This window comes from Megalobrama amblycephala, linkage group LG14 (genome assembly GCF_018812025.1).
Source record: "Megalobrama amblycephala isolate DHTTF-2021 linkage group LG14, ASM1881202v1, whole genome shotgun sequence".
Classification (NCBI taxonomy): domain Eukaryota; kingdom Metazoa; phylum Chordata; class Actinopteri; order Cypriniformes; family Xenocyprididae; genus Megalobrama; species Megalobrama amblycephala.
Genome location: NC_063057.1, coordinates 23,122,771 through 23,186,197, shown reverse-complemented (window position 1 = coordinate 23,186,197; position 63,427 = coordinate 23,122,771). Strand labels below are relative to the sequence as shown.

Genomic DNA, 63,427 nt, shown 5'->3' with positions numbered 1-63,427 from the left:
GCCAGCTTTAAAATGTGGGAACTAGAAAGAGTATTAATGAGGGTTAGAAGAACTGCTCCAGGAAAAGATAGAGTTTGCTATACTATGATTAAACATATGGATGAAATAATACTTAAAGCAATATTGGATCATTTTAATAAAATACGGGTGGAAGGACAACAGACACCCTACCTTTATTCTGGAAACAAACCGTCGTAATCCCTATTCCCAAACCAGGGAAAGATTCTGCAATAGCAGGAAATTATAGGCCGATTGCTCTGACGTCTAACCTCTGTAAAGTGATGGAAAAACATAATTATTAAGCACCCCTATTATGTGTTAGAAAGCAGAGGAGTAATAGCTGCTAATCAGTTTGGTTTTCGTGGTAGATCCACTTTAGATGCATTAATAAGATTATAAACTGATGTAAAGAAGGCATTAGCTATGAAAGAGGTGTTTGTGGCAGTATACTTCGACATTGAAAAGGCATATGATATGATGTGGAGAGAAGGATTGTTATTAAAGTTGCGAAGAATTGGAATTGAAGGGAGATTTTTTAAGTTTCAGGTCAAGGTGGGCAGTATATTATCTCAGATGGTGAATGTAGAAAATGGACACCTCAGGGAAGTGCTATGAATCCTGTATTATTCAACATAATGATCAATGATGTGTGTGAAGGAATTCGTCCAGGATTAAAACAGCATTATATGCAGATGATGGAGCAATGTGGAACAGAGGAAGAAATTTTAAATATGTTGTGCATAAAATTCAAGAAGCAGTTGAGGTTGTAGAGAAATGGTCAGGGGAATGGGGATTCAGAATCTCTGTATCCAAAACGTGTTGTCAGTTTTTTACAAAAAAATAGGATTACAGAAAATACTTTAAACTTTTTTCTGGCATAATATCGGTCCAGGTATGGGTGTATTCTGGAGCTTCTGGATGAGTTGTTATGGCTGACATCTGGGGATTACAGAGCTATTGTGGGCCAGTTATGGCTGATTTCTGGGACATGGAAGAAGTTGTGGGTGAGTTCTGGTCTGCTTTCGGCATGGGTCTGGCTCACTTTCGGTTAGCAGCTTTTGGGCCAACCTTGGACCGTAATTCCATGCGGTATGTGGGCCAAACTTTTATCCGAAATTCAACCGGATTCGGCCCAAAACAAATTTGCTATCTGGGTGGTTTAAATAGCACATTGCATTTATTAGCAAAACATCCAACAGGTTTATGAGGAAACATGTAATCTTAAAGTTCAGTAAACATACACGTGACATGAATACATTCATTGAAGAAATGAGGATGAAAGGGGATCCATTTATTTCTTATCCTGTGATGAAAACATTAGTATTACAGCCGTCATCTATCAATCCCTTTGATATAAATGTCAATGGTCTTTTTTAAACTGCTGTTACTCCTCTGAGCTTCAGAAACTCATCAAACTCAACAAACATGAATCCTCAGAATGACCTGTTGTGTACTAATTAAGTTTTGACTGGTGATGGGAGAAACAAAGCTTTTCAAATATTCGGCTCAAATGAACCAATGCTTTGCAAATTGATTCACTTTTTTGAAACACTCTAATCGTGACATGCTGGTGACCCCTGCTGGTCAGAACAGTGTAAATACAACAAAAACTCATGCCAAAAATACATAAAAGTATAATCTATCAAATGAAATTAAGTAATCATCTAATACCATTAAATATCAAGTGTCTGTGTGATGTGTTCTTTTAGCAATTTTTTTTTAGTTTTCAATTTTAACAATGTTGTTTTGTTTGTTCCATGGCTCAGCTAAACAAGCCAATTAGAGACTATTAACTACTATTATTCTTTTTAATTATACAAATGTCTCATTAAAACGTCTACAGATGTATAAAACTGATCAGAGATCAGGTGAAACCCACAGACACTTGTTCAATGGTTGTCAGTGAATCAGTGTGGGTTCACAGAGATCATCGCCCCCCAGTGGTGAACCATTGACATTTCAAAACGTTTCCAAACAGTTAGGATGTGTGTGTGTGTGTTTCGAAAGCGTTACTGTTAAATACGTTGTCATTGCAATATTAATATTTTCTGAAAACTATGATGTCTCTTTCCTAAACAGGGTTATTTGTTCACTTTCAAATCATAAATACATAAAAGATTTTATGTAAATCATGTGTTTTTTAAAGAAACTCATGCAATTTGCACAATTTTTTCTTATTTTTTCTTATTTAGAGAAAACTGTGATATATAGATGGAGTTTTTTGTTTGCATGTTATTGTCTCCACTCCTAGCTATTGAACACACTGGATTATATAAATCCATGATTGAATTATGATTATTATTTAAAATGTTATTTTAACATATCAAGATGACAGGGTAGACCAGCACATGACGGGGTGGACACATAAAGCAGAAAAAAAGTTAATTTATCTGTATAGCAGCTCTGGAGAAAACAAGTCTCTTATTATTCCTGTGCCAAAACCCCTTGGAGCCCCTTGGAGAATAATGATTTTAGACCGATTGCTCTCACATCAATAGTAATGAAGTGTTTTGAGAAGTGTATGGTATCGATGTTAAGAACAGATGTTAATAACAAACTAGATCCACTTCACATCAGGAAATGGCACAGGTGCAATCTTACAAGTATCTAGGTATGTATATAGATAAATCCCTTACATGGGACACGCATCCCAGCCAACATGTCCATGTGGGCCCCATGTGGGTTTTTGATGGGCCCTGCATGGGCAACCCAAGTGGGGCCCATAGAATTTTGTCCATCGGCTCCACACAGGCCCCATGTGTGTTAGCCCATAGTGGCACATGATGGGTCCATAGTGGGCTCTAAGTGGGGCTCATTTGTGTGTTCATTATAGGGGCCCACATGGGTCACATATGGGTTCTAATAAATGGGGCCAATGTGGGCCACATACAGAACCCTTACGGGGCCCAGAAGGGTGATAACACTGGACCCACAAATGGCCCCTCTATGGGGTTTTTGTGGGACCACAGTGGGTGAGAACTGGGCCCCATTTATATTTCTTTTATATTCCTGTAGGTGAAATTAATGTGCTTTAATGTGCTCATTTGCAAAAGAAACTTTCAAACCCTGCCAACTCTATGTTATGTTTTAGTAAACTTGTACCTGACCTAATATAATCTAAATTACATGAGAAAATATTTGTACTGTGAAGAAAATGTCTTTCAACTCAGAATTTGTAAACCACCATTTTATTGATCGTAAGAAGAAAAATAAAGGTACAGTAAAACAGGATAAGAGCATTGAAAATCCTTCAGTCCATCACTCCTGGGTTGGGGCAGACCCATCAGCTTCATATCTAAAGAGGTCAAGAGTGTCAAAGAGATATAGGGTGAGTTGGATTTATAGTTAGATCTATGGGTATATTTATGGGGGTTATATCTTACCCCACATTTTCTTTAATGGCTACCAACACGTATTGTACAGTACAGAGAAATTTCATAAGCAAGAGCCGATCATGAGTCACGAGTCAGATCAAGAATAATTTATTCTTAGACTTATATTTAATATTGGGGGCATTCAAGTTATTTTACATATTTAAATTTTTTTAAAGTAATGCAATAGTTACTTTCCCTGGTAATTAGTTACTTTTATAATGATGTAACTCAGTTACTAACTCCGTTACTATTTTTGAGAAGTAACTAGTAACTATAACTAATTACTTTTTTAAAGTAACGTGCCCAACACTGACCACAACTATAGATTAATGTTATTTTTCCTAAGACAAGGAATCAGAAATATTCATCAAGCCAAAGAGTCCTCATTACCCACACACCCCAGAATAGGTGTTGTTTGGGAGATGATCTTTCTGGAGCATCTGTATCTGTGTTTCAGAACTCACCGTTAGGATCTATGTTAAAAAGACAAAAGAATGAAAAACATTTATTTAGCTCACAGTGAAGGTGATTCTGAGTCAACCCGGTGGGGCATCCTATGTGTTTGTGTTAATGGTTTTACGACAGTTGCTGAGATGTCTTCATCAAAACCTTTGTGGTGATTCGCTGGGCTCTCACATAGGGCTGTCACGATATTAGATTTTTCACACCACGGTTATTGTGGCCAAAAGAATTCACAAAATCGATATATAGCGATATCTATAGAATATAGAACTAGTTTGACCAACTTGCAGTTAATCAAGGGGTAATCAATGTTATTTTTCCAATTCAAGTTACACCAGTCTACCTTTTTATGTAACGGACTTTAAAAAATTAGGACCACTCTTCAAGAAAAACATTAGTGTCTTAAAGCGGAACTCAGTAAGATTTGCGAAGCTCCCCCTACAGGTTCCTTCAGTGAATCACACTGTCGTAAATACTCCAAGCGCAGCTCTGGACTACAATGACTACAACGCTCACCAGTGCCGCTGCTAGCCATTTTGGTGCCCTAAGCATAATTCCTTTATGATGCCCCCCACCCTGACCCCGAGAAAAAAAAAAAAAAGTTTGTTTTTGCCAGTTTAACTTTTTATTACCAAACATAACTCAATACCAATAACACACAATAGCAGCATCACAGTATAAAACTTAAGAACACTAAAAAGAGAAAGTAAAATCTTCACAGCTTTGCTGACTTTGTAAACAGTAAACAGAATAGCAAAATAAAAAAAATTATCAAAATAATCCAGACTTTTTTTTTTTTGCAAATTCAATGTCACTTTGAATAAATTAAATTAAATAATCATCAATAAGTACAAACAAGAATAGTCAGTCTTCTTAAATAAAACAAAGATTTAGAGGACTAAAAGTCACAACTTTACGTACTTTGTAAACACAGTAGGCTATGTAGAACAGCTAAAAACACACATTCAAGTAAAGTGCAAAATCTTCTTAGACCAAATGTTGTCAAAATAAACCAAAGACATACATCATCATACATACATCATACTCAGCATTGCCCCTGCAATAATTTAGAAATGCGAAGAAAAAGGATCAGTATAGAAAGAGACAAAATATTCAAACAAAGAATCTTATACCAGAAAAATATTATAAACATTTATAACTGAAAGCATGGCAGGAGTTCTCCCCCTTTATTCCTTATTTATCTATTATTAAAAATAAAAAAAATAAAAAAATTCTGCGTTAAACTGAGAAGGGTCATAGGCATAGCACTTGCATATTGTTGTCCTACTGTTAGTTTAACTGCTTCTATTGTTCTCATTTGTAAGTCGCTTTAGATAAAAGCATCTGCTAAATGAATAAATGTAAATCTAAATCTAATCTAATATAAAGCATAATAGAATGAGGTGCAATAATGCACACAAATCAACAGTAATGTTTGCTTTATGTCATTCATAATGACATTTTATATTATATATATATATATATATATATATTTAACAGGAATTGATAGCCTACCATGTGCACTGCACTGACTGCTAACTGTTAACGTTACTGAGAAAGTATTAACCACCGTCACGTCAAAATAAACCATAAACTACTGCTCAATATCTAAAGAAAGATAGTAAAAAAAAAAAGTAACAGCTAGCTGGCGTCAGGTCAGTTGTTTTTAAAATAGGTAATGTTTAACAGTAAAATCTCAATTTAGCTTGCACCGAAGTTGTAAGTTATAATAACATAGTTTGCTAATGCTAACATTAACGGCAGCAAGTTCGAGGCGCATTACGATTAGCAGAGCACGCACATGCAGCACATTTCCCGTATTTATGAATGATTAAACATGGACTTACCTGAAAGTGATGCACGGGCATCATCTCGCAGTTTCTTCTTCTTTTGTTTTTCAGCACCCGACTCCTGCTGTCTTTTCGGAGCCATGCTCAAAATCTGTCAAACTGCATCAGGCAGGCGCCCGCGCGAACAACCGGAACGGACCATCCGGCACGGGGGTGGGGGGTACTTTCTAGACTAGACTAGAGCAATTATTAAATATCTTTCTTGTTCCCCCTTTTTTGTTACATATACATGGCTAAAATGTGCCTAATATTTCTATAGGCTAATGAAATAATACCAGCATTTAAAAAAAATAATTCATTAGGCTATTTTTGGTGCCCCCTCAGCACTTGGTGCCCTACGTACAGTGCGTGATGCGTGTGGTGGGAGCGGCGGCGCTGTGTATAAGTTTTATTTTCTTTCCCAATGCTGATATAACTGATTTACAAAACAACTGTGAATATTGTTAGTTATGTTTATTCTCAATAATTATTTTGTATATATTTGCTGACTGAGGCAATCCTGAGTTTTTTCTTCCTTTTATTTTATTATAAATGTGTGTCCTTGTTGTCTTATGTTGGTTATTGTTTAATACCTTTGTGTTTGTTAATATAATTTCAAAACTCTAAATAAAATATTTAAAAAAAAAAAGTGCTTTACAAGAACACAAAAATACAATTGAAAAGAAAAAAGAAAAGGTAGAAATATGCATCAAAACACATTTCAAGACATATATAGACTATATATAATTATATAATATAATTACATATATGCTAGCCTGAAAAAAAGTTTACAAGAAGTTTTCAGCTGATGAAATTGAGTGGTGATCAGGTGAGTATGATGATTTCTGAAGGATCATGTGACTCTGAAGCCTGGAGTAATGATGATGAAAATTCAGCTTTGATCACAGGAATAAATTACATTTTGAACAATACAACAGAAACCAGTTACTTTGCAATAATACTTCACAGTATTACTGTTTCTACTGTATTTTTGATCAGATGAATACAGCCTTGGTGAGATTAAGAGACTTTCAAAACATTAAAAGAAAACCCTTAATGTTCACAAACGTTTGACCGATACTGTACATGCAGTGAAGAAACGCCCAACTCACCCGTTCACCGCTCATTTTCATCAGCTGTAAACTCTTCGTAAAATGACTGTTTTATACGAGATTATCTTGTTTTATATATAACTATATATGTCTTTAAATGTGTTTTGATGTATGTTTCCATCTTTTATTTTCTCTATTTCATTGTATTTTATTTGTCTGTTTTTGTAAAGTGGTTTGAGATGCAACTTTTAAAGGCATTATAAAACAAAGTTTATTATTATTATTATAAACGGATGTTTCAGGGCTTGTCTCGAGACACTAGCATAAATTGACCTGTAGCAAAGCGCCATCTGTTGTTTTGGAAGAGGAAGTTGCTCATCTGCATCAAACTTAGAAATCTCATAAAAAGACAAGTGTCTCACAATCGTAACAGACAGGTGTGTGTTTGTATGCACTAGATTTGGTATCTGTTCACAGGTTACATGTCATTTGTAGGATGGTTTGTATTTATTTGTGAAATATGACCTAGGCACATTTATTTATATTTGTAAAACAATACATATATTTGTTACTCTGCATTTTCGTTCAAACTGTCCTTTGTATTTGCACATCACTTTCTGTTTGTTTGCGAGTCGAGTTTTCCTTTGCAAAGCAGATTGTGTTTGTTTACAAAATGCTGGATTTGTTTGTTTAATTATGGCACAATATTAACTCCATACTATTCTCACTGTCATAGCATAACCTGTTTGTATTATTTTAAAGTGGTGTCTCACCTGGAGTCCTCGTGTGTATTCGTTATGTTAAGAAATGAAGTCGTCTGGTAATGTCTTCAGTTGAAGTCTGAAGCCAACTGCGTTCTTTGGTCTATTTATAGTACTGTTGTTCAGGAAAAGTTTCCTTTAGGCATTTTCATTGCAAGAAAACGTCCACAGAAATATATCCGGTTAGACAGAGAGTTGCTCAACAAGAGGGTGATTAACTGGCTCTATAAATCTTTTAGACTAAACCACTTGCTCCTGTGTTTTCCCATATGGAAAGGTTTTGTTAAAAACATCTGTGATTCTTATATGTTCCAACAGAATATTATAAGGGATGTATATACTGCAAAAAACCTATATACAAATTGCATAATATTTATGTATTTTCAATCCTATGTGTCATATATGTCCCACATATAACTAAAGTCTTATAGATTTTCATGATGTAAAAACAGGAAAATAATGCAAATTTAATAGGCCTATGAATGTCCACCATATCTCATAAGATGTATATAAAACATAGTGCATCAGTATAAGGCTGTACTTCACTCATGCCCTCGCTCTTATCTTGTCCTAAGTGGAGCTTTACGCCTGTCAGTCACAGTCATATAAAGTAGATTCATAGACTTTCAATCTTAGATGAAACGCGTATAAACTACACACAAGCACATATATTAATTACAAAATTAACATTTTAATTACAAAACTAATTCATTAGGTTAACGTTTTAACATGGGATGACACTTGGTGACTTTAGTTGCATTAGCTCTGTGAACACAAAAATCATGGACATGATTCAGATATGTTAAAGGGTCAGGAGAAAAAGTCACACTTGGCTCCTTTGCGGTTAAAAATGGCCGCCATAGGAAATTAATAGGAAATACGAAAACTCTGAGAATCTTTTGGTGGTACAAACTACAAATCAACCACTGTGCAGAAAAAAGTGCACAGCAATGAAGAGGTCACGCTCTAAAATATCAAGAGCAAAACAGACACATCCACCCCACACTAGTGTGACTATAAAACTGAGCAAGTTTTCGCAAATGCTAAATATCAAGAAAATCAAGAATTCAGCCACTATGCAGGAAAAAAACATCAAGATAGAAGTTTACACACGCACACAAATGAACTGGTGTGGCTGTAACAATTATGGTAACACTGAGCCAAAAGACAAAATGGAAAGTTTTGGCTGGACAGGAGATTTACAGGTTTTTACGATTGCTTAAGCACAATTTTAAAAACAAGGCTCATTTTGTCAAAACACTACACACAATTCACAGATCCACACACACAAGTAGCAGAACACTTCAGTTCTTTTGCAAAATGAAACACTTCATTCAAAACTTTACATTCATTTAACAAAACCCAACTTTGACACCGTATGGAACACACATGGTTCATATATTCTGATTCTGTTTGATTCATTTATTTACACACTGCTGCGCTCAATCTTAAACACTTGTAACTTATACTTTTCTAATGATATAGTCTGGGTTTGATTTTTTTCAGAGATACTGTTAGAGTAAAGTGCATGAATATATTGACAAAAAACAAACAGTACTGATCAGTACTGCACATTGATAAAACATTTATTTCTCACCACATTGTAAAACCATTCAATACATCCATGCCTTTCCAAAGGTTACATTTTGCACTGAAAATCAGAACATATTCTAAATACAATATATTACACGAACAAAAACACTTGTGGAGGGACTTCCGGTTTTGCCATGTAGTGGAGAGACGCGTGGTGTAAGAGCTCCGACTTAAAATTCACAATTATTTTTCATAACACTATATTGGGGGCTGGTTTGTTTTCTTCGCGCTACTTTTGGTCTTGGTTACTTGTTCCTAATGCGTAAAGGTACTCGAGCTGGCGGTAAAAACAACCCTCAAAGCAAAGTGCCTCATCCTGGGCAAGAAAGCGGCAAGATGTCGGACGACGCTTCAAACCTGTTAACAACTGACACGCTGGTGAGCGAACTTGACAAACTGAGGAGAAACATGACTGGCGAACTCACCGCGCTGCTGAATTCGTCGCTTGAGTCCATTCATTCGTCCATTGCCTCTATTGGGTCTACCTTGGCAACTCAAGCGACTACCATCACTGATATGGAAACTAGTTTATCCGATCACAGTGACAGGATTACTCATCTCGAACAGGAGGTCTCTACACTTCAGTCGAAGTTGGTGTTGGCAACGGAGGAGAATGTCGCTTTAAGAGCTAATGTGGAAGATCTCGTCTCGCGGTCCAAGCGGCAGAATATTCGGGTAGTTGGTCTTCCGGAGGATATCGAGGGAAAGGATGTCAGGCAGTTTATGACAGATTTATTCGCCGAGGTTGTCGGCGATGCCCTTCCCGCCCCTCCGGAGCTTGACAGAGCCCATCGGAGCCTGAGACCCAAACCCCGCCAAGGTCAAAATTCCCGTCCAATTATAGTGAGATTTCACCGGTACATTGAGAAGGAGGCCGTGCTCAAATGGGCGAAATCGTCCAAAGAAATTACATTCATGGGACACAGGATCAAATTCTACGAGGATTTCTGTGCTTCGGTGGCTAATAGGAGAGCTTCGTTCAACAACGTCAAGGGCCTGTTGTACAAACGCGGTGTTCGTTTTGGCATGCTATACCCGGCCAGACTTCGTGTGTCATACAACGGTTCGGAGCACTACTTCGACTCTCCTGATGCTGCAGAAAAATTCTACCATCAAAACTTTGCTGAGTAACTTTACGGGCGGCATTGAAGATAAGGAGAGACTCCTGTTGTCTTCTTTTTTTTTTTTTTTTTTTTTTTATATATATATATATATATGTATACCCGTGAGTAAATGCTTTATGCTCTGAACAATTAATGTACAGATGTAAAACCTTTTTTTTTTTTCCTCTCCCTTTTACTGATTAATATATATATAATTTAATTTTTTATATACATTTCAATTTCAATGTTTATTGTAATTTTACTTTTTTTTTTCTTTTTTTCTTTTTTTGAGTGCTTGATAGTCATAGTCTTTCAGTATTCCCTCAGACTAATTTAGTCCACAGGATTTCGCCCGACTCAATTCATTCTTGCCAGTCTTATAGTTACTTGCTTCAACTTGTGTACTCGTTTTGTACATTTGCTGAACTGCACCCTGTCTGTTCTTTATCAGGAGATCTTGTCTTATTGGTGTTAAATTCTTTAAGTTTGTCGGAGTCAACTCCACTACTTAATCGGTTGCGATAAAGTTTTTTTTTCTGGCGACTCGCCATGTCTAAGTGGACGAGTATCAGAAGGGTCTTTCTTTTGTTGTTTTTGAAAATATCTGTGTTTTTGTTCTCTATGTTCTGGGTATGTTCTGGGGTTGTGTTTGATGGAGGATTCTTTTGTCTTATTTGGTTTTTAATTTTGTTTTTCACACGTTAACCGGCTTGATGTTAAAATAACATTGTTTCTTTTCTTTTCCCCCCAATTTAGCTTATTATGTTCTTTTTTGCAGCTTTATGAATAAGCCCCCCGTTAACTCGAAGGGGGGAGGGGTTGGGCACAATGTTAGAATCATTACATGGAATGTACGTGGGTTAGGTGGCCAAATTAAACGTTCCAGAGTGTTTTCCCATCTAAAAACACTGTCCTCTGATATTATATTTCTCCAGGAGACGCATTTGCGTACGGGTGATCACATCAGATTGCGTAAACCATGGATTGGTCAAGTGTATCACTCAAGTTTTAATAGCAAATCCAGAGGTACTGCAATTTTGATACATAAAAGAGTCATGTTCCTAGCAGAGCAAGTCATCTCAGATCCTGAAGGACGCTTTGTAATTGTCAGTGGTGTTCTTTTCCATACCCCTGTAGTTTTAGTAAATGTATATGCCCCTAACTGGGACAACCCTACTTTTATGTCCAGGCTTTTCTCGAAAATCCCAAATCTTGATACCCATCACCTTATTTTTGGAGGGGACCTCAACTGTGTTATCGATAATAATCTTGATAAATCTGTGACTAAATCTACATCATCTTCCACTATGTCCAGGTCTTTAATCTCACTGACAAACCAAATAGGCTGTGTAGACCCCTGGCGTTTTTTCCATCCTTCTGATAAAGTATTTTCGTTTTTCTCTAGCGTGCACCATGTTTACTCTCGGATCGATTACTTCTTTCTTGACAAAGCCCTACTTTCTTCAGTTATTTCTTCAGATTACTCAGCCATTGTTATTTCCGATCATGCCCCACATATGTTAGATATTTCCTTTTTGCCTGCTTTTAAGAGCCGACCTCAGTGGAAATTTGATGTAGGACTTCTTGCCAGAACTGATTTCTGTGAATTTTTATCCAAAAATATTGACTTTTTCATTGAGACTAACAAAACTGAATCAGTCTCTGCTTCTCTTTTATGGGAGACATTTAAAGCTTTTATTCGTGGCAGAATAATTTCTTTTAGTGCTCACTTAGCTAAGATTAGGAAATCTCGTCAACAAGAGCTTATCCGTTCAATTTTAGAGGTGGATAGCCAGTATTCCAGCGATCCCAAACCCGATCTTAAGTTGAAACGTTTGAAGTTGCAAACAGAATTTGATTTGCTTTCAACAAATAAAGCAGAATATTTACTTAAAAGAACTAAAGCCACCTATTATGAACATGGGGACAGAGCAGGCCGTCTTCTTGCCTCCCAGCTTAAACACCAGTCCGCATCCCGCTTTATTACACAGATTTATGATAACCATTCTAATAAGCTTGTTACTGATCCTCAAAAAATTAACTCTGTATTTTCCTCCTTTTATTCCAGTCTTTATACTTCTCAACCTCCCTCTGATGCTTCCTTAATGGAGTCTTTCCTACATAATTTAAATATACCCACTATTAATACATTAACACAGGAGACATTAGACAAACCTCTCAGATTAGATGAAATCACCACTTGCATTGGTCTCATGCAGTGTAACAAGGCTCCAGGGCCTGATGGCTTCCCCTTAGATTTTTATAAGAAATTCTCAGTGCAGTTAGCCCCCTTATTGTTTGATATGTACAAGGAGTCGTTTGAGCATGGTTTTCTCCCAGCCTCATTGAATCAAGCATCTATCTCCCTTCTATTAAAAAAAAATAAAGACCCAACTTTATGCAGTAGCTACAGACCTATCAGTTTATTGAATGCTGATGTAAAAATTCTAGCAAAGGTGCTGGCAAAGCGCATAGATGCGTGTCTTCCCGATATTATATCTGAGGATCAGACTGGGTTTATTAGGGGACATCAGATGTCATCTAATATCCGGCGTTTGCTAAACATTCTTTTTAGTCCATCTCTTTCTACTAAGTCTGAAATGATCATTTCCCTTGATGCTGAAAAAGCATTTGACCGCGTCGAATGGAATTATTTATTTACTGCATTAAAAATTTTTGCTTTTGGTAATAATATTATTTCATGGATTCGCCTCTTATACTCTGCTCCCTCTGCAAGTGTTAAAACTAATGCTGACAGTTCATCATTCTTTCCCCTCTCCCGCGGGACACGACAGGGTCTCCTCTGCTCTTTGCTTTAGCCATCGAGCCTCTTTCTATTGCCTTAAAAACATCTCCCTCTATATGTGGGATTCATAGGGGTGGCACAGAACATCGGGTTTCTCTATATGCTGATGATTTGTTGTTGTATGTTCAAGATCCAGTTGGCTGTGTGAATGAGATCATGCACTTGCTTGACACCTTTGGTTCTTTTTCAGGTTACAAATTAAACTTTACACCCTTCCCCCTTCCCTTCCCTTCCATTTCTCCCCTGCAGGGTTTCGATATTTAGGTGTAAACATTTCATACCCTTTCAGTTCTCTCTTTAAGAATAACTTCACAAATTTGGTTGATCAAATTAAGCTTGATTTAAAACGATGGGACAGCCTGCCCCTTTCTCTTGTAGGAAGAGTGGAGACCATTAAAATGAATGTTTTGCCACGATTTTTATTTCTTTTTCAGTCTCTCCCTCTTTTTCTACCTAAATCTTTTTTTAAATGCTTAGATAAAATCATCTCTTCATTCATTTGGGCAGGTAAGATTTCTAAGGTTAATAGATCTATCCTTCAGCGAAACAAATGTGACGGAGGTCTAGCCCTGCCTAATTTTCTTTTTTATTACTGGTCTGCTAATATTTCTAAGATTTTCTTATGGTGTAATGCGCCGGAGGTCAACTGGTGTACTCTAGAAGCTACTTCTTGCCTTTCTTCTTCCCTCCCTGCACTAGTCTTTGCTCCTTTGTCTCTGCGTCCCTCTAGTTATACTAAAAATCCCACTGTGTTATCGACATTAAAAATTTGGAAACAATTCCGACAACATTTTCGTTTGGAGTCACTATCTGTTTCAAGTCCTATTTGCAATAATCACTTGTTTTTGCCACCAGGTATTGATCACACCTTTAAAAGATGGCGAGATAAAGGCATTGTTTGTTTTTCAGATCTTTTTATTGATAATTCTTTTGCTACATTTACAAATCTTATTTCTAAATTTAACTTACACTCTTCAGGTTTGTTCAGGTATTTTCAAGTCCGTAATTTTGCTAAAACCAACTTCCCCAGTTTCCCTCTATTACCAGAAAAATCTCTGCTTGAGAAATTACTGTCAGCTTCTACAGGTGGTAGTCGTATATCCTCTATCCATGCCATGTTACTTTCATCTAGTACATCCTCTCTTAACTGCTTGAAGATAACTTGGGAGAATGAGTTGCAAATCAAGTTATCGCAAGAGCTATGGTCTGAGGCTAGAGTTAACTCTACCACTGTATGTGCTCGACTAAGTCTCATTCAGCTAAAAGTCTTGCATCGAATTCATTTGACCAAAGCTAGACTTCATAAATTGTTCCCACAAACAGAAGACTCTTGTACCAGATGCTCTCTCCCGCTGATCACACTCATACATTCTTTAGCTGCCCAAAACTGGCCTCATTTTGGGCTTCTTTTTTTGACTTCATGTCTAGGGCTCTGCATGTTTCTTTATCCCCATGTCCTATAGTTGCCATCTTCGGTGTGTCTCACTTGTCATCTATCACAAGGCAGAAAGCAGAGGTTATTGCCTTTGCTTCTCTTATAGCTAGAAGGTGCATCTTGTTGCATTGGAAGTGCCCAACCCCACCCCCAACTACCTCTTGGTTAAAGGATCTGATGTCATTCCTTTCTCTCGAAAAATTTTAATATACTTCTCGGGGCTCAACTGATAAATTTTATAAAACTTGGAACCCTATTCTAAATCTTTATGACTCAATGTCCTCACTAGATTCCGACTAATTATATAAATCTTGGATGTGCATTCATGGATTTTTGAATCGGTATACGTGTGCATTGTTTTGGATACATAACTGTATGAATATGCTTCTTTATACTATTTCCAATTTATACTTTTTTTTTTTTCTTCTCTTTTTTATATATGCATCTTATTGGTATAATTGTATACAAAGATTGTTGATATTTTCTAATCCTCCTGGGGGGGGGGGGGGGTGGCTATTTTTATTTATTTATTCTTATTATTTTCCTTGTCTCTTTCCTCATTTAGTTATATGTGGGAAAGAAATGTGTAAAAAGGAAAAAAAAAGTGCAGACAATGTCTTCTCTTTTATGATTGCTTGTCTTTCATTTTGTCTGTATAATAAAAATTGTGGATAAAAAAAAACACTTGTGGAGACAAAACAAAAGCATGATTTTAAATGTAAAAAAAATAAATAGATAGAAAAAACACCAAAGCACCATCTCTTGGCCTAGCTGGATCTGGCCATAACACTTCATCCACATCACAGGCGATGTCCTCTCACGCAAGACAGCGAGGGAAGAATCTTCTTGAATGGCGAATTCATCCTTGTACAGACCCTGCATCAATTAGGTCAGGCCTTCTCCATGGCTTGAATGAGGCACATCCTGACACAGGGCTGGAGATTGTAAACCTTCCATGCCAAAAAACAAACAAACAAAAACCTCCTCAATGGGTCAAGTCACCCTTATTTATATAGCGCTTTTTACAATGCAGATTGTGTCAAAGCAGCTTTACATTGATAATTGGTATATAATTTTTCTTTTAAAGAATAGTGTCAATGCAGGCAGATCAAAAGCACTGTTGAATAAATGTCAAGAATACTGTTGAATATCAAATGTCAAGTCAAATTAAATTAAATTAGGGTTGCACGATTAATCGTATTTTAATCACGATAACGATATCTGCTTCTTTTAAATAATCGTCACGATATTGGCCCACTCTATGAAAATGAACATAATTTGGAAATATTGGAAGTAATATTAGGAGTTTCGCTGTTTTATCTTTTGAAGTTCCTAAAGGTTTTACCAGTTTTCATAATGTTGATCAGCTAGAAATGATTGTTCTTTGCTTTACAAATTTGCCGGGCAATTTGAATCTGGTTTGTCTTATTGCAAACGAATTTTGTTGCTTTAAAATCTAATGTGAATACATATTACAAAGCGCTCACCAAAACCATGTTTTGTATTGATTTACCATCTAACGAAGTTATCATAGTTGGTTAAATTAAGTCGTTGTGCCACCTACAGGCCTTTTGGGTGAATTGTAGGTTGGTAAAGAACTTGCAAAATAGCCATAATTACATTACTCTTTTTGATAGAATAAACGTAATTAATAATCGTGATTATAATTTTGAGGAAACTGTGGCACTGGCTGTGGTCGTATCAAGGCGCCGGTCCTCGGTCTCATCTGGATACGGCCCGAATCCGGTTGACTACGGTAAACCTCGGGATAAACAGAAAGACTAATATTAGCGTAGATGCCATTCTTTTTCTGATGTAACGAGTACATCTGGTGTCATAGGAAGTGTTCCCGGTTCCAGCTGAACTAATTTATGCAGCCTAATAATCCTTTAATGGATTTGAAAATATAAATTTATAATGTGTTATGTGTATGCCAGGTTAAAGAGATGCGTTTTTAGTCTCGATTTAAACTGACAGAGTGTGTCTGCATCCCGAACAATGCTAGGAAGATTGTTCCACAGTTTAGGTGCCAAATAGGAGAAGGATCTACCACCTGCGGTTGATTTTGATATTCTAGGTATTATCAGCTGGCCTGAATTCTGAGATCGCAGTAAACGTGAAGGACTATAATGCATTAAGAGCTCGCTTAGGTACTGGGGGGCTAAACCATTTAGTGCTTTGTAAGTAATTAACAAGATTTTAAAATCTATATGATGTTTCACAGGAAGCCAATGCAGTGACGACAGAACTGGGCTAATATGGTCATACTTCCTAGTTCTAGTAAGAACTCTAGCTGCTGCATTTTGTACGAGCTGTAGTTTATTTATCAAGCGGGAGGAACAACCACCCAGTAGAGCGTTACAGTAATCTAGCCTTGAGGTCATGAACGCATGAACTAACTGTTCTGCATTCTTCATTGAGAGCATATGTCGTAGTTTAGATATATTTTTAAGATGGAAGAATGTGGTTTTACAGATGCTACTAACATGGCCTTCAAATGAAAGATTGGTATCAAAGAGCACACCCAGGTTCCTAGCTGACGACGAAGACTTAACAGAGCAGCCATCAAGTGTTAGACAGTATTCTAGGTTATTACGTGAAGAAGTTTTCGGTCCAAAAATTTGAATCTCTGTTTTTTCTGAATTTAGTAGTAGGAAATTACTGGTCATCCAGTTTTTTATATCAGCTATACATTCTGTTAATTTTGTGAATTGGTGATTTTCGTCAGGGCGCGAAGAAATATAGAGCTGAGTATCATCAGCGTAACAGTGAAAACTAACGCCATGCTTCCTAATGATATCTCCCAAGGGTAGCATGTACAGAGTGAAAAGCAACGGTCCTAGTACTGAGCCTTGCGGTACTTCATATTGAACTTGTGATCGATATGACATCTCATCATTTACTACTACAAACTGATAATGGTCAGATAAGTATGATTTGAACCATGCCAATGCAATTCCACTAATGCCAACATAGTTTTCAAATCTATTTAAGAGAATATTGTGATCAATAGTGTCAAATGCAGCACTAAGATCCAGTAACACTAATAGAGAGATACAACCACGATCTGATGATAAGAGCAAATCATTAGTAACTCTAATGAGAGCAGTCTCAGTACTATGGTACGGTCTAAATCCTGACTGGAAATCCTCACAGATATTATTTCTTTCTGAAAAGGAACATAGTTGCGATGAAACTGCCTTTTCTAGTATTTTTGATAGAAAAGTGAGATTTGAAATCGGCCTGTAATTGACTAATTCTTTAGGATCTAGTTGTGGTTTTTTAATAATAGGTTTAATACAGTTTTTCTCAATTGTTTACACACAAATATTGGTACTTGAGACACAATGACCACAACATGTAACTCATGCACCAACCCCCTGAACCAATTCTGCTAAACTACAAGCACAATTCCTGCTTTACACTCACATTGCAGTTCTAAAACACACTTTTTTCAAAACACTACACACAATTCTCTGCATTTGGCACAATTTTCGGGCAGAAAAATCTCTTGTTTTCACAAGGAACACACTGCCATTCAAATATGCACACTGACTCATCACATGGGCAAACACCTGTCACACATTTTTACAATTAGCAAACAGAGCTTTAGCATAAAAGGGCAACAGGTGAGCTCTTCTGTTTTGGAGCAATGGATGCCAACAATGGAAACAGAGGCAGAGCAGCATAGTTTTTTTTTACTGTAACTGTATACAGTAAATTCTTCTGTTGTTTTGTACGGTATGTGCAACTTTGCATTGGTTGGGATGTGCACTGTACATTGTTTTTGTTAGAAAAATAAAATATATTTGTTACCGTGTATTTGTGTGTTCTGACTATATATATATATATATATATATGTATATGTATGTATATATATATGTATATGTATGTATATGTATATATATATATGTATATGTATGTATGTATGTATATATATATATATATGTATATGTATGTATATATATATATATATATGTATATGTATGTATATATATATATATATATGTATATGTATGTATATATGTATATGTATATGTATGTATATATATATGTATGTGTATGTATATATATGTATATGTATGTATATGTATATATATATACACATATATATGTATATATATATATATATATACACATACATACACACATATATATATATATATATATATATATATATATATATATATATACTACAAATATTTTACAACACACTTATGTATGTACTGTCTGTAGTAAGTGTAACACTGAACCAAATAAAGACCAAAGTCATTATGATGAATGGAGAAGTGTTTTCCATTCATCATAGTGTTTTACATAGAGCACATCAGTGTTCAACTGGTTCTTATAAATGTCTATTCATATGATGGTTTGTGTGTGTCATTTGAAAACAAAATACCATTTTGAGAAGAAAGAACATTGTTTTGAATGTAAAGTTTCATTTTGCAGGAGAATTGAGGGGTTTTGCCCATTGTGTGTGTGTTTTTTGATTTGTGTGTAGAGTTCTGAGAGTATGAGGCATGCTTTCAGAAAATGTGTGTAAACAATCAAGAAAAACTGTAATAGCCAGCTTAAAAGTTTTTGGTACGTATCCTAATGACAACGATGAATTAACAATATTAAGAAGTGGATCTATGACTTCTGGAAGCATCTCTTTCAATAGCTTAGTCGGTATAGGGTCTAACATACATGTTGTTGATTTTGATGATTTAACAAGTTTAGACAATTCTTCCTCTCCTAAAGCAGTAAATGAATTGAATTTTTCTTTAGGGACACTACAATGCAAGGTCTGACATGATACTGTAGTAGACGGTTGCATGGTTATAATTTTCTCTCTAATATTATCAATCTTGCAAGCAAAGAAGTTCATAAAGTCATTACTGTTGTGCTCTTTGGAAACATCAGAAGTTGAAGCTTTATTTCTTGTTAATTTAGCCACTGTATCAAACAAATACCTAGGGTTGTGTTTATTTTCTTCTAAGAGTTTTGAGAAATAGGCAGATCTAGCAGTTTTTAAGGCCTTTCTGTACTCAATCATTTTCTCTCTCCACGAAATGCGAAATACTTCTAGTTTTGTTTTCTTCCAGCTACGCTCCATTTTTCTGGCTGCAGTTTTTAGGGCCCAAGTGTGCTCACTGTACCATGGCATTGGATTAATTTCCTTAATCTTTTTTAAACGCAAAGGAGCAACTGAATCTAATGTGCTGGAAAAGACAGAGGCAATAGTTTCTGTTGCAACATCGAGGTCTTCTAAGCTGTCTGGTATGCTAAGGCGATGAAACTGATCAGGAAGATTATTTATAAAGCGATCTTTAGTGGTAGAAGTGATGGTTCTACCATATTTATGGCGGGGAGGGAGTTTAGCCGCTTTCACCAAATGTAATATACACGAGACTAGATAATGATCTGAGATGTCGTCACTCTGCTGCAGAATTTCAACGGCATCGATATTGATTCCATGCGACAGTATTAGATCTAAAGTATGATTACGACAATGAGTGGGTCCCGACACGTGTTGTCTAACACCAATAGAGTTTAGAATGTCCGTAAATGCCAATCCCAATGAGTCTTTTTTATTATCTACATGGATATTAAAATCACCAACAACAAGGACTTTATCTGCACCCTAGTGAAAAAAAAGTATACTTTATTGTATTTTAAATATATTCCCTTTTTCTATAGTACACTGCAAATATACTAACAAAAAATGTACTATCATTAAATATATAAAAAGTATATTAGTATCATATTTTCACAATGCAACTTTTAACACACTTTAAAATAATTGTACTTTAGTATATTTTCTAAAAAATATATTTTAGAAAAATATACTTGAAGTGTAAGTTCAGTTTATTTTTTAAAAGTGTATTTATTTGCACTTTATAAAAATATATTTGAGGTATATTTTAACAGTGTGCTGAAAATGATCATTGTAACAATGCACTGAAAGTATATTTAAAAAATACATTATTTAATATCCTGAAGTTGTAGTGTATCTAATGTTAAATTTGAGTATATTTTTTAAGTTTACTTTTTCATCCTTGGAATTCATTATATTACTTGTGCTATTTATTTCAGTATGAATGCATTAAGCCCATTTAGTATATGCAGTGTAGCCTATAATTTCCAAATATGTGTAAATGTTTATTAAGTTTACACTGGCAGAATCATTTTACAATCGTACACACAAATCTATATTAAACAACACACCAGCAGCACAAGTAATGCGAAAAAATATGTCGAGTGGTTAAACTTATCGGAATTCAAATGTCTCTTCAACTTGGTCTGTGACCAATCAGATTTTGTTGCTCACTGCCTTCAGCCAATCAGAGCTGCTGACGTCACGGTTGTCGTCTGAATCTCCTCGCTCAGTCACTCAGGTGAAGTATAATGTCGCAATGTGTAATTTATTTAATAATTTATTTAATTTTGTGTGGTGGTTTATGGCACATGTTTGTATGCAGCACCAAAACATTCATATGATTGGTCAAATCGGCCCGTATTCTGTACGATATTAATTCATAAAGTGTTTTATGCTTGACTATGTACCGAAAACAATATCGACATGCCATTCTGATACAGTTCCTGCTGCTAATCCTCATTTACTGTTCAGAAATAGTATTGGTTCAATGTAGGATTTAGACAGACTATTGTAAACGTGAATAAAGAGTTGAACATGCTGTCTTATATCTTTGGTATATTCTGTCAACAGATGCTGTTCTTCACGAGTCTCTGCGGTCATCATTGTGCCATCAGACACAATGAGAAGCTCATCAGAAAATGGAATATAATGTGTAATTTGTATTTGTGTATAGAGGGTCACCATGGTCCAATATTTTTTTTTCTTTAATGAAAAACATGGTAAGTTTTGCTGAATCTAAGTTTAAATAAAAACTATTGGATTTGTCAATGAAATATGTCTCTTCATTAGTGATGTTGTTACATTTTATTTGTTTTAATGGCCTTGAAAACAAATTCATTCAACTTTGGGAAAATGTGTTAAACTGTATTTAAATAGTAGCACAACTGTATTGTGTGAGATTATGTAATTCAAAGTACAGTAGTCAACATTTGAAGTGGATCAAAAAAGTCAGGACAACTTTGATTAAAGGTTTTGATCAAATGTTGACTATATTATACAAAGTATAAGTAATAACAAAGTGTATTGTTATTGACTGCAAAGTGTGTAATGTTTAATATTTGGAATAAGCCAAAGGTACTGAGCATACAGTACTATTACCTGTAAAATAATATATTCAGTGTATATTGCTTGTGTTTTCTGAAGACACTCGTAATTATTTTGTAATGTACTTAAATCACAAATAAAGTGTACTTATAACACAAAGTGTACTCATAACAGAAATAAAGTATACTTATAACACAAATAAAAGTATACTTATAACAAAAATAAAATATACTTATAATACAACTTATATTATAACAAAAAATTATACTTTTAACACAAATTAAGTACACTTTAATATCACTAATCAAGCATGTAATTAGTCCCTACACAGACATATACTTAAAGTGTACTAAGTATACTTGAAGTTGTTCCAATTTAGCACACATAAGTATACTAAATATACTTAAAGTTGTATTTTAATACTACTTAATTTCAACTTAAATATACTTAGTACAAAATTAGTTGTTTCAAAATAGCACACTTTAAATGAACTAATCATTAACACACTTGAAATATACTAATAATTAGTCTTGCTGCAAGTATACTTAGTATACTTTTTTTTCACTAGGGCAGCTAGTACTAACTCTGATAGAAAATCAGCAAATTCTTTAATAAAGTCTGTATGGTGTCCTGGTGGCCTGTATACAGTAGCCAACACAAATGTCAATTTACATAATGTTACGTAAAGCACCATCACTTCGAAGGAATTATATTTGAAAGACTTTTGACTAATACTGTAAATATTACTATAAATTACAGCAACACCTCCCCCTTTGCCTTTTTTTGTCGAGGATTGTGTCGATAATCATAACCTTGAGGGCTGGACTCATTTAAAGTAGTGTAATCGTCCGGTTTTAGCCAGGTTTCTGTCAAACACAGCACATCTAGATTATTGTCTGTGATAATATAATTTACAATAAGTGCTTTTGAAGAAAGTGATCTAATATTTAACAATCCAAGCTTTATCATTTGTTTATCATTATTATCTCGATTTTTTATTTGTTGAACATCAATTAAATTTTTTCCATTAAATGGGTTTGGAAGTTTTTTGTTTTTATTAATTCGGGGTACAGACACAGTCTCTATGTGATAATATATATAATATTAATAATAATAAGAGTTTCTATGTGTTGGGATTTATCTGACTTCTGTAACGTGAGGCAGCTAGCAGACGGTCGGTTTAGCCAGTCTGTCTGCTTCCTGACCTGGGCCGTAGTTTGTCATGTTTCAGCTCTAAGACTATGTGCCATATTACTAGAGAGAAGAGCAGCACCATCCCGGGAAGGATGAATACCATCTCTTTTCAACAGGTCAGGTCTGCCCCAAAAACTTTTCCAATTGTCTTTGAAACCTATATTATTCTGCGGACACCACTTAGACAGCCAGCCATTGAGTGATGATAACCTGCTAACTATCTCATCACTCCGACGAACAGGAAGGGGACCAGAGCAAATTACTTCTCCTGACATTGTACTTGCAAGTTCACACACCTCTTTAATGTTAATTTTAGTGATCTCCGACTGGCGAAGTCGAACATCATTTGTGCCGACGTGAATAATAATCTTAGAGTATTTACGATTAGCATTAGCCAGCACTTTTAAATTTGCTTTGATGTCAGGTGCTCTGGCTCCCAGCAAACATGTGACTATGGTGGCTGGTGTCTCTATTTTCACGTTCCGTGTAATAGAATCGCCAATTACTAGGGCACTTTCAACAGGATTCTCAGTGGGTGCGTCACTGAGTGGGGAGAACCTGTTTGATGTTCTTAATGGAACGGAAGAGTGGTGTTTTCCGCGACTAGGCCGCCTCACCGTTACCCAAGTGCCCTGCTGCGCGGGCTCTACAGCCGGAACCGAACAATGTACAGAGTTCACTAAGCTAGTCGCATCCAAAACAGTATCTGAAGCCCCTGCATTCTTACTATCCTCGATTAAAGTTTGGATGCGTGTCTCTAATTCTGAGATTCTCTCTGTCAGCCTGACTATTTCCCTACATTTATGACATGTAAATCCCTCGTCACTGACAGAGAGGGCTATGCTAAACATGTGACAGATGGAACACGATATAACACTGGGAAAGGATGACATAACTCACCATGTTTGTAGACTGATCCGAGTTGCCACAGCTGTTTGATGAACGCGTTGGAAGAGGAGCGCGCGAAACTGATGACAAGTTAAACAAGCTAGCGGGATGCAAACGCGTTGTAACAGCGATTTAGATTCAAAGATTACAAGCTGGCGACGTCAGATTAATGTGGTGGGCAATAGTATATATATATATAAAGTAATGATAATATAAGCAACAAAAAGTACGAGATTCAATAAAAGTAAGAGAAAACAAAGCTATACGGAGATACAAAACACTGAGCAGCGAGGCAGAGAGGCAGGCAGGAGCAATCGAGACTCCTGAGACTCCTGTTATCACTGTAAAGCTGCTTTGACTATACTATACTAGACTAGACTATACTATACTAGACTAGACTAGACTAGACTATACTATACTATACTATACTATACTAGACTAGACTATACTATACTAGACTAGACTATACTATAATAGACTCCTGAGACTCCTGTTATCACTGTAAAGCTGCTTTGACTACACTATACTATACTAGACTAGACTATACTATACTATACTATACTATACTAGACTATACTATACTATACTAGACCATGCTAGACTAGACTAGACTAGACTATACTATACTGTACTAGGCAATGCTATGCTATACTATACTATACTAGGCTATGCTATGCAATGCTATGCTATGCTATGCTATGCTATACTATACTATACTATACTATACTATACTATACTATACTATACTATACTATACTATACTAGGCTATGCTATGCTATACTATACTAGACTAGACTATACTATAATAGACTCCTGAGACTCCTGTTATCACTGTAAAGCTGCTTTGACTATACTATACTATACTAGACTAGACTAGACTAGACTATACTATACTATACTAGACTATACTATACTATACTAGACCATGCTAGACTAGACTAGACTATACTGTACTAGGCAATGCTATGCTATACTATACTATACTAGGCTATGCTATGCAATGCTATGCTATGCTATGCTATACTATACTATACTATACTATACTAGGCTATGCTATGCTATACTATACTATACTAGACTATGCTATACTAGACTATGCTATACTAGACTATGCTATACTATACTATACTATACTAGGCTCTGCTATACTATACTATACTATACTATACTATACTATACTATACTAAGCTATGCTATGCTATGCTATGATATACTATACTATACTAGGCTATGTTATACTATACTTTGCTATACTATACTATACTATACTATACTATACTATACTATACTATACTAGACTATGCTATGCTAGACCATGCTAGACTAGACTAGACCAGACTAGACTAGACTATACTAGACTAGTATCTGTGTAGTATAAATTGCAACTGAAATAAAGGTGACTTGACTTGATTTAGGCCGGACCCAACATGAAGACGTGATGCTGAAGCAGAATGAATCTCTCACTGACTCTGAACTTTGTTTTTGTGTGTGTGTGTGTGTGTGTGTGTGTGTGTGTGTGTGTGTGTGTGTGTACTGTATCATGCTTTTCATTTAGAGTTTTCTTTGACCTTTCAGTCATTTGCATTTAGACTGCTGTATGTTTGCAGTATGTAAGTACTGTATATACAGACATTCAATACTATATAATATTGAATATAATACTGTACTTGCAGTACATACAGTATACTTTAAATTCACATTACTTTTGATTTCTATACATTTTATATAATGGCAAAATGTGTTTACTGTGTTACAATATACTTTTTTTCTGTAACCTCATGTTCTGGATGTTGTGTTTTCCATTTTTTAATGTAGTGTCTAATGAATGATCTGTAGTGTTTATATATAGTTTAATGTGTGTATGATCTGAAAGCTTTGTTTGATTTTTGCCATAAGAGTCAGAGGTTTTGTGAAATTAGTTTGAAGATTGCATTTGTGTTTAATGTTTTGAGAAAATGAGTGATGGTTTCAAGAAATGTGTTTTAGCAATTGTGAAATACTGTAAAACAACACATTGTTTCAAGTGAGGCTCCCGCACTGCCTCCTGTGCACCACCAGAGGGAGCCATCACCCGAATATTGACTGTTCCTCATTTGAACTTCATTTCCCATAGGCCCTCATTCCTGGGACTGATTGCACTCTCACCTACATTACAGTTTTTTACAGACGCCAGGACACATTTCTCAATACTTAGGTCACTTTTGCAAAACTCTTCACACAGTGAGCACAACAGAAGTCTATGTGGGCTAAACTGAGGATCAATTATCATTGCTTTGGCACAAAATGCATTCAATGACTACATCTCTCAAATTTCATGAATTCTTTTCTCACTCAGACTCAACAACTGCCAAAACTCTTTGTACGTACAGGCCAATTAGCACATGATTACATACTGTTTTCAAAACTGTTAAACTTATGTTCAAAACAATAACATAATACAAAACTGAATAAGACAGCAATTTGCTACATTCATACAGTAATATTTTAATGAAATATATTTTAAATCTTAAAATTAAATGCTATAAAACAATTGAATTGTATCTGTATCAGTGGATGGTGTGTATACAAATTCTTGTATTTTGAAATTATAAAAAATTATAAAAATAAATAAACGACATAAAATATTGACAAATTCTGCATCATGTCTGATTCATTCCAGTAACATATATTGCAGTGAATTATAAACAGAGTTATGTCCTTGTTTTACACAAGAAAACACTGTATAATGCTACATGTTGTTAGTGTTTTTTAGGTCATTGTTTTGTGGGTGATGAAGTGTGTTTGTCGGCTGTCAACCTTTGCTAGTGTTCTGAAAGAATAAGTTGATTTGAGACCTGAATAAAGTGTTTTGGTAGTTGTAGTGCATTTTGAATGTGAAATTAACTGCTTTGCCAAGATGAAAGTGGTTAGGAGAACTGTGTGAAGAGTTTTGCAAAAGTGACCTAAGTATTGAGAAATGTGTCCTAGCATCTGTAAAAAACTGTAATAGTGCCATATAAATAAAATAGACATTGACAAGCCTGAAATATAGGCCTGGCTTGACTGTCATGTCCTCTTGGGTCAGTATGCAATGAATATGACACTGATGCATTTCTCGGCATTTTGACTTTTTGCTGACATTTTATTTAGACTTTTTTTTCTCTAAATGTAACAAGTTTTATCTCGAAACACAACTTTGTTCTCAAAATCTAATGATTTTAAACTTGAGATGGTTTTATTATTTGTTTATTATTGCTTGGCCCTAATCTTCTTCCGTATAAAAGCATTACCACTGAAATCAATAAGATCTATTATGAGGAGTAAAATTATGTTTGTAAATCATTTCCAATAAATGAGTATCACATTTCAGCACAAATTTACACATTGCACAGATTTATTAAAGATAATTCAGGGAAGTGTAAACCAGATTTCATTTAGAAGAAATGATTTTAACCATTTTAATTTATAAAGTTATAAAGTTTATAAAGTGTATATAAAGTTTTCCACTCAGACAGTCAAAATCAATTGTTTTAAACCCATCATCAGTGTAATCCTTTACAGTCACGGTCATTTTATTATAATACACTTTAACATGTATATTATATGTATATTATACCTTTTATTATTCTATTATATAACATGCATATTATACCTTTTATTTTTCTGGATTCTTTTATGAACAAAGTTCAATGAACAGCATTTATTTGCAGTTACCAAATATATTTAAATGTGTTACATTCATTAAAGCATTTATTAAATAGAAATCTTTTGTAACATTTTCACTCCTCACTCACTTTTCATCACTTTAATGTGTGATGAATAAAACTATTAATTTCTCTCTTTTTAAACCTCAAGCCACAAATGTTTAAATGTTATCAATGTTTAAAAAAAAAAAAAAAAAAAAAAAAAATATATATATATATATATATATATATATATATATATTGAGATCGAAACTGTGACAGAGTTTTTGATCATGTCTAAATATACGTGTATATCCATATTCAATACCTGATAATATAAAGTCATTATTTCTGGACCTGTTTGCAGCAACAAGAATTTGATCTACCCTGTATAAAAATAGACCTGTGCTGCCATCTAGTGGTTATGATATGTATTACTTTTGTTTTCTTTCTGTCAACCATATAACACCATCTGCGTAGTTTACCTTACATAATATACATTACCAGTCAAAAGTGTGGAAGCATTACTATTTTTAATGTTTTGGAACAAAGTCTCTTCTGCTCATTAAGGCTGCATTTATTTAATAATAAATACAGAAAAAAACAGTACTATTGTGACATTTTTTTTAATTAAAATGATGACTTTCTATTTTAATATACTTTAAAATATAATTTATTCCTGTGATCAAAGCTGAATTTTCAGCATCATTACTCCAGTCTTCAGTGTCACATGATCCTTCAGAAATCATTCTGATATGATGATTTATTATCAATGTTGAAAACAGTTGAGCTGCTTCATATTATTTTATAATCTGTGATATGAAAAATATCAGTATTTATATAAAAAAGAAATCTTATGTGTGTAACATTATACACTACCATTGCAGCCTATACAATTTAGCATCTCCAGTGTATTGTCATCATGTTGATAAAGTTTGGTGTGAATCATATAAACTTCTTAGGAGTAGTTAAAAATTTAAGAAGTTAAAAAAGCCTTATTTTTCTAAAAACTGTTCATGTTGGCCTGTAAATTAGAAATCTGTCCGTCGATGATAACAAATGTACTGAGTTAAGTGACAGTAGGTAAAACTAACCCCCTACTTTTGTCAAAAGGTGGCGCTACAGAGTTTCCTCTCCATGGCCGTTTCTAAGGCTTTGTCAGCGTCTAACAGCCGACAACTCTGATGTGTGTGTTTAGTTTCGTATCATTTGAAGCATGCTATGAGCCTCAAAAATACCCAGAAAGATTATTGAAGTTTTATGTATTTCCATGGAAGTATTTAAAATATCAAGATTTATTTTTCCAGGTCTACATCTGTTGTGTCTTGCTATTATTCTGAAGACTTTTTTATAGCAAACTGAATAAAAATAACATGATTTCAAACCATTTTTGAAAGTGACACTTCCTGCTGCCAGTTGGTGGTACTATGACTTTGACTCACAATAGTCATATCTACAACAATAATGCAGCTGAAGTTACATCAAAATATGGCCAAACCGTCTAAGATATCAAAAATCTGCTTGCAATTTAGCATCTTCAGTGTCTTGACTTAATGCTGACCAAGTTTGGGGGTGATCGGAGGAATAGTCTAGGAGGAGTATATCAAATTCTAGAGCATCCTTTTTTCAAACAACCCTTAATAGATGACTTCCTTTTGGGCGAAGCTAATTACATGCATCGCAGAAGTTGTTTGGCCTGATGAGATCTGTATGTGTATCCAAGATTTCAGATTCTGTGCCAAGAATATCTAACAAATTTTAAAATAGCTTTTTGTGTAATCATGATATGGAGATGTAAATCATCACAAAAATGCAGTGAATACCAGGAATGACTTCCCAGCAAACATTCGGAGGTCTATTGACCGTTGAAAAGACGTCCGTCCGACACGTCCCGTCATGGTTGAAAAATAGATCCAAAATGAAAGTTGAACCGACGTCTTTGACGTCTTCTGGACGTGAACTGCACGTCCATGGACGTCTAAATGCGTCGTCTTCTGGACGTGTAAATGCATCATCTTGTAAACGTGTAAATGCGTCATCTTCTAGACGTGTAAATGTGTTGGTGCATATTTTAAGTGTATATATATGCCTGATTATAAAATAATCACACACCCATTGTGTAACATCGTGAAAGGCAATTAATTACGTCTTGAGGTTTAACTTGACAAAAGGTTCAAAATCGGTCCAGTCAGACCTGGACATACATAAAAAAAATCACATGTACATCACAAACAAGAACACATTATTTGTGGAGATAAGCAAAAAAGAAGCATATTCCATTTGTTCACTTTTTCCCAGTCTTGTTTGCCTGCTGATTTCCGGTAAAAATAAGGTTGTGAAAACAGAAGTGCAAGACTGAATTAACAGTGAGCAAAAACACTTATTGTTTAAAACCATAAACTAGTACTTCACTAATTAATTCAATTGTGGATAGGACAACCCCATGGCTGGAACAAACATGCCGTCAGGTCTGTGCTCACTCCTCGAAGCTGTGAAGAGGCAAAACAACATTACGAATTGCTGTTATTAATTTTTCCGGACCATCGTGTAGAAGATGTGATTCAAAGCTGAATTTATCATCATTACTACAGTCTTAAGAGTCACAAGATCCTTCACAAATCATTCTGATATTCCAAATTAATGTTCAAGAAACATGTATTATCACTATAAATGTTGAAAACAGTTGTGTACAATTTTATCAGGATTATTTGATGAGTATAGAGTTCAAGAGAACAACATTTATCTGAAATATAAAGCTTTTGCAACTTTGATCACAGGAATAAATGACATTTTATACTATTTTTAAAATAAAAAATAGTTATTGAAATTAAAAACATTGACAATATTACAGTTTTTTATTATTATTATTATTATTATTATTTTTTTAAATGCAGCCTTAATGAGCAAAACAGACTTCTTTCAAAAACAATCAATTAGTACAGTTTCCAAACTTTTGACTGGTAGTGTATATTGAGCTGTGTTGTCACTAAGGTGGACTGCGTTTAAAATAAGATGTGACTAAAGTTCTCACATACACTGGGGTGCCCTCTGGGACGGGGGCGTCCTCTGGGACTGCGGTGCCCGTGAAGAATTTGGGACAGGAGACAATACTGAATACACATTACAAACAAAAGGTGTGAAAAATAATACAAAGTTATTTAAGGTAAAAAATGTCACATTAATTGTTGAACACCGTAAGTGTACGATTAATTAAAAATGTGGATGAAATTAAACAAGAAAACAATACTATGCCTCTTTCGGTTGCCCCAGATGGCCTGGAGAACGAATCATAAATTCTCCGTCTGGCAGATGGCTGTTCGTTATGTGAACCTGAGAGACAAATTGCACATTAAATGTAACTTCATTTAGTACAATAAACTTTACAAATGTTTTTTTTTTTTTATTATCATTAAAACAGTTAATTTTATGAAAGTGTAAATATTAACAGTAAATCACTTTACAGTATAATACCGCATTAGTTATGAAATCATCTGGCTGTACTTTTAGGTAATTCTTGTTGAGCAATGACAGACATTATAAGCTCTGTATTTGTAACTATTAACTTCAGAGAATTCAGTGATTCAGAGAAATGTATATGTTTATACGCTAAGCTGTGTTGTCACTAAGGTAGAATCCATGTAAAATAAGATGTGACTGTAAAGTTCTCACATACAGTGGGATGTCCTCTGGGACTGGGGTGCCCTCTGGGACTGGGATTGGGGTGCCCTCTGGGACTGGGATTGGGGTGCCCTCTGGGACTGGGACTGGGGCACCCTCTGGTACTGGGACTGGGGTGCCCTCTGGTACTGGGATTGGGGTGCCCTCTGGTACTGGGACTGGGGTGCCCTCTGGGACTGGGACTGGGGTGTCCTCTGGTACTGGGATTGGGGTGTCCTCTGGTACTGGGACCAGGGTGCCCTCTGGTAATGGGATTGGGGTGCCCTCTGGTACTGGGATTGGGGTGTCCTCTGGTACTGGGACTGGGGCGCCCTCTGGTACTGGGACTGGGGTGCCCTCTGGTACTGGGATTGGGGTGCCCTCTGGTACTGGGATTGGGGTGTCCTCTGGTACTTGGACTGGGGTGCCCTCTGGGACTGGGGCGCCCTCTGGTACTGGGACTGGGGTGCCCTCTGGTACTGGGCCTGGAGCGTCCTCTGGTACTGGGACTGGGGTGCCCTCTGGGACTGGGGCGCCCTCTGGTACTGGGACTGGGGTGCCCTCTGGTACTGGGCCTGGAGCGTCCTCTGGTACTGGGACTGGGGTGCCCTCTGGGACTGGGCCTGGAGCGTCCTCTGGTACATGGACTGGGGTGCCCTCTGGTACTGGGGTGCCCTCTGGGACTGGGACTGGGGCGCCCTCTGGGACTGGGACTGGGGCGCCCTCTGGTACTGGGACTGGAGCGTCCTCTGGGACTGGGACTGGGGCGCCCTCTGGGACTGGGACTGGGGTGCCCTCTGTTACTGGGCCTGGAGCATCCTCTGGTACTTGGACTGGGGTGCCCTCTGGGACTGGGGTGCCCTCTGGTACTGGGCCTGGAGCGTCCTCTGGTACTGGGACTGGGGTGCCCTCTGGTACTGGGATTGGGGTGTCCTCTGGTACTGGGACTGGGGTGCCCTCTGGGACTGGGACTGGATCGTCCTCTGGTACTGGGCCTGGAGCGTCCTCTGGTACTGGGACTGGGGTGCCCTCTGGTACTGGGATTGGGGTGTCCTCTGGTACTGGGACTGGGGCGCCCTCTGGTACTGGGACTGGGGTGCCCTCTGGTACTGGGATTGGGGTGCCCTCTGGTACTGGGATTGGGGTGTCCTCTGGTACTTGGACTGGGGTGCCCTCTGGGACTGGGGCGCCCTCTGGTACTGGGACTGGGGTGCCCTCTGGTACTGGGCCTGGAGCGTCCTCTGGTACTGGGACTGGGGTGCCCTCTGGGACTGGGGCGCCCTCTGGTACTGGGACTGGGGTGCCCTCTGGTACTGGGCCTGGAGCGTCCTCTGGGACTGGGACTGGGGCGCCCTCTGGGACTGGGACTGGGGCGCCCTCTGGGACTGGGACTGGGGTGCCCTCTGTTACTGGGCCTGGAGCATCCTCTGGTACTTGGACTGGGGTGCCCTCTGGGACTGGGGTGCCCTCTGGTACTGGGCCTGGAGCGTCCTCTGGTACTGGGACTGGGGTGCCCTCTGGTACTGGGATTGGGGTGTCCTCTGGTACTGGGACTGGGGTGCCCTCTGGGACTGGGACTGGATCGTCCTCTGGTACTGGGCCTGGAGCGTCCTCTGGGACTGGGACTGGAGTGCCCTCTGGAACTGGGGCGTCAATCCAGAATTTGGGACTGTAGACAATACTACATAGACATTAAAAACAAAAGGTGTGAAAAATGATAAGTTATTTAAGGTCAGAAAGGACACATTAATGAATGAATAACAGCATAACTGTACGATTACCAAAAAAAAAAAAAAAAAAAATCATCTTTAGGTGTATGACATTAAACAAGAAAACAATACTATGCCTCTTTCGGTTGTCCACGTTGGCCTGTAGAACGATTCCTGATTTCTCTGTCTGGAAGATGGCTGTTCATTATGTGACCCTGCGAGACAAATTACACCTTGCATGTAATTTCATTAAGTACAATAAACATACACATACAAAATGTATTTTTTTTAAAAAAGTACGTAGTTGTCTAAAATATTAAAATAAGTCACTTTTTAAATCAATGTTTTTGGATATTATGTTGATATTCAGGCAAAACCCGGACTCATGGAATACATTTTTACCTCTAAATGAGAATGACATATTAAAGGCAAAAGTGACGCATTTTTTAGTGTGCTATCACCTGTGTAAACAAAATACACTGAAATAATTTATGTAAATTTTTGAGTTTCATATCTTTTGGAACTCAGAGGACATGATTAGCAATTCTAAAATTACAAAATATTTTAAAGCAGTTACTGAAAACATACATGTTCGAATCCAGCTAACATTAAACATTTCAATCTCTTTCAGATAATTTACTTTCTGAAAGAAACTCTCAAAAGGCTACATTAATAATTTACAGTAATAACTTTGACTGTATCATTAAATATACTTTATACTATGATGTACCATGTATAAATTCAAAGTAATTTTTAACCTACTAACGTTAGCTAATTTTAGCCATACTCTGTGAATTTCAGTTGACAATGTGGGCATCATTTCTCTCGGTTCCTTCGTGTCAAACACGTAAAACTCAAGCACGTTAATCAAATAATACAAAATGTACTTACCCAACAGTAGATTTTATATAGTATAAATATATACAGACACAACTCCCTCCTCAATTGCTCCTCTCCTCGTGGTTGTATGTTCCAGGTGAACGCTTGACCGCTATCGCACGAGATAATCTTCTTCTCTCGAGTTTTTTTGCCGGATTGGCAAACCACCGTAAAAGGTGCATGTCCGCCACCTACTGGTCTGGAGTGTGAAACGTACATGGTTTAACTATAGAAGAATAAATAAATAAATAAATAAATAAAATAAAATAATCCTGATATTGTATACATAAATACATAATTCAAATCTTCAAACTCTTTCCATTAATCTTGTCTTTTTTAAATACTTAAACACTTCTCCATATACTCTTGATTGCATTAGGCTACCCCATAACCTAAAAGTGTCTTTACAGATATACTAACTCCCATCAGTTTCTTTTCTTGGAACCGCAAGATAATCTATCCTATCGCGGGATTTTGGAATATCCCCAGATTTGTTACTATCTTTTGTTACTACATGTTGGCAGCACAGTTTTTGCAATTACTCAGACCTAAATGGTGACCGGATATATATCTGTTTTACATGTATATGCGTACATTCCATGAAAATAATAACAACGAATAGACCTACATAAATCAGGTTGAAATAATGACTAAAAATCAGTGTGGCTTGCAATCACTTTACCACACTGGGCACTTTATGATTACAAATTATTTAAACAAGATAAATTAACTTTGTATACAAATCATGTATTTCATAAAGAAAATTCTTTTTTTCCCTGCTAGTCTTGCTTGACGAGACGTGTAAAAGACGTCAGTGGACGTCTATTCACAACCTCTTAAAACCCTCTTAAAAACTACTTGGTGCACTTTAATTAATTATTGCAGTATTAACCAAGGTGTAATCACAGCTTTTGCATATTGAACAAGGATTTCACAGAGGGTCATGACGGACGTGTAATACACGCAGGGGCGTAAATCGCGGGGGGTACGGGGGGGACATGACCCCCCCTATCTGAGTGCTGTCCCCCCCAAAAAATATAATTAAAAACCACTCTAAGTATTGTAAATAAATGATATATCCCTAAAATAATTGTGTAAGAAGTAAAGCAATACAAACGCAAACAGGCGTTTTTTAGTTTAGAAACATTTTGAGTGACCCCTCCCTTGCCTCACAGTGGTTTGGTCCACCGCGCACGTCACACTCGTGCGTGTAGAAATCGGGCGGCGCCGGCGGGAGAGAAGACAGACAGTAGTTGAGAGGAGCTCTAGTAAGTAGGCTGTTAAGGCCATTTTATTCAAAAACATCGGATGAAGTGGTTATTTTTGCTTTAATGCTGACGACGCTGAGTAATTAGTCATAACAAAAAAAGCAAGATGATAACATGTTTTTTTTTCCCCGTGAGTCCGCTATTTTAGCGATTATAATGTTACCTATCGTTTGGTAGCTTGTTTACAATAGCTTGTTGGATACTATGTCACCCACACCAACAACAATTAACAGTGTGATAAGAATATGTGAACTCTAATAAGGCTAGTAGATTTACTGTTGTGTGTTGGGTTTTGCTCAAAGTGTATTCATCGTATTTTGGTGACTTGGTTGTAAACAACTTCAAAAATATTCCAATAAATAAATGATTTTGAATATTTTGGTCAATTTAGTCAGTTTTTTTATTGAACCAAAGAGAAACATTGAGCATAATGGCAGTCTACATGCTACACTAATAATAGTAGTAAGGTTTTCTTCTGTGTAACATTACATATATCCAGGGGTTAAATTGGGATTTCTTATGTGGGGGGGCTCTGTGGTTTCAGGCTTTCGAGGAGTGCACATGTGTATGCAAAGCCTACAAAATCTTATCAATTGATAAATTAAAAATAATTCGACAGAGCCCTCTGCTATGAACACTAAAATGCAGATCAAAATCATTCTAGATGCTGGCAGTGTGCAAAGCTACATCTGATAACAAAGTCTTTCTGTAGGCCTAAAGGAGAGCATATCAATACAAAATACAAGGTATTGTCCTTTGGACAAGTAAATTGGTCACTTGTCTGACCAAAAAAGTTGTCTGGAAAAAATTGGATTTTTTTTGGTGTAAATATAATTTATTCTGAAGCTATATTCTCAACAGTGTTCCGTCAGCTTTTGCATATTTATATCGTCTCGGTTACGTATGTAACCCTCGTTCCCTGAAGGAGGGAACGGAGACGTACGTCAGTAGTGACCGACGAATTGGGATATCGCTTAGAGAGCCCTATCATCTTCGTGTAAACTAAAACAAGCCAATGGAATTGGCGTGCGATATTTGCATAATGCGCACCGCCCCCGACAGGTGTATATAAATAGGAAGCGGATGCAATCGCACTCTGTTTTTCGCTGAGGAGACAACTGGTGTCCGCACTACAGCGAGGGTACAGAAACTGTGGCGACGGGACGTACGTCTCCGTTCCCTCCTTCAGGGAACGAGGGTTACATACGTAACCGAGACGTTCCCTTTCAGTCGGTCACGTTCGACGTACGTCAGTAGTGACCGACGAATTGGGATCCCAACTAAAACGCCACAGTTACGAAACCCCTTCCAGTGCCCAGCGCAAGCTCAGCCGCCCATAGCACCGGCTGACGGTGAAGGGGGCGAGCTTACACCGAGAGAGTCTACTGCCGTCTAACCAATACCCACTAAAGTAAACTAGACTACACTGGGGAAGCGAACCCGTGAGGGACGCTGCGGAGACCACTACCTACCCAATGGGGGAGGAGTTTACGTGGGAATACACATATGGACTGGCCCGGGGGGCAGTACGCATATGGAGTCCCTGGGATGGCTCCACCTGGTTAGGGGGAGACTCATCTGACAGGTGACAGCAGAGCTGGCTCTGCTAAGGGAAAGACACGGACTCGGCCCGTAGGGAGTTTTAAACCGTGGAAAATACACATATGGGACCGCTCACGTAGAGGGGTCACGACATATGGGCCCCAGCCAACAGACAGCGTCAGCGACGGATGTAGGCCTGGCATCAGACACTCCGCAATGTCCGAGCCGAAGGGGGAGGCGGAGGAGCTCGACAGGGTTCGCCAAGCGGGGAACACGACTGGAGAGAAGTATGCACGTATCCGGCCAGTGGCGGGAATGGCATTGCAAGCCGACACTTAGAGTGGGTACAGCACGTCTACCGACTAGTGGATGCGAGTACACGTGAAGATACCGGCTCTACACGTAGGCTATAAAACCTAGCGAACGTGTTGGGTGTCGCCCAGCCCGCAGCTCTACAAATATCTGTCAGCGAGGCGCCATGAGCCAGCGCCCAGGAAGAGGCCACCGCTCTAGTGGAGTGGGCTCTCAACCCGAGCGGGCAAGGCACGCCCTGGGATTCATACGCCAAGGCGATGGCATCCACTATCCAGTGGGCCATCCTCTGCTTGGAGACAGCCTTTCCCTTCTGCTGGCCTCCGTAACAGATGAAGAGCTGATCTGAGGTCCTGAAGCTTCGCGTTCTATCCACGTAAACGCGCAGAGCGCGGACGGGACAGAGCAAAGCTAGGGCTGGGTCTGCCTCCTCCGAGGGCAGCGCTTGCAGGTTCACTACCTGATCTCTGAAGGGAGTGGTAGGAACCTTGGGCACGTATCCAGGCCGGGGTCTCAGAATAACGTGAGAATCACCGGGCCCGAACTCTAGGCACGTTTCGTCGACCGAAAATGCATGCAGATCCCCTACCCTCTTCAGGGAAGCCAATGCAACCAGAAGAACCGTCTTAAGAGACATTAGTTTCAGATCGACTGATTGCAAAGGCTCAAAGGGATGACCCCGGAGAGCTGTGAGAACCAGGGTCAAATCCCAAGAGGGTACGGAGGAAGGGCGAGGAGGATTTAATCTCCTCGCTCCCCTCAGGAATCTGACGATCAGATCGTGTTTCCCCAGGGACTTACCCTCAACTGCGTGGTGATGTGCGGCGATAGCGGCAACATACACCTTGAGGGTGGAGGGAGACAGCCTTCGCTCCAACCCATCTTGCAGAAAGGAAAGCACAGATCCGACCGAGCATGATCGGGGGTCCTCTCGGCGAGAGGCGCACCATACGACGAACAGGTTCCACTTCAGCGCGTAGAGACTCCTAGTGGAAGGAGCTCTAGCGGAAGTGATGGTGTCTACGACCGCTTGCGGGAGATCACTCAGAACCTCCGCATCCCGTCCAGGGACCACACGTGGAGGTTCCACAGATCGGGACGCGGGTGCCACAGGGTGCCCCGTCTCTGAGTCAGGGGGTCCTTCCTCAGAGGAATCGGCCAGGGAGATGCTGTCGCGAGGAGAATGAGGTCTGAGAACCAGGTCCGAGTGGGCCAGTACGGAGCCACTAACAGAACCTGCTCCCCGTCCTCCCTGACCTTGCACATGAGTTGTGCGAGAAGGCTCACTGGGGGAGACGCATGTTTGCGCAGACCCGGGGGCCAGCTGTGTGCCAGGGCATCCGTGCCGAGCGTGCCGCCGGTCAGGGAATAAAACCACTGGCAGAGGGCAGTTTCCGGGGAGGCAAACAGGACTACCTGGGCCTCGCCGAAACGCTGCCAAATCAGCTGGACCGCCTGGGGGTGGAGCCGCCACTCGCCCGCAAGTAGATGCTGCCGTGACAGCTCGTCGGCTGCATGGTTGAGCACTCCTGAGACACGAGTGGCCCGAAGGGACCTCAGATCCTTCTGACTCCACAACAAGAGATGGCGGGCGAGTTGCGACATGCGACGGAAGCGTAGACCACCTTGACGGTCGATGTACGCAACGGCCGCAGTGCTGTGTGAGCGGACTAGAACGTGCTTGCCTGACAACAGCTTCTTGAAGCGGGCCAGCGCAAGACGAACCGCTAGCAACTCGAGGCAATTGATATGCCAATGCAGCTGAGGCCCCGTCCAAAGACCTGTCACTGCATGCCCGTTGTACGTGGCCCCCTATCCCGTGGCAGAGGCATCTGTGGAGACCACAGCGTGCCTGGACACTCGTTCGAGGGGTACTCCGGCCCGCAGGAACGAAGGGTCCGACCACCGGACAAGGGTGCGACGGCAGCTCGGTGTCACGGGGACACGGAGCGTGCCGCACTGCCACGCCCATCTCGGGACCCGGCCGCGGAGCCAGTGTTGAAGCGGTCTCATATGAAGCAATCCGAGCGGCGTTACCGCGGCTGCAGATGCCATATGCCCCAGGAGCCTCTGAAAATCTTTCAGTGGAGCCGCTGTCCTGCACTTGAGCGAGCTCAGGCAGTTCAACACCGACTGGACGCGCGCCTCTGTGAGACGCGCAGTCCGTGCGACCGAGTCCAGCTCGAGACCGAGACAAGAGATCCTCTACCCGGGGGCGAGTTTGCTCTTGTCCCAGTTGACCTGAAGACCCAACCGGCTGGGAGCTACAACCATGTCGGGTAGGACTTTGTACTGACATGCCCGACCCTCGAACGCAGACCGACCTAGGAAGGGTCTGTGTCGAGGCAGAATCGAGGCATGAAAGCATGCGTCCTTCAGGTCCATTGCTGCAAACCAATCCTGGGGACGGTCCAGGATTGGCCGTAGCCCACCGCCCTTTCTCGGTACAATGAAGCAGGGGCTGTAGAACCCCGACTTCATATCGGCTGGAGGGACCGGCTCGATTGTATCCTTCGCCAGGAGGACAGCAATCTCCGCCCGGAGAACAGGTGCATTGTCCAACGACACCTGAGTGAAGTGGACAGCCCTGAAGACCGGGGGACGCCGGGCGAACTAAATCGCATAGCCGAGTCTGATAGTACGAATGAGCCAACTGGACAGGCTGGGGAGCGTGATCCACGCTTCCAGACACTGAGCCAGCGGGACCAAAGGCACCACAGACGCACCGGGGGTGGGGCAGCAAGGCAGAGAGGGACCCGACCCGGACGGCTTGGGGGCGGCCCGGAGTGGGGTCGGACTCTGCGAGGCAGCAATGTGCATGGGAGACAGCGCACGGGGCACGGTCTGCACCAACACACTGCCACCTGCTGGCGAATGGGGAGGGAGCTGTCAGCGGCGAGGCGGAGCCTGGCACACTGGCAGACACCCCTTGTTGTGACCTGGAGTTTGAGGAAACTGCTCTTTTTGTGAAAAAGTGGGTACCGCTGGACTCCGGAGAGCCAGCGGCGGTGGACAGACAAACACAAATTCCCCCCGGCCCTCCTCCGGGGGTGGGAGAGATGGTGGAAAACTCTCCCGAAGAGCAAGATCCTTCCCCTCCAGGTTGCCCGTCTCAGTGCCGTGTCTTGCTCTTACGTTTACCACCGGGCTTAGCGGAGACGGGCTGGGCACCACGCCCGCGACCGGCACCCTGCTGTCTGGCTGGTGTAGGCTGCTGCTTTGCCGTCTTAGCAGGGGCGGAGGACGATGCAGGCGGGCGCCCTCGGCGACGAGCGGGCTGAGGCTGAGCCACGGGCGGCTGGGTGGAGGCAGCAGCGGACCGCCGTGGCATGACGTGACTGATAGCCTCAGCCTGCTTCTGTGCAGCGGAGAACTGTTGGGCGAAGCTCTCCACCGCGTCGCCGAATAGGCCGACCGGGGACACGGGGGAGTTCAGGAACCGCTGCTTGTCGGCATCCCGCATGTCCGCGAGGGTCAGCCAGAGGTGGCGCTGCTGGACTACCAAGGTAGACATCGCGTGACCAACAGCGCGTGCTGTCACCTTCGTTGCCCGGAGGGCAAGGTCAGTGGCAGCGCGCAGCTCCCCCAGCAGCTGTTGGTCAGGACCTTCCTGGGGCATCTCCGACAGCGCCTTTGCTTGGTGAACCTGCAAGAGGGCCATCGCGTGCAGGGCGGAGGCAGCCTGCCCACAGGAACTGTAAGCTTTCTCAGTCAGACCGGCTGAGAACTTACAGGCCCGGGACGGGAGACGCGGCTCACCACGCCAGCCGATGGCTGTTGGACACAACTGCATCGCAACCGAGCACTCGACTGGCGGGATCCTCGCGTACCCCCTGGCTACCCCGCCGTCCAGGGAGGTGAAGGCGGACGGGGGGCCAGGCCTGGAACGGGCACTATACGGTGTCTGCCAAGACCTGGTCACCTCATCATGCACCTCCGGGAAGAAAGGCATTGGGGCGGGACGCTGGGGCTGCCCAGCGCGACCCCCCCCAAGTACCAATCATCCAGCCGAGATGGGCCGGGACAGGGTGGAGGGTTCCACTCGAGCCCGACGCACAAGGCTGCCCGAGAGAGCACAGCCGAGAGTTCGGGATCCGACTCGGCCACCGCTACCGTCCCGGAGGGCGGCAGCGCGTCCGGATCTTCCTCTCCCGAATTCTCAAACTCGCCTTCCGACGCAGCGACCGACATCTGATCCTCCGCCGGCGCACCGAAGGTAACGGCTGGACAGTCCGAAGAGGGCCCAGCGGAAACCAACGGGCGAAAGATGGGTTGCGGTGCTGGCGAGGGGGCAGGGGCCCGAGGAGCGTTTCCGCTCGGCGGGGGAGCCCTGACCGTTATCCTCAGGCCGCCCTCCCTATACAGCGCCGTACCGTCCTTCCGGTTCCCACCGGAAAAAACGGTCGTACGCGGCATAGGAGAGGGGACTCCCGCTTCCTGAGAGTTCAGGAAGGAGAGCCTCGACCTCAGCACCGCGATGGTCATGTTCCCGCAATGGGAACATGAACCATCCACAAAAGCTGCCTCAGCGTGCTGAACGCCCAAACACGAGATGCAGCGATTGTGCCCATCAGCAGGGACCAGGGAACGACCGCACCCAGTAACGCACAGACGAAATGACATACTGTCAGGGTTCGTCTGTAAAGCTCTTTTAGAAGGGGAAGTCAACTCACTCGTGCTGAAGCACCCAGGGAGCGACGCGATGTGTCAGGTACACCACTCCCTGACACACCGAGGAACCGGCCCAAATCGCTCACACACACACTCTTTGGTTGCCGTGAAAACAGCAGTTTTAGAGCTTATAGCTCAGCTCCTCGGACACTCGCGACCTCGCTGAACGTGCCCTCTTCACCAGCACTGAAGCTCGCTGTAATCCTCTTCTTGAGGCAATGTTTTAATTCAGAAAACAACGAAGAAGGAGTCTTCAAACAGGACACCAGTAAATGGCTCCGAAGCGAAAGACAGAGTGCGATTGCATCCGCTTCCTATTTATATACACCTGTCGGGGGCGGTGCGCATTATGCAAATATCGCACGCCAATTCCATTGGCTTGTTTTAGTTTACACGAAGATGATAGGGCTCTCTAAGCGATATCCCAATTCGTCGGTCACTACTGACGTACGTCGAACGTGACCGACTGAAAGGGAACTGCATATTTGTGATATTTACCCCAAGGGCATTTTTTCCCCTTATCTTATTACATGCTTCATCTTTTATTTCATTTTTTTCTTTACATTTGATCAATAAATTCAATAGGAAAAATAAAGCAGGACTGTTATGAATCAAATTAAATAATTTACACTGAAAAATTACAACTGCATTAAATAATGTTATGATATTCTTTAAATATTTTTGAATATACAAATAAGAAATGTTGGGAAAATTTAAACATGAAACTGAACCGGCAGCAGGTGGTGGCAAGAGACTGTCCTAGTCATTCATTCAAACGATTTGTTCAAACGGCTGATTCATTCAAGAATGAGGCAGGTGTTTTGGAATAGGCTATTACTGAATCTTTGACTCAACCGATTCGTTCAAAATGCTGAATCATTCATTAATAAAATATTTATTATTAAATATTTATATTATCCATTATCAATCGCCACTTACACTAAATGTAATAGAATCATGCTTTCGTTTTGGTGATTCCCTAACTATTTTTGTTATTGATGTTTTAATCAGGACAAGTAAAGCTCTCTTTCTCTTGCCCCTTCAAAAAATTAAGCGTTAATGTCGAGCCCTGATAAGCCTATGTGCCGGGGCTCAGCCCCGGACGGCCCCGGCCCAATTTAACCCCTGCATATATCCTTTATAAGTAAAATTTTGGCTGTATTATTTGTGTCCCCTTCAAAAATTGCTCTTGAGAAATTTTATGTTTATTGTCCCCCCCTACTGTCCGATGAAATTTACGCCCCTGAATACACGTGTAAAAGACGTCACCTAGTGACGTTCTCTCACAACCGATTTACATATTGAACTACACGCAGCTAAAAGTCAAAGTAACAATTATACATGCAACCCCATTGAACTATAGACATGTACAAACATATCTGAATGCATTTTTAGGAAATGTTCTGTGTTACATATTTTTACCGATTTATGCCGTCCTACCGCGACTATTTTTGGCCAGGGACACGACGTTGCCGTCGGACCAATGTTTGCTGGGAGGCTATATCAAAGACTATAATAACGGGACTTTGGCTATATGACGTGTCTTTGTGTGGAAATAAAAAAAGAATGTTTTTTGAAATAATATTTAGCTTTATTATTATTTAGGTTACCATTATTTACCCATATTTATTTCATAGTTTTACAGGCTGTAGTGTGTTGTTTCACTGCCGAAATGACTAAAATAAACACGCACGTCTGTTACCCCTGTTGAAAAAATGAGCATATGCTGGTAAGGTAGGTTTTGAAGCTGCTATGCTGGTTTGAGCTGGTTTATGCTGGTCCAGGACCAGCTTAGGACTAGCATGGACCAGCAGGACCAGTTTAGGTCCAGCACTTGACCAGCATACAGCTTCAAAAGCTACCTTACCAGCATATGATGGTTTTTTCAACAGTACAAAATGGATGTTTGAGCATTTATTTATTTATTTTTATATTTCAAAATTTATTTCATTAAGGTAGCCTATATATATATATATATATATATATATATATATATATATATATATATATATACACACACAAACACACACACTCCAAATCATATTTAATGTTTTTAAAATAGGCTATATAAAATAGTAAAATAGTTCCAATAAATTTTGCTGTGGTACCGAAATTGGTACAGAGAACCGTACAATTTTCATGGTATCGGTACCGACTACTGGAATTTTGGTACCGTGACAACAATATATATATATATATATATATATATATATATATATATATATATATATATATATGGGCTGTTTTTCTGTTTTCATTGTACATTCTGTCGCCACAAAAACATTAAATATTTCAACAAAACAAACAACAAAAGAAAAAAAATTTATATAACAATTAAACTAATCAGAGGGACACAAATGGCATATGATACCACATAAACAGAAAAGTAACCATACATCTAGATTGTGTTTTGTATAATGGTGGAAACTGTTCATGTGTGTGCATGCACTTTAGCAGTCCTTTCAAAATAAAAGTCATAGGTCACAGTCCATCTGTGACAGGTGGTATCTGTGGTGATACCTTCCATAGAGCCAAAGTTGACCCATGGTACCCTTTGATTTGGCCCGCCATGCCATATATGAGAAGAGGGGGGAAATGCCATTGGCAAAGCTCTTCATTTCTAATTTAACATTTAACATGACATTTGTATTAATAGCACTTCTTGTGTCTATTGCCTCCTTAGATTAATCATTTGTTGTGTTCCTCAATCATAAATCACTTGGGTGAAAGTGAAAAAATAAAGAGAATTAAAGAAACAAGGAGTGTTATGTCAAGACTCTTTATTTTCTGAGTTGGCAGAGTAAAACAACATTCACTGTCACTTTCTCAGCATAATATGAATCCAAAATCCCTTCAATATTTCACTCTCATCAAACAGGGGAAAGACAATCAAATACAATTGGATCTGTACAACAACAGTAACAATTCCAAGACTGTATTTTATTACATACTTTAACTGATACTGATGATAAGCCAATTAACTAGCAGCATACAACTTTTTCTAATAAAATGCATCATTGTCATATAACATTTGCCAAGTTAATGTGCAGTATGTCTTTACACAGATATACTCAAATGATAAGGTTGAGTCTGATTGCATGAAGTTTCTTCGGACTGATTGCCGTCGCAGTCAAGAATCAAATCAAGTTTCTGGTCAAGATCAGTCATTCCCCACCACCTGCCTCGTTCTTTCCAAAAGGATTCCAGTTCATATTCAGCTGCAGAAAGCGTACGTTGAATGATGCTGTCTATGGCTTCGGCAGCAAGGGGCGCACATGGCTGGCCACATCGTTGAAGGAGAGTGGCAAATAGCTGGGAACTTCATTGCCAGGGAAAGAAATAAGCTGGGAACCCTGACGATTGACGTGCTCATATAGCACCCAGACACCACCATTCACTTTGTGGGAAGAAGCTATGTCACTGAAATCAATGTCATGAAGATTGGCTTCACTGCGTAGGGTCACTTTTCTTCCTTGATAGTTCACATGCTCGAACAGCTGGATTTCAGGGTTGTCCAGGTCATCTGTGACCATCTTGAGGGAAGAAAACTGGCCTTTGTCATTAATGGTGGCGTACTCTCCTTCCTCAAACACCAGGTGCTTTCCAGCAAAATTCTTGTCATAATACGCCACCCATGGTGCACCAATGACTTTTATGGAGCAGATGACGTCGTTGAAGCCCTTTTCTTCTAAGTTGCTTACATCGTTCTTGAATTCAGCTCTTCTGCCCTCGAAGGCCTCTTTGGTAAAAACAATGATCTTGCTCATTTTGATTGAAGATTTGAGGAGAGAGATGCTGGAGAAGACAAGTGTTTCTGAAGCAGCTCTGCTGGAAACAGTGACTTACTAGGTGTGCAGAGCTGCCTTTTAAAGCACAGAATCGCCAAAGTGGGCGTTGACTAGGTTATAAAAGTTCATGTAGGTGTGGAAGCTGAGAAACATGTCAAATCTCAAACTTCTGTTCAGTATCTACAGAAATGTAGCCTAATACAAGGTTCAGAACTCTCTAAAAGCCGTATGTGGGGAAAAACAAACAAAAACAACATTGTATTGTATTCACTTTGACTGCTGTTTAACTCTCGGATACATGATGCTACTGTTAATGACCAAATCCTAAATACTGTGAATTGACCCACTTTAAATTCATATTGCCACACGTCCAAGAGAAATTTAGCGAGAAACCTTTAAAGTCAACTGAAAAGTGTCATAACATTAACCGATAGAGGTGAAGAGTAATTACCCCACCCTTTTATCAATTAACCAGGATTTCTCAAGAATATACATTCTTCATCATGTCTCATTAGAAAACATAACTGCACCCTTTTCCAGGTAACCGCATCAGTATTTCATCACCCAATGTGAAATCATCAACTGACATTTACAGGAATGTTGGCACTGTGAAGGTTTCGAGTAAATCTATCAATTCAAAGTGACTGATGTTCAAATTTGATTATACCCCCTAAATCCTTATGCAGGGGCTGCAACTAATTGTGACATCAAGACCCAAAAGAGGGAAATAATCAGGCAGAAGGCGGTAGTGAAGCTTCAATAAACAAACATTTTTATTCAAAAGAAAATAATATAATTACAAAAAAAACATTAACATGTTAAAAGGATGCAGGAGACCTTCAATGCAATTACGCACAAAGAAAAAAGAGTAAATAAAAATAAACAAAACCCACAGATGGCCACAGGTTACCTAGGTTGTGAAGACAGGAATGGCATACAGACAAACGTGTTCCCACTGCAATCAAGCTCACGGCAAATCACACTGCAGACCTAGAAGGAAAGAAAAATAAAGTGACCAAACCACCACACCACTGCTATCCACCAATGAAGGCAATCCCGCAGCCACCGTCAGGTCAAAAAGAAATCTACAACAAAAAACAAAACAAACAATAATATTAACAGTGGGTAATGCAAATAGAACGAATAAGTCAACACTGTAAAATGACTATAATCTACTTACCCAGCTAGAAATGTTTTGTTCTAAAAATGTTCTGAGAACATTATCATGTATTGTTCTAGTAATGTTTTCAGTGGGTAGTTTTATTTTAGTTCCCAGAATGTTCTTTTAAAAGTTAGGATAACATTCTCTGAAAACATTCTAAAAATGTTTAGCGATAACATTGTTAGAACATTATTCCCTGACGTTCTAATAATGTTTTCAGTGGGTAGTTTTATTTTTGTTCCCAGAATGTTCTTTTAAAAGTTAGGATAACATTCTCTGAAAACATTTTAAAAATGTTTAGCGATAACATTGTTAGAACATTATTCCCTAACGTTCTAATAATGTTTTCAGCAGGTAGTTTTATTTTTGTTCCCAGAATGTTCTTTTAAAAGTTAGGATAACATTCTCTGAAAACATTCTAAAACTGTTTAGCGATAACATTGTTAGAACATTATTCCCTAACGTTCTAATAATGTTTTCAGCAGGTAGTTTTATTTTTGTTCCCAGAATGTTCTTTTAAAAGTTAGGATAACATTCTCTGAAAACATTCTAAAAATGTTTAGCGATAACACTGTTAGAACATTATTCCCTAATGTTCTAATAATGTTTTCAGCAGGTAGTTTTATTTTTGTTCCCAGAATGTTCTTTTAAAAGTTAGGATAACATTCTCTGAAAACATTCTAAAAATGTTTAGCGATAACACTGTTAGAACATTATTCCCTAATGTTCTAATAATGTTTTCAGCAGGTAGTTTTATTTTTGTTCCCAGAATGTTCTTTTAAAAGTTAGGATAACATTCTCTGAAAACATTCTAAAAATGTTTAGCGATAACATTGTTAGAACATTATTCCCTGACGTTCTAATAATGTTTTCAGCGGGTAGTTTTATTTTTGTTCCCAGAATGTTCTTTTAAAAGTTAGGATAACATTCTCTGAAAACATTTTAAAAATGTTTAGCGATAACATTGTTAGAACATTATTCCCTAACGTTCTAATAATGTTTTCAGCAGGTAGTTTTATTTTTGTTCCCAGAATGTTCTTTTAAAAGTTAGGATAACATTCTCTGAAAACATTTTAAAAATGTTTAGCGATAACATTGTTAGAACATTAATCCCTAACGTTCTAATAATGTTTTCAGCGGGTAGTTTTATTTTAGTTCCCAGAATGTTCTTTTAAAAGTTAGGATAACATTCTCTGAAAACATTTTAAAAATGTTTAGCGATAACATTGTTAGAACATTATTCCCTAATGTTCTAATAATGTTTTCAGCAGGTAGTTTTATTTTTGTTCCCAGAATGTTCTTTTAAAAGTTAGGATAACATTCTCTGAAAACATTTTAAAAATGTTTAGCGATAACATTGTTAGAACATTATTCCCTGACGTTCTAATAATGTTTTCAGCGGGTAGTTTTATTTTTGTTCCCAGAATGTTCTTTTAAAAGTTAGGATAACATTCTCTGAAAACATTTTAAAAATGTTTAGCGATAACACTGTTAGAACATTATTCCCTAATGTTCTAATAATGTTTTCAGCAGGTAGTTTTATTTTTGTTCCCAGAATGTTCTTTTAAAAGTTAGGATAACATTCTCTGAAAACATTCTAAAAATGTTTAGCGATAACATTGTTAGAACATTATTTCCTGACATTCTAATAATGTTTTCAGTGGGTAGTTTTATTTTTGTTCCCAGAATGTTCTTTTAAAAGTTAGGATAACATTCTCTGAAAACATTTTAAAAATGTTTAGCGATAACATTGTTAGAACATTATTCCCTAACGTTCTAATAATGTTTTCAGCAGGTAGTTTTATTTTTGTTCCCAGAATGTTCTTTTAAAAGTTAGGATAACATTCTCTGAAAACATTTTAAAAATGTTTAGCGATAACATTGTTAGAACATTATTCCCTAACGTTCTAATAATGTTTTCAGCGGGTAGTTTTATTTTTGTTCCCAGAATGTTCTTTTAAAAGTTAGGATAACATTCTCTGAAAACATTTTAAAAATGTTTAGCGATAACATTGTTAGAACATTATTCCCTGACGTTCTTATAATGTTTTCAGCGGGTAGTTTTATTTTAGTTCCCAGAATGTTCTTTTAAAAGTTAGGATAACATTCTCTGAAAACATTTTAAAAATGTTTAGCGATAACATTGTTAGAACATTATTCCCTAACGTTCTTATAATGTTTTCAGCGGGTAGTTTTATTTTTGTTCCCAGAATGTTCTCCTTAAAGGTAAGATAACATTCTCTAAAAAACATTCTAAAACTGTTTAGCGATAACATTGTTAGAACATTATTCCCTGACGTTCTAATAATGTTTTCAGCAGGTAGTTTTATTTTTGTTCCCAGAATGTTCTTTTAAAAGTTAGGATAACATTCTCTGAAAACATTTTAAAAATGTTTAGCGATAACATTGTTAGAACATTATTCCCTAATGTTCTAATAATGTTTTCAGCGGGTAGTTTTATTTTTGTTCCCAGAATGTTCTTTTAAAAGTTAGGATAACATTCTCTGAAAACATTTTAAAAATGTTTAGCGATAACATTGTTAGAACATTATTCCCTGACGTTCTAATAATGTTTTCAGTGGGTAGTTTTATTTTTGTTCCCAGAATGTTCTTTTAAAAGTTAGGATAACATTCTCTGAAAACATTTTAAAAATGTTTAGCGATAACATTGTTAGAACATTATTCCCTGACGTTCTAATAATGTTTTCAGCAGGTAGTTTTATTTTTGTTCCCAGAATGTTCTTTTAAAAGTTAGGATAACATTCTCTGAAAACATTTTAAAAATGTTTAGCGATAACATTGTTAGAACATTAATCCCTAACGTTCTAATAATGTTTTCAGCGGGTAGTTTTATTTTTGTTCCCAGAATGTTCTTTTAAAAGTTAGGATAACATTCTCTGAAAACATTTTAAAAATGTTTAGCGATAACATTGTTAGAACATTATTCCCTGACGTTCTTATAATGTTTTCAGCGGGTAGTTTTATTTTAGTTCCCAGAATGTTCTTTTAAAAGTTAGGATAACATTCTCTGAAAACATTTTAAAAATGTTTAGCGATAACATTGTTAGAACATTATTCCCTAACGTTCTTATAATGTTTTCAGCGGGTAGTTTTATTTTTGTTCCCAGAATGTTCTCCTTAAAGGTAAGATAACATTCTCTAAAAAACATTCTAAAACTGTTTAGCGATAACATTGTTAGAACATTATTCCCTGACGTTCTAATAATGTTTTCAGCAGGTAGTTTTATTTTTGTTCCCAGAATGTTCTTTTAAAAGTTAGGATAACATTCTCTGAAAACATTTTAAAAATGTTTAGCGATAACATTGTTAGAACATTATTCCCTAATGTTCTAATAATGTTTTCAGCGGGTAGTTTTATTTTTGTTCCCAGAATGTTCTTTTAAAAGTTAGGATAACATTCTCTGAAAACATTTTAAAAATGTTTAGCGATAACATTGTTAGAACATTATTCCCTGACGTTCTTATAATGTTTTCAGCGGGTAGTTTTATTTTTGTTCCCAGAATGTTCTTTTAAAAGTTAGGATAACATTCTCTGAAAACATTTTAAAAATGTTTAGTCATAACATTGTTAGAACATTATTCCCTAACGTTCTAGTAATGTTTTCAGCGGGTAGTTTTATTTTTGTTCCCAGAATGTTCTTCTAAAAGTTAGGATAACATTCTCTGAAAACATTTTAAAAATGTTTAGTGATAACATTGTTAGAACATTATTCTCTGACGTTCTAATAATGTTTTCAGCGGGTAGTTTTATTTTTGTTCCCAGAATGTTCTTTTAAAAGTTAGGATAACATTCTCTGAAAACATTTTAAAAATGTTTAGTGATAACATTGTTAGAACATTATTCCCTAACGTTCTAATAATGTTTTCAGCGGGTAGTTTTATTTTTGTTCCCAGAATGTTCTTTTAAAAGTTAGGATAACATTCTCTGAAAACATTTTAAAAATGTTTAGCGATAACATTGTTAGAACATTATTCCCTGACGTTCTTATAATGTTTTCAGCGGGTAGTTTTATTTTTGTTCCCAGAATGTTCTTTTAAAAGTTAGGATAACATTCTCTGAAAACATTTTAAAAATGTTTAGTCATAACATTGTTAGAACATTATTCCCTAACGTTCTAGTAATGTTTTCAGCGGGTAGTTTTATTTTTGTTCCCAGAATGTTCTTCTAAAAGTTAGGATAACATTCTCTGAAAACATTTTAAAAATGTTTAGTGATAACATTGTTAGAACATTATTCCCTGACGTTCTAATAATGTTTTCAGCGGGTAGTTTTATTTTTGTTCCCAGAATGTTCTTTTAAAAGTTAGGATAACATTCTCTGAAAACATTTTAAAAATGTTTAGTGATAACATTGTTAGAACATTATTCCCTAACGTTCTAATAATGTTTTCAGCGGGTAGTTTTATTTTTGTTCCCAGAATGTTCTTTTAAAAGTTAGGATAACATTCTCTGAAAACATTTTAAAAATGTTTAGCGATAACATTGTTAGAACATTATTCCCTGACGTTCTTATAATGTTTTCAGCGGGTAGTTTTATTTTAGTTCCCAGAATGTTCTGCTAAAGTTACGATAAAATTCTTTAAAAAAACATTCTAAAAATGTTTAGCGATAACATTCTTAAAACATTATTCCCTGACGTTCTAATAATGTTTTCAGTAGGTAGTTTTATTTTTGTTCTTAGAATGTTCTTCTAAACGGTAAGATAACATTCATACAAACACTCTAAAAATGTTTTGCGATGACCTTCTATAAATGTTTAGTCATAACATTAGAACATTGTCCCCTAACATTCTTATAAAGTTTTTTAGCAGGAAGTTTTATTTTTGTTCCCAGAATGTTCTCCTAAATATTCAAAAAGAAAAAAGAAAGAAAGAAAAAAGCTTAGCTATAACATTGTTAAAACAGACAATTTTATTAATCTCAAGAATAAAACAAAATCTAACAGGTCTATAAAATGGCATCCACATAAATAATTAGCTCTAGAAACAGTAAATGCCCTACATCACATGTTGAAGAACTATGTGAAGTCCAGTGTGTGATCCTGCGTCTGACTGCTGTGTTTGCTCTGAGTGCTCATCACTGTCTTTACTTGACCTGGTTCTTGCAGAAAAATAATACAGTCGTCCGTATTAATGTTCTACTTTTCTTGTCTTTTAGTATAGTAATAAATAATAATGGCTTACTTTTATTCTTTTTTCCTCTGCTGTACAAATACTGGTCAAATAGTAATCACATGAATGTTTTAAGGTCCATACAACCTGTGCCTGCCTAGTATATGATGTCCACTTTGTTCTTGTAAATGGACTCCTGGGATTACACTGCAAAATTGCTTTTCTTTCTTAGTATTTTTGTCATGTTTCCACTCCAAATAACTAACATCAAGAAAAATATATTTTGTCTTGTTTTCTGGAGAAAAAAAAAAATCAAAATGAAGAGAGTTTTTGCTCAAAACAAGCAAAATTATCTGCCAATGGGCTGAGAAAAATAATCTTGTGGGACAGAAACAAGAATTCAAACAGAAACAAGATTATTTTACATTTTGCTTGTTTTAATTTGAAGTGGATCAAAACCTTTCATCAAAGTTGTCCTAAAACCTTCTTTTTAGAACAACTTAGTTCTTAGGACAACTTTGATAAACATATTTGCTCCACTTCAAATGTTGACTGCTGTAATTAAGAAAAGCAGTGTTTGCAGTATATGACTTTGCTATGTATAGAAATGTCGTCTTCATTTTATACTGGCCAGCATCCACCAGCTGCTGCTCAAGTTTGATTTGTTCACATCATTTGAGCAGATGAAGTTGGCTAGCCTCGCTTGATCCCAACAGGCATTTCTCAAAATGCTTGAACATCGATCTCTTTGCACAGGTTGGGTAAATACTCCTTTTCATTTCCAAAATGTTTGACATTCATACTTCAAAATCTCATCTTGACCAGAATAACACCATCCTTCTTTCCAGACGGGTAGTGTTAGGGTGTACCGGCGGTGAAGGTGTAAAATCAGTGATGACGGAAAAGAATATACAGTCCAGGGTGTTTATTTTGGTGCAAAAATCGTGGTTCCCCAAGAGAAAATAATAATAATAATAATAATAATAATATATATTAACAAAACTGTGGTATCCTTGCTGCAATAGTTAACGTTAGAGTGCAATTCACATAATGGCCACAAGAGGGGGCTATGTTATATATATATATATATATATATATATATATATATATATATATATATATATATATATATATACACATAAACAGAAAAGTAACCACACATCTAGATTGTGTTTTGTATAATGGTGGAAACTGTTCATGTGTGTGCATGCACTTTAGCAGTCCTTTCAAAATAAAAGTCATAGGTCACAGTCCATCTGTGACAGGTGGTTACATCGTTCTTGAATTCAGCTGTTCTGCCCATAAAGGCCTCTTTGGTAAAAACAATGATCTTGCTCATTTTGATTGAAGACTCGAGGAGAGAGATGCTGGAGAAGGCAAGTGTTTCTGAAGCAGCCTAATACAAGGTTCAGAACTCCCTAACCCTGTAAAACCCAAATATAGAAAAAAAAGAGCAATTTTTTTTTTTGACCTCTCAGATATTGTTTTAGGGGGCCTCTGATGTAGAAAATAAAGATTTTTTTTTAAAAATTACTTTTTAGTAAGTTTTTAGGGAAATGTTGTAATATTGCAACGTTGGGCCTAGGTAGGAGCAGAATTTCTGTATTTGTACTCACTTTGTCTGAACAGATATACAGAGCATTTAAGCATTCATTTGCAGGGCTGATTGCTTACATAGCTCCATAATAGTATATATCATGAGTAATAATCACACAACAATCATATTTTTATGAATAAGCATTTATTAATAAAAATATTGAAAAAAATATATATTTACAAAACTTTTTCTTCTATCACTTTCAATGTGGTTTGAATTAAGTCTGTGTTTTACAGTGATAGTCCCTAAGACTGTCCCTAAGTTCTTTTCATCTGAGAAGCACAGGCGAACATTGCACTTGCTACACAATGAATTTGTGTATCTATTACTGCAGTGTCTGCAGCGTCCTCTCTTCTTTACTGGGAAATGTGCAATCATGTCGTTGCGTACATCCAGTGGGGGGTATTCCGATGACATCTTGGCATTCTGAAATGGAAAAAGTAAAAAAAATAATAAGTGAATAATACAAATGGGTCTTATATTGTAGATAAACTGAAAGAATACAGGGTGGTAGACCATGTGTCGAGGGTAGAGATCTAAGTATATTATCCATCAAAGTATTATAATTTCAATGCAAATGCTAATCAAAATTCCACTACTACATTCAAACAATACTGTCTGGCTGGCCTATTATGCTCTCTACTTATCATACTAAAGGAACACATGCATCCCCCCAGAGCACTTACAGGTTCATGTTCAAGACCATTCACATCTGTCCCTGAAGAATGCAAAAGGCACTTAAATTTCAATTTGTGACCATGTGAGAAGTGCAGTGTCCTTATGTGATATGTAGGAGCACAGGCTATTTTGACTACCACTCTAGCCCAATGTTGTAGAATTACAACATGGACTTAACAAGCTCTAAATCAAATTTGATTAATGTTTTCCAAAATAACTAAATATATCTGTGTTCTAGACATTGTAATAAACACCAAAAAAAATATGTAAGGAAATTTACTTACTTGAATCTTGACAAATCCAGTCATGTAAAAAAAGGAGATGAGCTTGACGTGAAGTTTGCAGGTAGAGTAACTTCATGGCCAGATGACCGGACCTATAAACACTTATTCTATCCAATAGCATTTTGAGGACAAACAGTAGAACCCATTAATTATGTAAATGTGGTCTTGAGAGAAAAAAAACATTTGCAAGCCTTTTTTAAAAATTGTTGAAAGTGATGTTGTAATTCTTCAACAGTGGGCTTTACAGGGCTAAGAGCCATATGTGGGGAAAAACACACAAAAACAACATTGTATTGTGTTCACTTTGACTGCTGTTTAACTCTCGGATACATGATGCTACTGTTAATGACCAAATCCTAAATACTGTGAATTGACCCACTTTAAATTCAGTAAACCACTTCTCCCTCCCAAAGCATGCGATATTGCCACACCTCCAAGAGAAATGTGCCAAACGAATCGACAAATCTGGTAACCTATTGCTTTTAGCGAGAAACCTTTAAAGTCAACTGAAAAGTGTCGTAACATTAACCGTTAAATGATGCGAAGAGTAATTACCCTACCCTACCCTAAATCTAACAATGTCTCAACAAAATACATAATAGACATGGCAACAGAATAATACCCCAATGTATAATTTCATGCTGATAAAATTCTCATGCCCATTGCATCTGTGTATTGACTCCAATGGTTTATAAACTAAACTTATAAACAAGAGCGCTTTTGCCGTCTGTGGTGTCACACACATTTGTCTTGGACATTCATCTTGACATTCAGACACCTGAAATCATTGTCTCACACCCTTTTTTACCAGTTAACTAGTTAACTGGTTAATATTCTCAAGAATATACATTCTTCATCATATCTCATTAGAAAACATAACTGCACCCTTTTTCAGGTAACCGCATCAGTATTTCATCACCCAATGTGAAATCATCAACTGACATTTACAGGAATGTTGGCACTGTGAAGGTTTCGAGTAAATCTATCAATTCAAAGTGACTGATGTTCAAATTTGATTATACCCCCTAAATCCTTATGCAGGGGCTGCAACTAATTGTGACATCAAGACCCAAAAGAGGGAAATAATCAGGCAGAAGGCGGTAGTGAAGCTTCAATAAACAAACATTTTATTCAAAAGAAAATAATATAATTACAAAAAAAAAACATTAACATGTTAAAAGGATGCAGCAGACCTTCAATGCAATTACCCACAAAGAAAAAAGAGTAAATAAAAATAAACAAAACCCACAGATGGCCACAGGTTACCTAGGTTGTGAAGACAGGAATGGCATACAGACAAACGTGTTCCCACTGCAATCAAGCTCACGGCAAATCACACTGCAGACCTAGAAGGAAAGAAAAATAAAGTGACCAAACCACCACACCACTGCTATCCACCAATGAAGGCAACCCCACAGCCACCGTCAGGTCAAAAAGAAATCTACAACAAAAAACAAAACAAACAATAATATTAACAGTGGGTAATGCAAATAGAACGAATAAGTCAACACTGTAAAATGACTATGATCTACTTACCCAGCTAGAAATGTTTTGTTCTAAAAATGTTCTGAGAACATTATCATGTATTGTTCTAGTAATGTTTTCAGCGGGTAGTTTTATTTAAGTTCCCAGAATGTTCTTCTAAAAGTTAGGATAACATTCTCTAAAAAACATTCTAAAACTGTTTAGCAATAACATTGTTAGAACATTATTCCCTGACGTTCTTATAATGTTTTCAGCGGGTAGTTTTATTTTTGTTCCCAGAATGTTCTCCTTAAAGGTAAGATAACATTCTCTGAAAACATTTTAAAAATGTTTAGTCATAACATTGTTAGAACATTATTCCCTGACGTTCTTATAATGTTTTCAGCGGGTAGTTTTATTTTTGTTCCCAGAATGTTCTTTTAAAAGTTAGGATAACATTCTCTAAAAAACATTCTAAAACTGTTTAGCAATAACATTGTTAGAACATTATTCCCTGACGTTCTTATAATGTTTTCAGCGGGTAGTTTTATTTTTGTTCCCAGAATGTTCGGGTTCTCCTTAAAGGTAAGATAACATTCTCTGAAAACATTCTAAAACTGTTTAGCAATAACATTGTTAGAACATTATTCCCTAACGTTCTAATAATGTTTTCAGCGGGTAGTTTTATTTTTGTTCCCAGAATGTTCTCCTTAAAGGTAAGATAACATTCTCTGAAAACATTTTAAAAATGTTTAGTCATAACATTGTTAGAACATTATTCCCTGACGTTCTAGTAATGTTTTCAGCGGGTAGTTTTATTTTTGTTCCCAGAATGTTCTTCTAAAAGTTAGGATAACATTCTCTGAAAACATTTTAAAAATGTTTAGTGATAACATTGTTAGAACATTATTCCCTGACGTTCTTATAATGTTTTCAGCGGGTAGTTTTATTTTAGTTCCCAAAATGTTCTGCTAAAGTTACGATAAAATTCTCTAAAAAACATTCTAAAACTGTTTAGCGATAACATTGTTAGAACATTATTCCCTGACGTTCTTATAATGTTTTCAGCAGGTAGTTTTATTTTTGTTCCCAGAATGTTCTCCTTAAAGGTAAGATAACATTCTCTGAAAACATTTTAAAAATGTTTAGCGATAACATTGTTAGAACATTATTCCCTGACGTTCTTATAATGTTTTCAGCGGGTAGTTTTATTTTTGTTCCCAGAATTTTCTTTTAAAAGTTAGGATAACATTCTCTGAAAACATTTTAAAAATGTTTAGCGATAACATTGTTAGAACATTATTCCCTGACGTTCTTATAATGTTTTCAGCGGGTAGTTTTATTTTTGTTCCCAGAATTTTCTTTTAAAAGTTAGGATAACATTCTCTGAAAACATTTTAAAAATGTTTAGCGATAACATTGTTAGAACATTATTCCCTGACGTTCTTATAATGTTTTCAGCAGGTAGTTTTATTTTTGTTCCCAGAATGTTCTCCTTAAAGGTAAGATAACATTCTCTGAAAACATTTTAAAAATGTTTAGCGATAACATTGTTAGAACATTATTCCCTGACGTTCTTATAATGTTTTCAGCGGGTAGTTTTATTTTTGTTCCCAGAATTTTCTTTTAAAAGTTAGGATAACATTCTCTGAAAACATTTTAAAAATGTTTAGCGATAACATTGTTAGAACATTATTCCCTGACGTTCTTATAATGTTTTCAGCGGGTAGTTTTATTTTTGTTCCCAGAATTTTCTTTTAAAAGTTAGGATAACATTCTCTGAAAACATTTTAAAAATGTTTAGCGATAACATTGTTAGAACATTATTCCCTGACGTTCTTATAATGTTTTCAGAGGGTAGTTTTATTTTAGTTCCCAAAATGTTCTGCTAAAGTTATGATAAAATTCTCTAAAAAACATTCTAAAAATGTTTAGTGTTAACATTGTTAGAACATTATTCCCTGACGTTCTAATAATGTTTTCAGCAGGTAGTTTTATTTTTGTTCCCAGAATTTTCTTTTAAAAGTTAGGATAACATTCTCTGAAAACATTTTAAAAATGTTTAGCGATAACATTGTTAGAACATTATTCCCTGACGTTCTTATAATGTTTTCAGCGGGTAGTTTTATTTTAGTTCCCAGAATGTTCTGCTAAAGTTACGATAAAATTCTTTAAAAAACATTCTAAAAATGTTTAGCGATAACATTCTTAAAACATTATTCCCTGACGTTCTAATAATGTTTTCAGCAGGTAGTTTTATTTAAGTTCCCAAAATGTTCTCCTTAAAGGGCACCTATTATGCAAAATTCACTTTTACATGGTGTTTGACCATAAATGTGTGTTGGCAGTGTGTGAGCAAAACCACCCTAGAATGAGAAAAATCCACCCAGTGGTTTTTTTACAATCTCAATAATTCATAAGCACTGTCTCAGAACGCCCTGTTCTAAGATTGCTCTCACTGTGACGTAGAATTGCGCTAAGCCCCACCCACGTGGTTTGATTGACAATCTGGTTTTGGCATAGACCCCGCCCTCGGTGATCTGTCAACCATCCTCCATTGTTTCAACGACAGCCGGTAATGTCTCCTAAGAAACATAAGTGTTCTGTTGTGGGATGTAATAATGAACATAGTAGTTTTCACTTACTTCCGACATCAGAGCCACTGAAAACGCAGTGGATGGATTTTATTTACGAAGGAAAGGCGAAACTCAAAATTCCAAAATGTTTGCGCGAATCATTTTTTGACTGACTGTTTTGAGAACGAGGGTCAATTCAAAGCAGGTCTTGCTTCAAAGTTAATCCTCAAGTGTGGATCGTTGCCTACTGTTCGCGATCCAACGTCACCTCCAGAAGAAGTAAGTGTATTTAATGTTTTTTGAGCAAATAGTCATTTCAGTCGATGTCAGCCAGTTCAATAACAAATGCGTCTAAATTTGTTGTTGTCGTCGTAGAATGTCTGTGTATATAATTTAAACCTTGTTTGTATAGTGTGTATCCACACGTATATATATATATATTTTTTTTAAAGATATTGTATTAAAAACTGTGTATGTTTACTTAGCAAACGTTATCACAGTATTTGTGTTTGTAGTTTCAAAAAATTGCGCGAACGTTATCACAGTGTGTGTGTGTGTGTATTGCACATCCATAATTGCAAAGGGGACGCGATTAAAACTCTATAAGTACATAAATGTATCAAATAACCATTCAGAGACGTCCTGCTCCATTCTCAATTGTGTTTCTTCTGCCGGAGTCTCTTCATCATCTGGGTCTGATTCCGGTTCAAACATGTACGGCTGAATGCCATACAAAACAGCGGGTCTCTCACTCTCAGCCATTCTGCTTCTACCGACTGTTTATTGACATAGGTATGCAAGTTACGCCCTCATCCAAAGGCAGGGCGGGGATATGCAGCTCATTTATATTTAAGGTGGTACACACCAAAACAGCTCTTTTTAAAACAGGCCCTGGGGGTGCCTTTTGCATTCTTCAGGGACAGATGTGAATGGTCTTGAACATGAACCTGCAAGTGCTCTGGGGGGATGCATGTGTTCCTTTAGTATGATAAGTAGAGAGCATAATAGGCCAGCCAGACAGTATTGTTTGAATGTAGTAGTGGAATTTTGATTAGCATTTGCATTGAAATTATAATACTTTGATGGATAATATACTTAGATCTCTACCCTCAACACATGGTCTACCACCCTGTATTCTTTTAGTTTATCTACAATATAAGACCCATTTGTATTATTCACTTATTATTTTTTTTACTTTTTCCATTTCAGAATGCCAAGATGTCATCGGAATACCCCCCACTGGATGTACGCAACGACATGATTGCACATTTCCCAGTAAAGAAGAGAGGACGCTGCAGACACTGCAGTAATAGATACACAAATTCATTGTGTAGCAAGTGCAATGTTCGCCTGTGCTTCTCAGATGAAAAGAACTTAGGGACAGTCTTAGGGACTATCACTGTAAAACACAGACTTAATTCAAACCACATTGAAAGTGATAGAAGAAAAAGTTTTGTAAATATATATTTTTTTCAATATTTTTATTAATAAATGCTTATTCATAAAAATATGATTGTTGTGTTATTATTACTCATGATATATACTGTTATGGGGCTATGTAAGCAATCAGCCCTGCAAATGAATGCTTAAATGCTCTGTATATCTGTTCAGACAAAGTGAGTACAAATACAGAAATTCTGCTCCTACCTAGGCCCAACGTTGCAATATTACAACATTTCCCTAAAAACTTACTAAAAAGTAATTTTTTTAAAAAAAAAATCTTTATTTTCTACATCAGAGGCCCCCTAAAACAATATCTGAGAGGTCAAAAAAAAAAATTTGCTCTTTTTTTTCTATATTTGGGTTTTACAGGGTTAGGGAGTTCTGAACCTTGTATTAGGCTGCTTCAGAAACACTTGCCTTCTCCAGCATCTCTCTCCTCGAGTCTTCAATCAAAATGAGCAAGATCATTGTTTTTACCAAAGAGGCCTTTATGGGCAGAACAGCTGAATTCAAGAACGATGTAACCACCTGTCACAGATGGACTGTGACCTATGACTTTTATTTTGAAAGGACTGCTAAAGTGCATGCACACACATGAACAGTTTCCACCATTATACAAAACACAATCTAGATGTGTGGTTACTTTTCTGTTTATGTGTATATATATATATATATATATATATATATATATATATATATATATATATATATAATTATTATTATTATTATTATTATTATTATTTTCTCTTGGGGAACCACGATTTTTGCACCAAAATAAACACCCTGGACTGTATATTCTTTTCCGTCATCACTGATTTTACACCTTCACCGCCGGTACACCCTAACACTACCCGTCTGGAAAGAAGGATGGTGTTATTCTGGTCAAGACGAGATTTTGAAGTATGAATGTCAAACATTTTGGAAATGAAAAGGAGTATTTACCCAACCTGTGCGAAGAGATCGATGTTCAAGCATTTTGAGAAATGCCTGTTGGGATCAAGCGAGGCTAGCCAACTTCATCTGCTCAAATGATGTGAACAAATCAAACTTGAGCAGCAGCTGGTGGATGCTGGCCAGTATAAAATGAAGACGACATTTCTATACTTAGCAAAGTCATATACTGCAAACACTGCTTTTCTTAATTACAGCAGTCAACATTTGAAGTGGAGCAAATATGTTTATCAAAGTTGTCCTAAGAACTAAGTTGTTCTAAAAAGAAGGTTTTAGGACAACTTTGATGAAAGGTTTTGATCCACTTCAAATTAAAACAAGCAAAATGTAAAATAATCTTGTTTCTGTTTGAATTCTTGTTTCTGTCCCACAAGATTATTTTTCTCAGCCCATTGGCAGATAATTTTGCTTGTTTTGAGCAAAAACTCTCTTCATTTTGATTTTTTTTTTTCTCCAGAAAACAAGACAAAATATATTTTTCTTGATGTTAGTTATTTGGAGTGGAAACATGACAAAAATACTAAGAAAGAAAAGCAATTTTTGCAGTGTAATCCCAGGAGTCCATTTACAAGAACAAAGTGGATGGCATATACTAGGCAGGCACAGGTTGTATGGACCTTAAAACATTCATGTGATTACTGTTTGACCAGTATTTGTACAGCAGAGGAAAAAAGAATAAAAGTAAGCCATTATTATTTATTACTATACTAAAAGACAAGAAAAGTAGAACATTAATACGGACGACTGTATTATTTTTCTGCAAGAACCAGGTCAAGTAAAGACAGTGATGAGCACTCAGAGCAAACACAGCAGTCAGACGCAGGATCACACACTGGACTTCACATAGTTCTTCAACATGTGATGTAGGGCATTTACTGTTTCTAGAGCTAATTATTTATGTGGATGCCATTTTATAGACCTGTTAGATTTTGTTTTATTCTTGAGATTAATAAAATTGTCTGTTTTAACAATGTTATAGCTAAGCTTTTTTCTTTCTTTCTTTTTTCTTTTTGAATATTTAGGAGAACATTCTGGGAACAAAAATAAAACTTCCTGCTAAAAAACTTTATAAGAATGTTAGGGGACAATGTTCTAATGTTATGACTAAACATTTATAGAAGGTCATCGCAAAACATTTTTAGAGTGTTTGTATGAATGTTATCTTACCGTTTAGAAGAACATTCTAAGAACAAAAATAAAACTACCTACTGAAAACATTATTAGAACGTCAGGGAATAATGTTTTAAGAATGTTATCGCTAAACATTTTTAGAATGTTTTTTAAAGAATTTTATCGTAACTTTAGCAGAACATTCTGGGAACTAAAATAAAACTACCCGCTGAAAACATTATAAGAACGTCAGGGAATAATGTTCTAACAATGTTATCACTAAACAGTTTTAGAATGTTTTCAGAGAATGTTATCCTAACTTTTAAAAGAACATTCTGGGAACAAAAATAAAACTACCCGCTGAAAACATTATTAGAACGTTAGGGAATAATGTTCTAACAATGTTATCGCTAAACAGTTTTAGAATGTTTTCAGAGAATGTTATCTTACCTTTAAGGAGAACATTCTGGGAACAAAAATAAAACTACCTGCTGAAAACATTATTAGAACGTTAGGGAATAATGTTCTAACAATGTTATCACTAAACAGTTTTAGAATGTTTTCAGAGAATGTTATCCTAACTTTTAAAAGAACATTCTGGGAACAAAAATAAAACTACCTGCTGAAAACATTATTAGAACGTCAGGGAATAATGTTCTAACAATGTTATCGCTAAACATTTTTAAGGAGAACATTCTGGGAACAAAAATAAAACTACCCGCTGAAAACATTATTAGAACGTCAGGGAATAATGTTCTAACAATGTTATCGCTAAACATTTTTAAGGAGAACATTCTGGGAACAAAAATAAAACTACCCGCTGAAAACATTATAAGAACGTCAGGGAATAATGTTCTAACAATGTTATCACTAAACATTTTTAGAATGTTTTCAGAGAATGTTATCCTAACTTTTAAAAGAACATTCTGGGAACAAAAATAAAACTACCTGCTGAAAACATTATAAGAACGTCAGGGAATAATGTTCTAACAATGTTATCGCTAAACAGTTTTAGAATGTTTTCAGAGAATGTTATCCTAACTTTTAGAAGAACATTCTGGGAACAAAAATAAAACTACCCGCTGAAAACATTATAAGAACGTCAGGGAATAATGTTCTAACAATGTTATCGCTAAACAGTTTTAGAATGTTTTTTAGAAAATGTTATCCTAACTTTTAGAAGAACATTCTGGGAACTTAAATAAAACTACCCGCTGAAAACATTATTAGAACGTCAGGGAATAATGTTCTAACAATGTTATCGCTAAACAGTTTTAGAATGTTTTTTAGAAAATGTTATCCTAACTTTTAGAAGAACATTCTGGGAACAAAAATAAAACTACCTGCTGAAAACATTATTAGAACATTAGGGAATAATGTTCTAACAATGTTATCACTAAACAGTTTTAGAATGTTTTCAGAGAATGTTATCCTAACTTTTAAAAGAACATTCTGGGAACAAAAATAAAACTACCCGCTGAAAACATTATTAGAACGTCAGGGAATAATGTTCTAACAATGTTATCGCTAAACAGTTTTAGAATGTTTTCAGAGAATGTTATCTTACCTTTAAGGAGAACATTCTGGGAACAAAAATAAAACTACCTGCTGAAAACATTATTAGAACGTTAGGGAATAATGTTCTAACAATGTTATCGCTAAACAGTTTTAGAATGTTTTCAGAGAATGTTATCCTAACTTTTAAAAGAACATTCTGGGAACAAAAATAAAACTACCTGCTGAAAACATTATTAGAACGTCAGGGAATAATGTTCTAACAATGTTATCGCTAAACATTTTTAAGGAGAACATTCTGGGAACAAAAATAAAACTACCCGCTGAAAACATTATAAGAACG

The 63,427-nt window shown here is 37.5% G+C and overlaps 1 long non-coding RNA gene across 2 annotated transcripts; it reads right to left on the bottom strand.

Moving 5' to 3' along the window:
• Positions 1-2,788: 2,788 nt before the first annotated feature.
• LOC125244311 lies at positions 2,789-7,656 on the bottom strand. 2 transcript variants are annotated; one of them, XR_007179296.1, is made up of 4 exons: positions 7,491-7,656; positions 5,684-5,863; positions 3,765-3,847; positions 2,789-3,295 (listed from the first exon to the last, which is right to left on the bottom strand). It is a non-coding gene; the product is annotated as an uncharacterized LOC125244311 (long non-coding RNA). The 2 variants fall into 2 exon arrangements; XR_007179295.1 differs by having other exon boundaries at positions 3,773-3,847.
• Positions 7,657-63,427: the final 55,771 nt, after the last annotated feature.